Source organism: Salvelinus sp. IW2-2015, unplaced genomic scaffold (assembly GCF_002910315.2).
Source record: "Salvelinus sp. IW2-2015 unplaced genomic scaffold, ASM291031v2 Un_scaffold1020, whole genome shotgun sequence".
Lineage (NCBI taxonomy): Eukaryota > Metazoa > Chordata > Actinopteri > Salmoniformes > Salmonidae > Salvelinus > Salvelinus sp. IW2-2015.
In genome coordinates this window covers 159,213-225,610 of record NW_019942690.1, presented here as the reverse complement: position 1 = coordinate 225,610, position 66,398 = coordinate 159,213, and the positions used below count along the sequence as shown (strand labels likewise).

Sequence of the window (66,398 nt, the reverse complement as noted above, 5' to 3'; positions counted from 1 at the left end):
CTTTATGTTTGTCTCCTGTTGGTTTCTCTGCCTGACTGACTTTATGTTTGTCTCCTGTTGGTTTCTCTGCCTGACTGACTGACTGACTTTATGTTTGTCTCCTGTTGGTTTCTCTGACTGTTGAAGGCTTATTATGGTTAATCATTGTTTTTCCATTTAATTTATTATCTTAATTCATCTCAGTGCACTGCAGGGAATCCGGATTCCGCATGGCAGAAAAATCACATTGCTCACACCATAAAGAAGCAGATTAAAGGGGCTGTTGGATGTTTATTGAGAGAACCACAGCAGCAATTCTATTTGATGATGCTATTGAAAGGGTGCATTTTCACAGTGCAAGAGCAATGTGATTCCTTTTTCCTACTGCGAGTTTGATTGAATATGGTCTTAGTTGTTAAGACAGACAGAAGGGTGTGACTGGGTTTGTTCACAACGTCTTCTTTACCTTCTGTTACATCAGAAGAGAGAGGGTCCACTTTATATCTTGGTCTAATATCTACTGCTGTGTAACATCGCCAATCCTAACTAGAACAGCCTACTTGTATCCAAACTACTTAGGCGTATTGCTATATACATATCATACGTGATCTCTCAATGCTGTTCATATTCAGTGTGGCTGTTACATCGGTTGAGATGAGTGTGACTACAATGTCTACAATAATCACTCACACACACTTATGCTTTGTTCTTTCTCCCTGCCTTGGTGCTATTCTATGATGAGTTATGTATTGCAAAAGCTAGATAGAATGTAGCCTAGGTAGCCATAATAACACTCCAAGGAATTCCAAGGAACAAATGCACCAAGGTCCTAGATGTAGCTCAAGCTTCTCATGCTAATGATGCAATGACATATCCGAAGAGTCAGAGTCAGAGTCCTCTGTCTGAAAACAGGTTATATGCATAATATTGGCTATGGCGGACTAGCAGTTGGTAGTGCAGACTGTTTATTCAATGGTATAGATGGACAAACCTCTTGTAAAGTAAATTAATCTGTTACAACCGTTCTATTCCCCAGAAAACAAAGAGGGTATTGAATTGTGGTGGTAGAGACAGATGGACATACAGACAGACAGAAACATCATTGATCATTTTGAGGAGTCTGTTGCTGGTCAAAGGAATGTTCACTTTTTTAAATGAGTTGTAAATAAATGACTGCATAATGTTTTTATTTAATAATTATTTATGTATTATATATAAATATGTTAATTTCTTTTTTATTGCGCAGTGTTAAGTAAAAACCTCTCGAAGTGTGTGTGTGTGTGTGTGCGTGCGTGCGTGCGTGTGTGTGTGCATGTGTGTTTCTGCCTATGTGTGTGTAACGTTAATGATCTTTGCTAAAGCGATACTGATGATTACCTTGTTAAAACAAAGTCGCAGGGCTCTGTCCTTTTCCTACAGGTTGTTTATATGTATCTGACCAGTTGCTGATAATAAATAAGAAAAACAAAATAATTGTGTCATTAGCCTCTATGACAAGGCTCTCATCATGCAGTATGCACCCGTATTAAAAAGCGAATATGTTGTTATATCAGTCTATACCACTAGATGGCGCTAGAACACTATTTAAGATGTCATGCTGACCATTCCCTCCAGCTAGGTTTTTGAAAATATATGTCTCCCCTCTTCCAGTACAGAAGAAAATATATGTCTCCCCTCTTCCAGTACAGAAGAAAATATATGTCTCCCCTCTTCCATACAGAAGAAATATATGTCCTCCCCTTTCAGTGCAGAAGAACATATATGTTCTCCCCTCTTCCAAGTACAGAAAGAAAATATATGTCTCCCCTCTTCCATTGTGCCGAAGAAAATAGTCCCTTTCAGTCAAGAATATATTCTCCCTCTTCCAGTAGCAAAGAAAATATGTCTCCCCTCTTCCAGTGTACGAAGAAAATGTAGATTATAGAACACTACGCTGAAGACGGCACGAATCTGTGAGCAACTCAGACCCAGGACACCACGTCGGTCAGAAAGAGCTATCCACACACACACACACACACACACACACACACACACACACACACACACACACACACACACACAACACAACAAGTCAGAGGACAGAAGGGGCTTTAGTGAAGTCTGAGGAACTGGAGCTATTCTACTGTACATTTAAATCACACTCTCTCTGGCCTGGTCGATAGTGTGAAGATGTTTCTTAATCTTTAAGATCTAAGCTGGGGGGATTGTTTGAAAATGATCATGCCAAGGATAATTTTGCTTTAGCTTTTGAATTTTAGTACGCCTTTAGGTAGATTATAAAAAATATATATAAAAAATATTACATAAAACATTGAATTTGGCCTTACTGCTATTAGCCCATAGAAACGCATTTCATAACAGATTCATACATGAAAAACAGATTTTTCCTGGTACCAAGGGTACTTCAGATTTAGTCTTGTGGAGCGTGTGGGCAACCTCCAGAGCAAAACAACAGACACGTATGTGTTCGTGACGAGTCTCACCTTTCCATATCGGTTGGTTAGACAAAACTGTTCAGACGCAACAGACGTTTTCGTGAGAATACCGATTTTCAGGATGTCTTGTGGTCTAACCAACACCGTTGTAGTTCAGTCACCTTCCAGGCCACCATTGGTGGATGAGGTGGATTGAGGCGCAGGCCATGCAACAAAACTAAACATATCTCTAGTTTAAACAGACAGATTTTGACAGGGATTACTTCATCATATTTGTTCCTAGGTGGAACATAAAGCTTCCATGAGAGAGCACCACTGCTACCGATGTTATGCCTTTTGGGGAATGGTTTTCAAGGCTAGTCATGACAGGATTGTGCTTTACATTTACAGGTCATTCCTAGGTAATGGTCTTGTAGATATTGTTACCATGTTGTTTCTATGTAAATTCCAGATCATTTAGTAAGTGTCCCAAATAGCAGCCTGTTTCTTGTTTAGTGGACTATATTTGACCAGGCCCTGGTTTACAGTCAATTACATTCCTCCACCTAATCAGTTGATTGTCCTCTCCTCTGCTTGTTAAAGTCATGTTTCGGTCTTAATCAAGCTTAATCAACCAGAGTCATCACACTGTCACAACTGTAATCATTGATCAGGGAGACTAACCACAGTTCGTCTGTGTGGCCTTGGTACTACCGGCCATTCAGCTCCTCTCATGATCATGTCTCCATCTCTCTGTGTGTGTGTGTGTGTGTGTGTCTGTGCATGCTCCTTAATCAACTTAATCAATTAACTTCTGTTGTGATACCACTTCTTGTTTCGACCTCTGAGTTATGAAGATCCAGGAAAATTTGATGAAGAGAGAGAGGAGATTTGAAGCACTTGATCATTTTGGCATATATCTCGCTCTGTCTGTCTGTCTGTCTGGTCTGTCTGTCTGTCTGTCTGTCTGTCTGTCTGTCTGTCTGTCTGTCTGTCTGTCTGTCTATCTATCTATCTCTCGCTCGCGCTCGCGCTCGCTCGCTCTGTCTCACTCTCTCTCTCTCTCTGCTTCATAGAAGACAAATCAAAATCTAATTTTATTTGTCACATGCTCCGAATACAACAGGTACCGTGAACCTTACCGTGAAATGCTTACTTACAAGTCCTTAACCAACAATGCAGTTGAAGAAATAGAGTTAAGACAATATTTACGAAATAAACGTAATGTACAAAATGTAATCAAAAGTAGCACTATAAAATAACAATAGTAGACACTATATACAGGCGGTATATAGTGTCTACTATTGTTATTTTATAGTGTTACTTTTGAATTAATATTTTTCATTAAGTTTATTGTCCATGTGCGGGGGTACAGGTTAGAGGTAATTTGTACATGTAGGTAGGGGTAGAGTGACTATGCATAGATAATAAACAGTGAGTAGCAGCAGTGTAAAAACAAACGGAGGGGTGTCAATGTAAACAGTCCGGGTGGCCATTTGATTGATTGTTCAGCAGTCTTATGGCTTGGGGGTAGAAGCTGTTAAGGAGCCTTTTGGACCTAGACTTGGCGCTGCAGTACCTCTTGGCGTGCGGTAGCAGAGAGAACAGTCTATGACTTGGTTGACTGGAGTCTTTGACAATTTTTTGGTCTTTCCTCTGACACCACCTAGCATATAGGTCCTGGATGGCAGGAAGCTTGGCCCCAGTGATGTACTGGGCAGTACGCACTATCCTCTGTAGCGCCTTACGGTCGGATGCCGAGCAGTTGCCATACCAGGTGGTGATGCAACCAGTCAGGATGCTCTCAATAGTGCAGCTGTAGAATTTTTTGAGAATCTGGGGACCCATGCCAAATCTTTTCAGTCTCCTGAGGGGGAATAGGTGTTGACGTGCCCTCTTCATGACTGTCTTGGTGTGTTTGGACCATGATAGTTTGAAATTCTCGACCCGCTCCACTACAGCCCCGTCGATGTTAATGGGGCCTGTTCGGCCCTCCTTTTCCTGTAGTCCACGATCAGCTCCTTTGTCTTGCTCACATTGAGGGAGAGGTTGCTGTCCTGGCCCCACACTGGCAGGTCTCTGACGTCCTCCCTATAGGCTGACTTATCGTTGTCAGTGTTCAGGCCCACCGCTGTTGTGTCATCAGAAAACTTAATGATGGTGTTGGAGCCGTGCTTGGCCACACAGTCGTGGGTGAACAGGGAGTACAGGAGGGGACTAAACATGCACCCCTGAGGGGCCCCCATGCTGAGGATCAGCGTGGTGGATGTGTTGTTGCCTACCCTTACCACCTGGAGGCGGCCCGTCAGGAAGTCCAGTATCCAGTTGCAGGGGGAGGTGTTTCGTTTCAGGGTCCTTAGCTTAGTGATGAGCTTTGTGGGCACTATGGTGTTGAACGCTGAGCTGTAGTCAATGAACAGCATTCTCACATAGGTGATCCTTTTGTCCAGGTGGGAAAGGGCAGTGTGGAGTGCGATTGAGATTGCGTCATCTGTGGATCTTTTGGGGCGGTATGCGAATTGGAGTGGATCTAAGGTTTTTGTGATGATGGTGTTGATGTGAGTCATGACCAGCCTTTCAAATCACTTCATGGCTACTGACATGAGTGCTATGGGGCGTTAGTCATTTAGGCAGATTACCTTCTCTTTCTTGGGCACAGGGACTATGGTGGTCTGCTTGAAACATGTAGGTATTACAGACTCGGTCAGTGAGAGGTTGAAAATGTCAGTGAAGACACTTGCCAGTTGATTCCAGGAAAGTTCTTTATGTCTGCCGAGGCCTGGAGATGAATGCCTGGCATCACTTTAAATATCCAACAGACAAAACCATGTACTAGATGAGTACTAGCTAAGTACTAGATAAGTACTAGCTGAATTGTCTGTGTCTGTTTTTCAAGACATCAGTGATGTAACCAGTAGAGGCCACTGCCAGATGCTCCTGCTGACGATGTCTGGAAGATAAATAGCCTGGACTGACAAACTTTGGGGAGCAGAATTTAGCTCCTCGTATGTTTTTTGTCAGCTGAGAACCTTTTATTTCCCATTTTTGTGAACGCTTAAACTAGAAACATTTCCCTAATTGTCCCACTTCTCCCTTCATTTAGAGAATTTGGAGTGTATCTGCAAGACTTCATCCACAGAATGACAAGCATTCAAACATAGTTCTTCCTCTCTTCCATTTCTCCTCCTGTCTTTCTCCTCTGGCTCCAAGAGCCTGCAGGCTGCAGTCATCACACACACACACACACACAACAACACACACCCACACCACACAACACAACACAACACACACACACACACACACACACACACACACACATACACATACACATACACATACACACACACAGTGGGTCTAATTGTGATGAGGAGGAAGTACTCGATGGTGATGGCTGCCAGCTGCATCCTGTGACCGTCATTCTGATCCCGCATTTGTCTCTGTCATCTCCAAGATCCCGCTGTCCGTCCGCCCGCCGCCTGCACGTTCCCGCCCGCCTGCCCGCCTGACCGCACATCCACATAAAAGACATTGGCAGCCTCCGCCACAAGCTCCAGGAAGTCCGCGCTTTGTACCCACACATGGTTGATCAATGTGCCCACCCTCCCACCATAACAACCCACCAGGCACCCTCCCACCATAACAACCTACCAGGCACCCTCCCACCATAACAACCCACCAGGCACCCTCCCACTACCCACCACCCATCCATTCTGGTCAGGGGTAAAACTCATGTTAGACTTGTCTGTCCCTCTCTGGGTGTCTAGTCATAGCGGAGTGGAGTGGGCACTTCAGATGCCAGCTGGCTGGCAGGATGGCATAGACATGGCAGCCACAGATCCCTGCCACCACCACATCATGGTTAGGCCTGAAGCTCAGGGGCCTGCTCCCCTCTCTTCTGCTCCCAACATCTGCCCTGACAATCGGGCAATGAGCCATGCCAGCTGGACATATTCATAATACCGGACGGATCAGGCTCGGTCTCCTATATGTACTGCCAACGTCACTCAGCTCATTCCACAGCCCCCTTTTTCTCTCTCTCCCCTTCATTAGTCCTCTTTCCATCCTCTTCCCCTTCCTTTCTCCCCGCCCCTGTCCCCGCCCTCCATCCTGGGTAGGACTATTAGGGAAGTGACTAGTTTGTAATTCGTTGCCCGTTGCTCTGCACTGCAGTGAATGGGCACCAAAGGTGTGCCAAGGAGAATTAGCACCACCTCCTGATTATCCCTTTAACATTTAGGGTGTCTCTTGGAGTGAGAGAGAGAAAGAGAAGTGGCGGGGGGCGTGATCAGGAGGAAGAGAAAGTTTCTGCTCAGTGTTTAGTTAACATTCTCTCTCTCTCTCATATCTCTGATGTTGCAAAATTGACTAGTTCAGTTGTAACTCCTCAATATGATACAAGCATTTCACTACACTCGCATTAACATCTGCTAACCATGTGTATGTGACAAATACAATTTGATTTGATGCTCTGTAATGCTGTTTTGCCCTTGAGAATCCTTGAGCCCCGACATTATTCACTTTCAAAAATGTTTTAGGCTCTGAAACATGGCAGAGCGACTATTGCCGAGGACCTGGCGAAGGTCCTATGCATTGTGTATTTGTGCGTGTCAATAAATCACATCGGGAGCATATGCTGCAAATTATCCTCCAAGAAAACATTGGCCAATTTCCCATTTTTTTTATTCCACTTCACTTCCTGATGAATCGCTAGTATCGAAACCTCAAACCTGGGTCTGCATATATTGAGCGTTTGAGTCCACATGAGTAGTCATAGTCATTGTGATCTAAAAGGTAAGAACTGATCCTAAACCAGCACTTTCGTCGCTTGATAGGGCCTCTGGTTCTTGGGCACCAGTCCTGTACTTCCAAAATGACGGGTATCAGGGTAGCAGCAGACCCCAGGCTGGGATTCAGCATCATGGCAGGCCTCTAAAGATGTATCCCCCTGGGTCTGGTGCTGCTGCAGCTGTTGTGAAGGCTAGTCTCTCACCCTCTCTTTCTCTCTCCTGTGAAGGCTACCTAAGCCATTCAGAACAAGAATCCATCAGGCCCAGGGGTGAGTTATAGTGACAGTAGCAGACCACCACAATGTTATAGCACTGAGAGGACCACAGATTTATTCAACCAGAACTACCCTCCCTGTCTTTTCCTCTCCTCTCTTCCCCACCTCTTTTTTTCTCCAGGATGGCATTTGAAAGGAAGAAGAGGTGGGGTTGGTTGATATACTGCCTGCAACAAACACACACTCAGCATGTGGTGCATGCTCCTTTAACCTTGTGCTCTGACAGTGCGTTTACGTATAGTTTGATACCGCACAATGATAGCAACACGCACATGCATGTGCACATGGACATGAATTGACTTTGCACTTGTGGTAGTCAAGATATGGACCATCCACATAATAAGACCCCATGTTCTAAGAGTCCCTCGAGTAGCCTACTTCTTTGGCCCTGTCTTCCCCTTGAGTGACTTCAAAGTGTTCTGCTTAACCCTTCCGAGGTCTTGAACATCCTCAATAAGGCTACATTTAGCACTTCTGTCAATGTAGGCTAATCTTTCACAGGCTAAATTGAATTTTATGTTTTAGACTGTTACTAAATATAGAGTAGGTCCATTTTTGTATGCATTAGCATTTGGTTAGTCAAAATTCTGCACATAACCTATAGCCTACGAGAAAACAATGTCATTGTCCAGCTGTGCTGGTTTATATGGCAGTGATCTGTCCATACATAGTGAGGGAGGGAGCTGGTGCTATAGCCTAGTGAGTTTGTTTGTCCTGGAGTCATACTGTATACGCACTGTGGCTCTCTGTGAATGTCGGCTCGTTTATCTCTATCAACCAACCCCACCACTCTACCGCCAGTCAGTAAATGAAAAGCTTTTCCGTCGAGCTATAGTGGCTGTTTAAAGACTACTCTGTGATCCTTGCGTCTCGGACCAATCTCGCCCCGTTTTTTAATATTTTCCTCGTTCCTCTCCTCCCCTCCCTCCTCTTCTCTCTCTCATATTATGTGTGGACAGAGCGACGGTGTTTCTCTCAGCCCGGATGTGTTGTAGGCACGCGTTTTCCAGAGGCGCGGTTATAAAGCGTCCGTTATTTATCCGACTCTACTTTGAACTGTTCTCCTTTTCAGTAAGGAACTGATAGGCGAGCCTCACGCGCACGGCAGGCAGCAAGACAATCAAATCAAGGACTGATCCCTTATGTTTACTCTGAATCGAATTTTCATCTTTCATTGAACTATGACATTGCTTCAGCCCTGCTCTCTGGATTAATTCCTTTGTAATCGTTATTTGTTCCCCCCCATCTCGTCCAATATCTGTCTCCAAGTGTAGGCTAAGCTTGTTCAGTGGTCATGGGGTGTATAATTTCATTTTTGCCTAGGCTGGTGAGGGTCTTGACGGTTGTGTAAAAGCGGATACCGCGTGGATTTATGGTCTTCACAGACAAAGAGCCAGCGAAGGGAAACTAGTGGAAGTTTGAGACCAGGAAGAATGCAGGCGACGTGTTGGTGTGTGCTGTTACTCCTGACGCCAGCGGTTTACCTGGTGAGTAGTGCTTTTGTTTGTGTTTATAAATACTTTGTCGTTTCACTGTTGTCTCGGTGTTTTGTGGTCTTTCAATTACACATTTTACTAAAATCTCATGTGTAAAAACGATTTCTTATGAAATGCATCTCACTGACAGAACTATTGAAGCCAACTCTTCACTTCAGGGGCATGTCCTGTTCATTGCATAAAAACATTCCGTCGTCCTGTATCAGGGTATTGGGAGGAAATAGAACTTTTTAAATTCCACATCATCATGACTGAGACATGGCGGAGCGTGGGTTTTAAGACAGACTATTTAACAATTACTGTATGCGTTTCTATTTGATCGCTGTGGTCTATGGTGTCCAATTAATAGGACTAATTAGTCCAATTAATTTTCAAAATTAATATATTTGGTTATAAGACTGAATAATTATTTAATATTTGACTGATCATTTTTTAAAACACGTGTCAAAGAAATAACACATTTAAAGTGTAAAATTAAATAAATCTTTCCCGCACACTAGCTGAAAACGGACAAGATTGTGCTGCAGTTCCAACAAACCGTCTCATGGGGGCGTCATAACAAACCAAAAACAACCGAAAGGTGCGTCTGAAGGCTACACGTCAACCTGAAGGAACCTTTCAAATTCTCCGTTTCTCCTTTTGATTTTGGCAGTAACGCTTTTTCCTTTCAGTCCACCACATTAAAAATGATCCCACTCATAGCAGTCATAATACACACAACATGGAGGAGAGTTGTTTGGCGCGTGGCCCGGACAACCCAGCTCCATCTTGCTGATCTCAAAGCAAGCATAATGTGATAACATTTAAGTTATGCTAGGACATTGAGTGGAAAGAAAACACAGGTTTCTCATGCACCAAAGTTTTGTTAAAAAGTAACAGGAAGACTCTCTGATATTAAAAAAAGAATGCCACTTAAATATTTCAAATAAAGTCACTTTCCAAGTAGGCTATATTATCATTTGCAAAAAATAAAATAAACACACACGCGTTCGGCTTTCGTGTGAATTCTGCAGACACCTCGAGGAGAGTAGCCTAATGCCTTCACACAAAAATGTGTTGCCTAAGCTTCTGTTCCCTATCCCTAACCCAGATAACTTGGCACTAAGACTAGCAGATGCCACATCATACACCTAAATGAATCCGCCTTTGATTCTTACTGGAATTGAGCGGGGATTCTCTCCCTTCACTCACTCAGTCTCTCTACGCAACTCAAAATAAATGTTTATTCCTTTAAGAGGTTATTGGTATCAGGTCTACGGCAGCACTGTGTCAAACTATACTGTCCGGTGTTAAAATGAATGTAAGTCAAATGTTTTGTAATATACAGTTCGCAACACCCACACGCACAAGCGCGCGCGCACACACACACACAATGGACAGGCTTCTGTCTATTTCCTGTGAACTTACCACAGGACATTTTTCGCCCAACACATTTTAGATTTCACGAAATACGCTTATTTCAACTGGCTTCTCTTACAACTGTCCTATTGACATTTCAATAAATAATTATTTCATCTGCATAATCCTCACGCAAAACGACATTTATTCAAACTAAAATGATTCTAATCAAGCTAATTAATTTACTGGTTGTTTTCTATCGGCTTGACGGAATAGTATTTAATTTAATTTAAATTCAGAAAAACAGGTCGTTATTGTTAGTTGTCCGTAGGGTATTATTTTACCACATTATCTAAAATGAGTCTGAAAACTTCCATGGCGCATTGGGCTATGCTTAAAATGTAAGCATATAGATAGGCCTACAAAGGGTTTTACAATTTGTGAAACATTTACAGGAAGATATCCTATGTAATTATTAAGAGTGAGGTTTTAATCAATTCCACAGAATTATAATAATTAGAGTGTTCCCAGGACCTATACAATTAAAAAATCTCGCAACATTTAGTAATCATAATAAAATTAATTTAAATGTAATCTATATTTTGCGTTACACATGGGCTTATTTGATATGGGCTTTGATAAGGATACAGCTAGACTATCTTGTAGGACGTGAACACCAACATCTCAGATGCAACATATAGACCAAAGCTTGACCTGTAATTTTCCGCTACGTAAATGTTTCTTCACTGTAAACGTAAAATCACAGATTGTATAGGCCAAATTACATTTCCCTGTATAAAGGAATATTATCGTATAATAGATTAGGCACCTTGGAATAATTTATTTTATTTTATTTGACCTCTTCTCGCATAGAATTCCACCTCTGAATTTCAATCAAACGAGTCAAGGAGCATTATCAAGTGGATTTTCTTATTCAGCACCGGGAGCTGTCCATGGTTCTGATATTCAAGACCGTTGTTTTACGCGCCTTAAAACAGCCGGGTAGAATGAGTCCCAATTGAACACATCATTGCAGTGGGACGCAATAATGTTTTAAAAGTCCGTTTTGTTCACTCAAACCAATGAAGATGTAGGCTTGATGATGAAACCTGAATTCACATAGGCCTAATAGTTCGAAATGACAAATTTGACAAGTGCCATTTGACACTTTTCAACTTTTTCCCCGCCCTGAAATGGTTTGTCAATTTAGGCATAGGCCTATGACTACTTCATTTTACATTTGTGGAAAATGTATTTTTGTAATCAATTCAATACAACGCGATATACATATTCCATGGTAGGATTTATTTTATATATATTTACAAATTGATTAGGATTTATTTTTACATAATGATATTGGCTGCAGATTTTGGGATGGAAATGTAGTCTTTGTAATGTATAGCCTTGGTTCAATTTGTATTTTGCTTCATAAAAAAGGTAGGCCTTTTTCAGCCGACTGTGAAGAGATGAACATATTTGATTATATTGTCTTATAGTTACGAATTGGTTCATATTAGTTTAATTCTACACCTGGATATCTGCTCTCTCCATGTCTGCGCTCCACTAAACCTAGATTATTATTTTCCAGACAGTTAAACTGTCGGTTTTATCCATACCTACGGGGATTACCGTTGAACTTTGACGGTTTTATTTCGTGTTAAAAGCTCTTGTCTCGTCTCTAAGCCTCTTGTCTGAGCGGGGCGCGCCTTGACCTGGATAACACTGTGCTCGCTCTGAAGAACAGTTGATGCAGGTGTTCAGTGGTATAATACAGCGCACGCCTCTCTGCGAGGGCGGCATTCACAAATGAATATGGTCACCTATGGCTAGAAAATGTAATTAAAATAGGATTGTATTCATTATTCGGCTTAGTTGGGAGTTATCGGTGCCCTCCTTAGTGCGTGTGCGTGCGTGTGTGTGTGCTTGTGTATTTTTCTGCATCTTACTTCTGATCAAGCCAGCTCCAATACAACCAGTCAGATAGCTGACATTCTTTTAGGGTGGTTTTGCTCCCAGCAGAGGGACTGCTGATGATACTCTGTTGACTGACAGCTAGTGTGAACAACAGCATGTTCTCTGGCCCTATGACTGGTAGCAGGGTGGCTCCTATTGCTGCAACACAGGGCTGTCAGTGACTGGCAGGTGTGTGTGTGTGTGTGTGGGGGGGGGGGGGTTCTCGGCCATGTCTCACTTCCTCTAAGGGGGCAATGAGGAGGCTCTGTTCCTGAGGGACAGACAGACAGACATAATGACTCCTAAATGGCACCTTGTTCCCTAAATAGTGCACTACTTTAGGCCAGGCATATTACAACTACACCATCATTGTTTAACAGGCTGGAGAGAGGGCCTGACATGCCAAGCAGTTGGCGCAGTGGGAGAGACACCGACAGTGCTGCATCCTAATGGAACTCTATTCCCTGTATAGTGCACTATGTTTGGCCAGCCTCTCACCATTGTTTGTTAGTGGAGCTGTGAAGATTCAAGTACCGCAATACTTTTTCCATGGCAAAAATGAAAACACGAAGAAGACCAAACTCTTTGGTTCTTTTAAAAACCTGTTGTATGTAAAATATTGTGTGCTATTGCTTGGAATATTCATAAATGTGACTCTGGATGACAACATAGCTAATGAAGTTTGTTTCCAACATTAGGGCTGTTAAATCCGTTTAGTGCTTTGTTTCCTTGCCACAATACTAACAAGTATTGCGACACTCGTATCGTCCCGGCCCTAATTGTTAGTAGTATTAAACCATCATAACATGCTGTAGATGTTGCGACCAGCCCTGCCATAGCAAGCAGTCATCACAGTGGGAGAGGGATTGCCACACACAGATCAGTGTATGGGGAAATATGGCTTGCATTTGAGTCTTGTCAGACAATATTACATTCAAATCAAATCAAGTTTATTTTATATAGCCCTTCGTACATCAGCTAATATCTCGAAGTGCTGTACAGAAACCCAGCCTAAAACCCCAAACAGCAAGCAATGTAGGTGTAGAAGCACGGTGGCTAGGAAAAACTCCCTAGAAAGGCCAAAACCTAGGAAGAAACCTAGAGAGGAACCAGGCTATGAGGGGTGGCCAGTCCTCTTCTGGCTGTGCCGGGTGGAGTATTATAACAGAACATGGCCAAGATGTTCAAATGTTCATAAATGACCAGCATGGTCAAATAATAATAATCACAGTAGTTATCGAGGGTGTAGCAAGTCAGCACCTCAGGAGTAAATGTCAGTTGGCTTTTCATAGCCGATCATTAAGAGTATCTCTACCGCTCCTGCGGTCTCTAGAGATTTGAAAACAGCAGGTCTGGGACAGGTAGCACGTCCGGTGGACAGGTCAGGGTCCATAGCCGCAGCAGAAACAGTTGAAACTGGAACAGCAACAAGGCCAGGGGGACTGGGGACAGCAAGGAGTCATCATGCCCGGTAGTCCTGACGCATGGTCCTAGGGCTCAGGACCTCAGAGAGAGAGAAAGAAAGAGCGAAGGAGAGAATTAGAGAGAGCATACTTAAATTCACACAGGACACCGGATAAGACATGAGAAGTACTCCAGATATAACCAACTGACCCTAGCCCCCGACACATAAACTACTGCACATAAATACTGGAGGCTGAGACAGGAGGGTCAGGAGACACTGTGGCCCCCTCCGATGATACCCCCGGACAGGGCCAAACAGGAAGGAATAACCCCACCCACTTTGCCAAAGCACAGCCCCCGCACCACTAGAAGGATATCTTCAACCACCAACTTACAATCCTGAGACAAGGCCGAGTATAGCCCACATAGATCTCCACCACAGCACAAACCAAGGGGGGGCGCCAACCCAGACAGGAAGATCACGTCAGTAACTCAACCCACTCAAGTTACGCACCCCTCCTAGGGACGGTATGAAAGAGCACCAGTAAGCCAGTGACTCAGCCCCTGTAATAGGGTTAGAGGCAGAGAATACCAGGGAGAGAGGGAAACCGGCCAGGCAGAGACAGCAAGGGTGGTTCGTTGCTCCAGAGCCTTTCCGTTCACCTTCACACTCCTGGGCCAGACTACACTCAATCATATGACCTACTGAAGAGATAAGTCTTCAGTAAAGACTTAAAGGTTGAGACCGAGTCTACGTGTAGGTATGTACGGCAGGACCAACTCGGAAAGATAGGTAGGAGCAAGCCCATGTAACGCTTTATAGGTTAACAGTAAAACCTTGAAATCAGCCCTTGCCTTAACAGGAAGCCAGTGTAGGGAAGCTAGCACTGGAGTAATATGATCAAATTTCTTGGTTCTAGTCAGGATTCTAGCAGCCATATTCAGCACTAACTGAAGTTTATTTAGTGCTTTATCCGGGTAGCCGGAAAGTAAAGCATTGCAGTAGTCTAACCTAGAAGTAACAAAAGCATGGATTAATTTTTCTGCATCATTTTTGGACAGAACATTTCTGATTTTTGCAATGTTACGTAGATGGAAAAAAGCTGTCCTTGAAACAGTCTTGATATGTTCGTCAAAAGAGAGATCAGGGTCCAGAGTAACGCCGAGGTCCTTCACAGTTTTATTTGAGACGACTTTACAACCATCAAGATTAAAAGTAGAAAGTTTTCAGCCATCCACTTCCTTATGTCTGAAACACAGGCTTCTAGCGAGGGCAATTTTGGGGCTTCACCATGTTTCATTGAAATGTACAGCTGTGTGTCATCTGCATAGCAGTGAAAGTTAACATTATGTTTTCGAATGACATCCCCAAGAGGTAAAATATATAGTGAAAACAATAGTGGTCCTAAAACGGAACCTTGAGGAACACCGAAWTGTACAGTTGATTTGTCAGAGGACAAACCATTCACAGAGACAAACTGATATCTTTCCGACAGATAAGATCTAAACCAGGCCAGAACTTGTCCGTGTAGACCAATTTGGGTTTCCAGTCTCTCCAACAGAATGTGGTGATCGATGGTATCAAAGGCAGCACTAAGGTCTAGTAGCGCGAGGACAGATGCATTACATTACATCAGCAAAGAACGGAAATCAGTCCAATTGTGATTCTGTCCTTTCATTGAACACAAATTACCTAATAATTTTTGTCAGGCATTTTCATTCCCATTTATTGGGAAATATACAGATGTAGGATCTTAATTTGATCACCCTGTTGCAAGGAAACTTCCCTGCAATGCAAGACATGTAAAACCTGAACTGTATTTGAGGATTAAAAAAGCATCTGAAGTTTGTAATTTCCACTTTTTTTCAGATTTGATTTTCCCTTTCGAAAAATATATCAACCCCTACAACAATTTACAGTAATTATAATCCACATAATAAATCACAATTCCTTTTACTGCAAGATTATTTTCCTACTGTTGAAAACTGGCTCAAATGAAGATCCTACAATAGTGGGAGAGGAGAGAGAGGATGCTACACTGAGATCCTACAATAGTGGGAGAGGAGAGAGAGGATGCTACACTGAGATCCTACAATAGTGGGAGAGGAGAGAGAGGATGCTACACTGAGATCCTACACAGAGCACATTGTGTGTGGAAGACTATGAGGTTGTCAATTATGTTGAATTGGTTGCATCCCAAATGGAACCCTGTTCCCTAAACTGTAGCACTACCTTTATCCAGAAGTCCACATACTGTAGGCCGAGAGCAGAGCCGTAAAGGGGCATGGCCGAGAGTTCAGTCTCTTAGCACACAGCACTATAATCCTCTATTAAACCCCCAGCCCCTTCACAGCACAGCCAAGTGGTCCGCTAGCAGCTATGTTACATGTGAATTAACAGTGAAGGATCTACTTTAACTGAGCTCTCGACCAGCATTACAATACAACGAATTGTCTCCATGCCCGTTGACCATCCACTGCAATCACATTATCTTTGATGAAAATCACACTTTAAGAGGAATCTGTTATTATTGTGAATATTTCCTAGAAATGACTCTTCATATTTCTATGTATGTTTCTGTTATTAATTAATATCAATACGTCAGCATTATGATGTATTGTCAGTTGCTTGGCTCCTTGATATAGCTGAGGTCTTATATAGTGTACTCATGTATTTACATAGTACACTTCACACCCAACATCCAATTTTGGTAGATGTTTGATTGAGTTTTCATGAAATGTGAATTCTACTAATTACTTTGTTTTCGGGTTTAAATCTAGGTTTAAATGTGGAGGGAAAAAATATGCTTTAAGTTTAATTAACTTGGTATCTATTTTATTTAGACTCTAAAAACATGCTTCAGTTCAGTACTGCTGACCTTTGACCCTTCGATCAGAGACTGGAAGTGTCTCTTCTGAGACACTTCCAGTGTGTGTGTGTGTGTGTGTGTGTGTGTGTGTGTGTGTGTGTGTGTGTGTGTGTGTGTGTGTGTGTGTGTGTGTGTGTGTGTGTGTCGGTGGTGTGTCTCAGAAGACCCATGGTGCACCTCTGTAATTCACACCTCAAGGTGACCTGACTCTGCTGTGCTCCTCTATGAACTGCTCTTGTGGTCCACTGATGATGACACACCTGGTGGTCCACTTATGATGACACGTGTGACCTGGGGGCAACACTCCTTTCTCCTTTATCAACCCTTACTCTGTCTCCCTGGACTAATAACACCTCTGCATAGGAGACAGTAAGCTCTGTGTGTACATGACCTTGGTTTGGGGACGAACGTCAATGATAATGGTCTAATGTTGTTGGAATCACCCCTTGACAGGCGTTGGTTAATTTTTGACTGCATGGGTCATTACAGTTTTGTTTATTCAAATCCTATTGGGGGAAGCTGGCAAATATTTACAGCACAGTTTGTCATCTTTTATGGTGTTTTAATTTGGAAGTCTTTCATTGATGACCGGACCCCTAACCTGCCCATACCATCTAACAACCAAAATAACCCTGACCCCTGACTGTGAAGGCACTTGGGATCTGAACACTATGTGTGTGTGTGTGTGTGTGGTGTGGTGTGTGTTGTGTGTGTGTTGTGTGTGTGTGTGTGTGTGGTGTGTGTGGTGTGTGTGTGTGTGGTGTGTGTGTGTGTGTGTGTGTGTGCGTGCATTTTTGCGTGCATCCATGTCATGCTCGTACGCATGCGTTCTATTGTGATTAATGACAACAGCCTCCATCTTTCCCCACCGTGCACTGCTCTAGTTTTTCAATCACATTCAGAGGTCAGGGGTCATATTTGGAGCTAACCCTGAAGGGCACTGACTGTTTCTGTGAAATATAATTGAGGCCTGACCTGAGGTTGATCCTCTGGGGGACTCTTCTCTGTCTGCTCCACTACTCTGCTATTCTCTGTCTGGGAACTGTGAAGTCTTTCTGCAGCCTCTTGATAGGAGGAGCTTTGTAGGCAGACCTACCTGGGTTCAAATACTATTTTTAATTATTTCAAAATTCCTTATTGTGCTTGATTGAGCTTGCCTGGCACATTGGAACCAATAGAATAGTTCCAACATTTTAAACACCCACCATTCTGGTACACCTGCAGGCTTGAGCAGAAACCCCCACCCTCCTGGTATACCTGGCAGGCTTGAGCAGCACCCCCACCCATCTGGTACACCTGGCAGGCTTGAGCAGCAACCCCACCCATCTGGTACCTGGCAGCCTTGAGCAGCAACCCACCCATCTGTGACACCTGGCAGGCTTGAGCAGCAACCTCCCAGCTCATCTGGTACACCTGGCAGGCTTGAGCAGAAACCCCCACCCATCTGCTACACCTGGCAGGCTTGAGCAGAAACAAATACAATCTTTCAAAATATAAAAAATATTTTGAATAGGGTTTGAACCCAGGGCTGCTTTGTAGAGTTGTAGTGTTGTAGAACTGTAGAGTAGAGCTGCTTGGTAAATTGTTTCTAAAGGCAGGAAATGAATGAGATGACCCACTGACAACCTGCTTTACATGGCCAGAGTTACTCTGAGGACGAGTCTGAAGTTTCTTTAGTGCTCTGAAAAGATCATTGTGTCATGAAAGCTGAAAGGGAAGTTTTTGTTGTTGGCAGAAGCATTCAACAATCTATATTAATTTTCAAGCTGGGTTTTCTGGAAATAGCCCTTGTCTTGCCTCTTGTCTCTGTCCTGTTTCCCAGTATCCTTCCTTAGGCATGGTTGGTTGTTGTAACATGCCAGCACCAGCCTATGCATGGAAGAAAACAAAGGCATTCAGTAGACTGGGAGTTGTTCCTGCCTTAGTGAATAGCTGTAGTGAATGTGTGTTGACTAGTGATGGCATTTGTACCTAACAGCAGTGGTGATGGATTGCATAACCCTGCTGATGGGCTTGATTGACCACTTTAACAGAGCAGAGATCAGACACTCTCGCTTGACTGGGTCTATGTGGCAGGGAGCGGATAGGGGAAGGAGTGGGGGAAAGAAGAGGTGGGGGGAAGGGGAGAGGAGGAAGAGGGGGGAAGCACTCCTGCTTGGCTGGGTCCAGGAAGAGGGGAAGGGACGGGAGAGAAGAGGAAGGGGAGGAGGGGTGTAAACCTCCGTCCCTGCAACACACCAGTGGTGATGGATCTATCCACAGGGCCGTGTCTGCCGCACCGTCCGAGATACACAGCTACAGGCCAGAAGCCCGTTGATGGGATTTATCTTCCTGATCTTTCCCCTTCAGTAACAGAGACTGGCCATGGGGAGCACTAGCTCCATTCTAGCTTCAGGGGTACGTTTCCATACCCTGGTTAGACCACACTGAACAATGTGTCCATGGGAAGAGCAGCGTTCATGCTGGTTTAATCAGGCTACGTTTGGAAGAGCTTTAAGAACAAATCCATGAGGGATGAACACACTTCCAAGTAACTGTAAATGCCCTGTCTGTCTGTCGGCAGAAAAGCACAGCACCTTGGGTTTAAAGTTTTGCGGTTGCACCCTCTCCTCCAGATTAGCCAATAGAAACGCATTTTATAACAGATTCATACATGGAAAACCAGATTTTTTTACTGGTACCAGGGTACCTTCAGATTACTCTTGTGGAGCGTGTGGGCATCCTAGAGCAAAACAACAGACACGTATGTGTTCGTGAGAGTCTCACCTTTACATAGCGGTGTGTAGACAAAACTGTTCAGACGCAACAGACGTTTTCGTGAGAATACCGATTTTCAGGATGTCTTGTGGTCTAACCAACACCGTTGTAGTTCAGTCACCTTCCAGGCCACCATTGGTGGATGAGGTGGATTGAGGCGCAGGCCATGCAACAAAACTAAACATATCTCTAGTTTAAACAGACAGATTTTGACAGGGATTACTTCATCATATTTGTTCCTAGGTGGAACATAAAGCTTCCATGAGAGAGCACCACTGCTACCGATGTTATGCCTTTTGGGGAATGGTTTTCAAGGCTAGTCATGACAGGATTGTGCTTTACATTTACAGGTCATTCCTAGGTAATGGTCTTGTAGATATTGTTACCATGTTGTTTCTATGTAAATTCCAGATCATTTAGTAAGTGTCCCAAATAGCAGCCTGTTTCTTGTTTAGTGGACTATATTTGACCAGGCCCTGGTTTACAGTCAATTACATTCCTCCACCTAATCAGTTGATTGTCCTCTCCTCTGCTTGTTAAAGTCATGTTTCGGTCTTAATCAAGCTTAATCAACCAGAGTCATCACACTGTCACAACTGTAATCATTGATCAGGGAGACTAACCACAGTTCGTCTGTGTGGCCTTGGTACTACCGGCCATTCAGCTCCTCTCATGATCATGTCTCCATCCGCTCATAGATAATAAGATAGAGAAGTGTGTGTTGTGTGTGTGTGTGTGTGTGTGTGTGTGTGTGTGTGTGTGTGTGTTGTGTGTGTGTGTGTGTGTGTGTGTGGTGTGTGTGTGAGAATGTGTGTGTGTGTGTGTGTGTGTGTGTGTGTGTGTGTGTGTGTGTGCATGCTCCTTAAAATCCACTTAATCAATTAACTTCCGTTGTGATACCACTTCTTGTTTCGACCAAGATCCAGGAAAATTTGATTAAGAAAGAGAGGAAGCACTTGAGCATCTCTCTCTCTCTCTCGCCCCCCTGATTTTTGTGAATATTTTATGAGGAACATTGAATGTACCATTAGATCTGTGTGGTATTTTTTGTGCTTGTCATGACTTCTGCCGAAGTCGGTCCCTCTCCTTGTTCGGGCGGCGTTCGGCGGTCGACATCACCGGCCTTCTAGCCATCGCCGATCCACTTTTCATTTTCCATATGTTTTGTCTTTGTCTTACACACCTGGTTTCAATTCCCCAATTACCTGTTCATTATTTAACCCTCTGTTCCCCCATGTTTGTTTGTGAGTGATTGTTTCTATGTAGGAAGGTCCGTTATTGTGGGCTCTGTTTTTGTATTGCATTTATATTATGTTGAGTAAAATACGTTTATTTACTCATATCTGCTGTCCTGCACCTGACTCCTCTACACCAGCTACACACAGCCTCCCGAACAGTGCTAGTATTTTTACATGGCACATTGAATAGAACTATTCATGTTGAAGATCATTTGACCCAATTTCTAAAAAAGAGGTGAAGAGGAAATTCATTGAGGATTAAATTGCAGGTTTAAGGGAGAGAAGGGAGAGGAAATGAAAATCGGAAGGAAAAGAGGGTGAGAATATTGGAAAGAGGAGGAGGAGAGGAGGAGGAGGACAGCGGCAGCGTGTCTTTTGATTGTCATGTTGCTTCAATTATTGCACTGTTTGTGAGCATCCAGTTTGTTGTCGTTGACACCCGTATGTGTGTGTCAGCTTGTGTTGGTTTCAACCGTCTGATTGTTTGTATTTTCGCTGTCACTCCAGGCAAACGAGCAACACATTAGTGCATCAGACTGGAAGCGGATCTGATTGGTGGAGTTGTACCTTCATGATTTAGAATAGAATAATGAACAATAAAGTTTATACATGTAACAGCAAACTGACATAATACTGCTGTTATTAAAGGGGTAGTTCACAAAAATTACAAGATTATGTACTTGTTTCCTTACCTTGTAAGTAGTCTATGACAATGACGGAATGCAATCCACAAATTGGATTTGTTTACCTAGCCACTATCACCAACCGCGGAAATAAATGAACTATCCCTTTAAGCTGAATTATTTCTTTAAGCTTAGGTTGAGTTATTATCTGCTAATAATACATCTACCCTCGTCAGAAAGTGTCTGCTGACCTCGTATAATAACTCAGTGATGTTATTGATTAGCTTATCACTTATAGGCTGTTCCCAGAATACTCTTGTGTCAAGAGGTGATGCAATGAGTTTGAGTTGGAACAAATTGATCAGAACGAGTCTGGGGAACATTTTGTTTTTATTAGCTTTTTATAATGAGAATTTAATTACATTTACTACACACACTTATGTACTGATTATCTTAAAATGACCTACCAATCGATATGTAACAGTGGCGTATATTCATTGATGCCAAGAGAAGCCAGGCTTCCCACAAAAACATGTGATCAATAAAATAAAAAAAGTACAAAACATTGACCTTTCGTCTCTCTGAGTTTTATAATTTTCCTTAAATTCAAAAGTGGCTGTACCTGTCACACTGGAGAAATAATTTGAGAGATGAGTAGCTCATGTACAGTTGAAGTCGGAAGTTTACATACACCTTAGCCAAATACATTTAAACTCAGATTTTCACAATTCCTGACATTTAATCCGGGTAAAAATTCCCTGTTTTAGGTCAGTTAGGATCACCACTTTATTTTAAGAATGTGAAATGTCAGAATAATAGTAGAGAGAATGATTTATTTCAGCTTTTATTTCTTTCATCACATTCCCAGTGGGTCAGAAGTTTAYATACACTCAATTAGTATTTGGTAGCATTGCCTTTAAATTCTTTAACTTGGGTCAAACGTTTCGGGTAGCCTTCCACAAGCTTCCTAGAATAATTTGGGTGAATTTTGGCCCATTCCTCCTGACAGAGCTGGTGTAACTGAGTCAGGTTTGTAGGCCTCCTTGCTCGCACACACTTTTTCAGTTCTGCCCACTTATTTTCTATGGGATTGAGGTCAGGGTTTTGTGATGGCCACTCGAATACCTTGACTTTGTTGTCCTTAAGCCATTTTGCGACAACTTTGGAAGTATGCTTGGGGTCATTGTCTATTTGGAAGACCCATTTGCGACCAAGGTTTAACTTCCTGACTCATGTCTTGAGATGTTTCTTGAATATATCCACATAATTTTCCTGCCTCATGATGCCATCTATTTTGTGAAGTGCACCAGACCCTCCTGCAGCAAAGCACCCCCACAACCGTGATGCTGCCAACCCCGTGCCTCACGGTTGGGATGGTGTTCTTCGGCTTGCAAGCGTCCCCCTTTTTTCATCCAAACATAACGATGGTCATTATGGCCAAACAGTTCTATTTTTGTGTCACCAGACCAGAAGACATTTCTCCAAAAAGTACGATCTTTGTCCCCATGTGCAGTTGCAAACCGTAGTCTGGCTTTTTTATGGCGGTTTTGGAGCAGTGGCTTCTTCCTAGCTGAGTGGCCTTTCAGGTTATGTCGATATAGGACTCGTTTTACTGTTGATATAGATACTTTTGTACCTATTTCCTCCAGCATCTTCACAAGGTCCTTTGCTGTTGATCTGGGATTGATTTGCACTTTTCGCACCAATGTACATTCATCTCTAAGAGACAGAACGTGTCTCCTTCCTGAGTGGTATGACGGCTGTGTGGTCCCATGGTGTTTATACTTGCGTACTATTGTTTGTACAAATGAACGTGGTACCTTCAGGCATTTGGAAATTGCTCCCAAGGATGAACCAGACTTGTGGAGGTCTACAATTTTTTTACTGAGGTCTTGGCTGATTTCTTTTGATTTTACATGATGTCAAGCAAAAAGGCACTGAGTTTGAAGGTAGGCCTTGAAATACATCCACAGGTACACCTCCAATTGACTCAAATGATGTCATGTAGCCTATCAGAAGCTTCTAAAGCCAAGACATAATTTTCTGGAATTTTCCAAGCTGTTTAAAGGCACAGTCAACTTAGTGTATGTAAACTTCTGACCCACCAACTGACTTGCCTTAACTATAGTTTGCTAACAAGGCATTTGTGGAGTGGTTGAAAAACGAGTTTTAATGACTCAAACCTAAGTGAATGTAAACTTCCAACTTCAACTGTATCTGATGCTGTCTGGACAATAAGAGTATGACATGTTGCCACTGTGGTATTTCATTGATTGATGCCAGCGAGCATTTGGCATCTAAAATAATTTGCTTGTGATGTGTTGTTGTCCTCCTGCAGTAGCTAGCTAGCTAAATCAGGCCTTTCCTAAGCCATGGATGGAGATGGGGATTTGGACATCAGCGATTCTGATCGAACCATAAATTCATACATTGTGCCACTGGCCTGAGACGATTGAAGTTCAATATGTAGGATAGCTGTAGATGTAGTAGGCTCACATTAACTAGCTTGCTAACTTACCTGGTTCATTGTTGCCCATGCAAGGAAGTTAGGCTAGCAAGCATTTAAGCCAGGTAGCCTAGTCTAGGACATCATAGACCATTTTGCCAAAAGGACAGCGAGGAGTATGGCATTGGTGTTCAGTCTACAAGTAGGGTCTCAACAACATGTTTTTCTACTTGCGTGCACATGCACACACACACAGACAATCTGGATCCATATTTACTCAAGTGTGCAGCACCTATTATTGCTGGTGTAGTGACGCATATCTTTAATCAAACATTTGTCGTAGGAAAAATTCCTAAATCTGGGAAAACAGCTTTTGTTTTACCACTCCTGAAGGGAGGTGATGGTAGTGAATTGGATAATTATCGGCCCATCTCTAAGCTCTCCTGTTTGGCTAAAATTCTAGAGTCATTGCTGAATAGGCAACTACAATCTTTTTGAACTGTTAACAATACTCTTTCTAGTAATCAATCTGGCTTCAGACCTAAACACAGTACCACTACGGCCACTGTACGTGTTGTAAATGATATTACTAATGCCCTAGATAATAAAAAGTACTGTGCCGCCTTGTTCATAGATTTGTCTAAAGCTTTTGACACTGTAGACCATGCGATACTTTTGGGTAAGCTGTCGTTAATAGGACTGGGATCGGAGGCCTGTCGTTGGTTTCATGACTATCTAAAGGATAGAAGTCAGGTTGTTAGAGTCGGAGCCATCCAGTCGGAGCCATTGGAGTTGGTTAAAGGGGTCCCACAAGGTTATATACTTGGTCCATTACTGTTCACTCTTTACATAAACAATATCGATGATGAGATAAGAAAGTGTCAAATTCATTTATATGCTGATGACACTGTCATGTAGTCTATCGCTTCAACGGCTGACCAGGCATTATCACTATTGGAGACAGATTTTAAGATATTACAAGAGTCTTTTATTCAGCTGAAACTTGTTTTAAATGCAAAGAAAACACATTTTATGATTTTTAATAGGTTCAAAAAGTTGGTTGAAAATACACTTGCACATACGAGCTTAGATGGTTCTCGAATTAATCAGGTCTCTGCATATAAATACTTAGGGATATGGTTGGATGATAAACTGTCTTTTAAAATGCATATTGATGAACTTTGTAAACGGCTAAAAATACAGCTAGGCTTCCTCTATAGAAACAGGACATGTTTGTCCTCTACAAATAGAAGGCAAATTGTGCAAGCTTCTTTTAGGTCTGTTATAGATTATGGGGATATTATTTACATGCATGCTACGGCATCAACACTTAAATCGCCGGATGCTACTTATCATTGCGCACTTAGTTTTATTACGGGTGCTAGCTACAGAACTCACCACTGTGTTTTATATCAAAATGTGGGTTGGACTTCGCTGTCCGTGAGACGAGAACAACATGCTCTCGTGTTTGTCTATAAAGCACTTCTGAATAAACTACCTTCTTATTTATCATCACTCATCAATATTAGAATTAGAATTCCTAAAACCAGGTCTCAACATGGATTACACTTGAGGCCCATGCGATTTCCACAGAGTTGGGTATGGCTGCCTTTTCCTGTTACGCTCCTTGCCTATGGAATAGCATGCAGACTAAACTTAAACTTGAGACTCTTGTCCCCCTGTTGCCCATTTTAAATATTTATTGGAGGATCTTTATTTTTGTATTGCTTGTAACTGTTTTGGGTAAATCAAGTTCTTGTGCTGTATAACCTGTGTGTAAATGGAATCTGCTGCCGTATTTTTTTGTGTTATCTGTGATCATTTTTTTTGTCTTGTGTAGTTTCTTAATCATTGTTCCTAAACGGCATGTGTAAACATGTATATGCAGGGCCCAGCTGTAAAAGAGACCTTGGTCTCAGTCTGTGTTTCTGGTTGAAATAAAGGTCTATTAATAAAATCAGTACCATGGACAGCCACATTGATAGGAACATTGATTGGATTGTTTTTGGTTTGTTTTCACTGTAATAAACTAAGCATATATAACCTTGTTGATTTGATGATGTCTAAATGTTTACGTGTAACTGGTGCTGGAATGGCGGAGGCAGTGCTCCTGTTGTCTTTGTGTTGACTTGCTTTAACTCTCCGTGGTTCTAAATCACTAGTTTAGTAAACTGTCAGAACCATTACCTTGCTTGACCATGCTGTAGGTTTGTTTGTTACATGCAATATTTGCTTTGTGGACTCCACCGGACAGATGCTTGCTTTCTGGTTTTGTGATGAAACCAACGTGTGTGTAGTTGAATTTATTCCGCCACTGTGTGACTGTTGTCTTTTTGTTGTCATGGCCTTATTGTATATCACGGTGGCGAATGAATGAATGGGTAATAGAGCAAACAACGCAATTATCACAACGTAGGTTGTAATATGTCTGTTTTACTGTCTTGGCGTCCTCAGTGATTATACCCGTGCACCGCTACTGATAAGTAAAACCAGCTACATACTTTTTTATTTCATGATTGTCTTCTTCAGTTGGAGAATTGAAGACTCAAGCTGCAGGACCATGAAATAGAAAACGATCTGCATGCACACACACACACTGTGGAATTGACCATATCACTCCAGCATACAGCGAACGACAACACTACATTACTTCACTGAGCCTTGGAGATTCCAGGACTATTGATTTTCAGAATTACAATTATATCTTCGTCTCTTATCGGCATCCAACCATCGAGGAGAGGAGGGGAAAAAAGAGAATAGCTGTGAGGTGTTCTGGGGTGGAGGGTTTGAGCTGACACCTGTCACTCATCTGTCTCTGAGATAAAACTGATCCTTTAGTTTGTCATCAGACCACCTCTCTGTTTTGGGAAATAAGATGGAGGAGATTATCTCTCTTTCTCATTTTCTCTCTCTCTCTCATTTTCTCTCATTTTCTCTCTCTCTCTCTCTCTCTCTCTCTCTCTCTCTCTGTCTCTCTGTCTCTGTGTCTCTGTGTCTCTGTGTCTCTGTGTCTGTGTCTGTCTGTCTGCTTCTCTTTCTGTCTGTCTCTCTGTGTCTCTCTGTGTCTGTCTGTCTCTCTCTCTGTGCCTGTCTCTCTCTCTCTCTGTGCCTGTCTCTGTGTCTGTCTCTCTCTCTCCTGTCTTGCTGTATCTTCTCTCTTCGTGCTCTGCCTTTGTCTGTCTCTGTCCTTGTCTCTCGTCTGTCTCTCTGTGTCTGTCTCTCGTGTCTCTCTGGTGGTCTGTCTACTGGTGTCTGTCTCTCTCTCTCTTGTCTCTCTCTGGCTGTGTCTGTCTTCTCTCTCTCTGTGTCTGTCTGTGTCATGTCCTGTCTTCTCTCTCTCTCTGCTCTCGGTCTCTCTCTCTCTCTCGGCGTCCTCTCTGCTCTCTCTCTCTCCTTCTCGTCGTTCTCTCCTGCTCTCTCTTCTATAGTAAGTGTCTCTCTCTCTCTCTTCTATAGTATGGAAGAAGTCCTCTTTTCTCAGAGTTAGATGCAGTGTCTAGGTTATTGTTTGCTGCTGGTCTTTGTGTGTGTAGCGTTTCACGTTGACCACAAATGTTTTCTTTATGAGAATTGGAAAATAATTCCACTCATATTGTATTGTCCAACCATGCAGAGAAAACATGCAAAATGATTGAATACTCTGTCTGGAGAGAGAAACTCAATACCACTATCAGCTCTATATTCACGATGACATCACCATATGATGTCACATCCTCTGACATCATCTGACAACCTGCCAAGCAAACCTGCAAGATATAAAAAATTAAACATACAATATATTTGTTTCCGTACATGCTTCTGAAATGAAACCATCTGACATTTTTTACTTTAAGAGAGTTTGGTTATTCTCCTCGTAAGTCGTTCTGAATAAATATTCTCATAACCTCTCTCTCTCGCTCTCTCTCTGCCATCTCTGTATATGCTGGAGCATTTATCAAATCAATGTTCCCTGATGGGAGTCCCTCTAACAGGCAGTGAGGTGTTGGTGTGTTCTTCTCAGCAGCCGGCCCTCAGCTCTGCCGGAGCACAGATGATCTGCCAGACCTCACATGCCATTACTTAAAACATTAGCGTCCCTAATAGACAATGCTTCACAGGGCCACTGACAGGTGCTCATAATCTCCCTCTCAGATCAGTGTGTGTGTGGGTGTGGGAGGATATGGTATTGTGCCGTTTTGAGTATTCTGTGGAGTGATGGACAGCCATACACACTCATGCCTGTCAAGCAGAAATTATTTACCTATGTGGCATGCTGAGCATATTGGAAAAGAGATTCCCAGAAATTGTGCCACTTTTTGCCTCTAAAACTACTCTCAAAATATACAGAATGGTGAGGTCCTGCCGAAGGAAAATGCATACTTTCCCCACATTCCCCGTACTTTTTATCTCACCATTTCTTAGACTCAGATACAAACTCTTAAGAAGTATTTGTCTGAAAGTGTCAAGTTAATGGCCCAGACAATAAAGCTGTTCCCAATCATTATGATATTTTTCTGGTGTCTTCTGGTCCTGTTCTTATGGCTTACAATAATGTTCTCTAATGTTTCTATTCTAATGTTTTAATGAATGCTGTGACATATTCATTGTGTTACACATGAAGTAGGCTAAGACAGGCTCCTGATCTTTCGCTTCAGGGCACCACATTTGATAGTCATTCATCAAATCATACCCGAAGTCTGCTGATGTCCTAGACTGTCTCCAAGTCTGCAAGACTGCTCACCACAACTCAATCTTCTTTATATATGTTTGTAGTCTGTTTAGAGAAGCGCTAGACCAATAATAGAAGACGTGAGTAGCAGGTGTACTTGGGGAGGGGGAGTGCTGAAATTGGTTCCATAATCTTCAGTTTAAATAGCTTCTTCTCAATGGGTGGACTAAAACAAGCAGCTTTCAGTCAGGGGAAGAAACAGAGTTAATACAATCAAGTTGTAGTAGAGAATGTGACACAAGCAGAACTACGATTTTAAGAATCCGATGAGGGTGCAATTTCTCCATTGGCTGGGTAGAGTTAAGTAGAATTCCAAATGCATGGATGGAGGATGGACAGCACGCTGCTGCCACAATAGAAGGATAAGCAGAGGAGGGCGGAAAAAGAGAGAGAAGGGAAAGAGAGGGGGAAGGGAGAGAGAAACAAATCTAAAATAGAGGGAAAATATGGAAAAGAGCGAGAGGGAGGTCTAATTTTACTCCAAGCAAGCTTCATCTGCTGCCAAATTAAACTTGAGGCCAAAGGGCCTATTTCATATGCTGTAAGTTTTCAAGGGCATTTCAAACATTTAGATTCCAAGCCACACATCACATCTGTTGTTATTGTCCATGAAGGGCTCTTTCTATTGGCGCATCACAGGTACTGCGCCTAATAAGTCAATGGTAGATTGGGAGCAACTCCACTACTCTAAATCTGTGTGCGAGTTATCAAGAGGGAGGTGTAATTTCCTGTTTTGCAGTGTGAGCTGAAGAATAAATACTGTTCAGCAGGTGTTCATCCATTCAGGTGGGATTCTGCCCAGAAAATGGTATTTCCTGGGCTGGATAAAGGCGCAGTGAGCTGACCCTCCCGTACCATTGTAAAGACTTGATAAGAACCACATAGCAAAACCATTTAAGGTTAAATCTAGCATTTAAAATCCACTTTAATTTGTAATGCTGCTGCTGCTTTCTCTGCACAGCCTGTAAATGTAAGTCGTTCTGAATAATCTTTTCCCCCTCCCTTTCTCTCTCTCGCTCTCTCTGGCTATGCATCACACCCACAGCGCTGTAAGCTGCTCTACTCAGCTTTTCCTAGTCAGCAGACTAGGAATATCTGAGGCCATCCAATGTTGTGCTGCTGTTGTCCTACTATTCACGACTAAAGCGTGGGGAGGGACTGGAATAATGTTGCTCACTGTTGAATCGCTCATGTGATTCCACTAAGACTGCTTCACAGTGTTGGGCAAGGGTTTGTATTCAGAACCATACAGTATATAGAGGTATGTATAGTGTATATGCCACTGGGTATTGTAGTCTGTAGCTTGTGTACTTCTTGGTGAACTTTTATCTGAGAACAAAAAGAGAAAATAAGAACAGGTAAGCGCACATCTAATTCTGTGACTGTTAGACAGTAAGTTCTGTAAATTACAAGATCAGCATTAAAGGTGGACTGTACACAAAATGTAGATCTGCCGTAGGCCCATCACCTCCTAGAAAGTCAGATTAGCCTCGTTCCCCATCAGTGTGTGCTTGCGTGTCCATTTGACTGTGCGTGTGTGTGTTGTGTGTGTGTGTAAGGATGTCTGCAGCATTGCTCAGTCTGTCTTGTGTGATTAATGGAGCATGGCGCCAGGCTGAAAGGCAGACTGGGAGGACAAAGACGATTTTAAATGGACGTCACTTCTACAAAAAGACGTGTGCGTGCATGCGTGTGTGTGCATGTATGTGTGTGTGTGCTTGCGCGTGCGTGCCTGTGTGTGATTTTAAATGGACGTGATCGTCTACAGAAGCTCTGTCGTGGAACTGGACAATAGGCTAGCTCTCCACAGAGACAAAGACAGCCTGAACACTCTTTTGTTCAAATTTCACTGGCTGTTCTAGAAGCAAGCACTGTATCAATTGCTAAATCAGGACCGTGTACTGTCTGACAGATTGGTTTTATTTTGTCAACTTGGCCATCTATTAAAGATGCACTACGCAGAAATTGCAAAAAAGTCTTATAGTTTGCCTAATTACAGTGTATGTGACAAAACAAGCAGTCATTGTGTAGAGAATCATTGTATCATCTAAACCGCTGTGAAATATATTTTCCATAACCCAAAATATTGTATTTTCAGCTGTTTGAAACTGGTGTACAAAACAAAAAGTAAAAGATGCAAAAACTAATCTTCAGAACGGGAAGCATAGAAATAGCGCTCAAAACAGTAGAACAGATCACCCTCTTCTTAGACTTGCTTTCAACGGGAACGAAAGATCTGTAACTCACATTTCTATGTGAATTTGGTTGGGTCATAGCAATACATTACATTCCACAACATCACATTGTGTGTAAATGATGAAGACCTCAGTGTGCTGGCTGTCTACTTGGCATTCATGCCTGCACCATGATTCTGTTCAAAGCCATCTAATCATAATGATATAATCCTTAGTCTCTAGTGATGCTTGTCTGCTATACTGCCATTTCTACAGAGGAGAGAGCCTATGCCCAGGCTAGCGTCTTGATTCACTCTGGGGTGTTAGAGATGTGTGTGTGTGGTGTGTGTGTGGTTGTGTGGTGTGTGTGTGTGTGTGTTGTGTGGGTGTGTGTGTGGGTGTGTGTGTGTGTGTGTGTGTGTGTGTGTGTGTGTGGTGTGTGTGTGTGTGTGTGTGTGGTGTGTGTGTGTGTTGTGTTGTGTGTGTGTGTGTGTGTGTGTGTGTGTGTGTGTGGTGGGTGTGTGTTGAAGGGGAATTGTCTGTCCTCCAGTGTCTGAGGGGTACATGTTGGCATGGTGACAGCATACCTGAGGGACAGTGGACTCTTCCTGCTTGGATGCACTGCAGTATAGTCCTAAATGGGATGGCTCTGTGTGGATGTACTGTATGTACCATATGGAAGGATAATTGATTCAAGTTTACAACTGCCATTTCATTAAGTAGTGGCGTGTTTGCAGGTTTAGCCTTCACAGGTCACATAATGTCACGCCCTGACCTTAGAGATCCTTTTTATTCTCTATTTTGGTTAGGTCAGGGTGTGACTAGGGTGGGTACTCTAGTTTTTGCATTTATGTTGGCCTGGTATGGTTCCCAATCAGAGGCAGCTGTCTATCGTTGTCTCTGATTGGGGATCATATTTAGGCAGCTTTTTCCTACCTGTTGTTTGTGGGATCTTGTTTTTGTGTAGTGCCTGTGAACACTGCATTTACTTCACGTTTCGTTTGTTCTGTATTGTTTTTGTTAAGTTTAATTTATTAAAACATGTGGAACTCGATCGTGACAGAAGATCCCACCACCCACGGACCAAGCAGCGTGCCCAGGAGGAGCAGGGATCCTGGGCCTGGGAGGAAAGCCAGGAGTGGAGGACATCCTGGACGTGGGACAAAATCATGGCAGGAGACAGAAGCCTGCCTTGGAAGCAGGCGGAGGCAGCGAGGGAGCAACAACGACGACACCGGGGTTCGCGGCAGCAACGGAAGCCTGAGAGGCAGCCTCAAAAATGTTTTGGGAGGGGGCACACGGGGTGGTCGGCAGAGCCGAGGTGTGAACCTGAGTCAGGACACACGGAGTGGTCGGCGGAGCCGAGGAATGAACCAGAGCCAGTCTGGGAGAGGAAGGTGAACTTGGAGGGGAGTGAAGGGAGTGAATCAGAGACAGTTAAGGAGTTAATGGGGAAATTGGAGGAGAGAGTTATGAGAAGGCTGTTGTGTTGGTGCATGAGGCATGACATTCGCCCCAAGGGGCGTGTCCTCAGTTTAATTCCACCTGAGTCAGCTCTCCGTACTCGTCCTGAGGAGCGTGCTAGCCGTCTGGTGAAGACTGTGCCGGCCCCACGCACCAGGTCTCCAGTACGCCTCCACAGCCCTGTACGTCCTGTGCCAGCTTTCCGCACTCGCTTTGAGGAGCGTGTTATCGTTCCGGTACAATGTGTGCCGGTTCTACGCACCGTGTCTCCAGTGCGCCTCCACAGCCCGGTACGTCCTGTGCCAGCTCCCCGCACTTGCCGTGCGAAGGTTGTCATCTGTCCAGGACGCGTTGTGCCAGCTCTACGCTCCAGACCACCTGTGCGCCTCCCCAACCCGGCACGTCCTGTGCCAGCTCCACGCACCAGGCCTCCTGCTACGGTCTGCAGTCCAGACCCTCCAGCGACGGTTCCCAGTCCGGAGCCTCCAGCGACGGTTCCCAGTCCGGAGCCTCCAGCGATGATCCATGGCCCGGAGCCTCCAGCGATGATCCATGGCCCGGAGCCTCCAGCGATGATCCATGGCCCGGAGCCTCCAGTGAGGATCCATGGCCCGGAGCCTCCTGCGAGGGTTCCCAGGCCGGAGCCTCCTGCGAGGGTTCCCAGGCCGGAGCCTCCAGTGATGATCCATGGCCCGGAGCCTCCAGTGAGGTTCCATGGCCCGGAGCCTCCTGCGAGGGTTCCCAGTCCGGCGCCTCCTGCGAGGGTCCCCAGTCTGGGGGCCTCCGGCGACGATCCACGGTCCGGAGCCTCCGGCGACAATCCACGGTCCGGTTCCTCCGGCGACGATCCACGGTCCGGAGTCTCCGGCGACGATTCACGGTCCGGAGTCGCCACCGAGGCTAGATGCCCACCCGGACCCTCGCCCATAGAGTCAGGTTTTGCGGCTGGAGTCCGCACCTTTGGGGGGAGGGTACTGTCACGCCCTGACCTTAGAGATCCTTTTAATTCTCTATTTTGGTTAGGTCAAGGTGTGACTAGGGTGGGTACTCTAGTTTTTGCATTTCTATGTTGGCCTGGTATGGTTCCCAATCAGAGGCAGCTGTCTATCGTTGTCTCTGATTGGGGATCTTATTTAGGCAGCCTTTTCCCACCTGTGGTTTGTGGGATCTTGTTTTTGTGTAGTGCCTGTGAACACTGCATTTACTCCACGTTTCGTTTGTTCTCTATTGTTTTTGGTGAGTTTCATTTATTAAAACATGTGGAACTCTACGCACGCTGCGCCTTGGTCCAATCCTTCCAACAACGATCGTGACACATAACCACTGCAGCTTTGATGTAATGACGTTAGTCAGCCCCTCAACCAGTTCAAACTCATTATATTAGGTAGAACATGTAAGAGGGGAATTATACGGTGCAGATGAGGGACCACAGTCACATGTTGCTCTTTTTAACATGAGAGAGGACATGAAATGGCATGAAATGAAATACAGAACATGATGTTCACTCTGATTCTCCCCTCTAGAGGAGACTCTCTGTGTTCAGACATGACACAGGCCTTTGATTTTTACATTAGTACTCTGAGCTGTAAAGAAGAGGAGAGGAGGCTTACCTGTCCACTGTACTGTCTGATGTTCATATGAAAAACAGATAAAAATACACCTTATGGAACAGCGGGGACTGTGAAGCAACACAAACATAGACACATGCATACAAACGCACGATAACATACACACTATACACATATGTACACATGGATTTGTGTTATAGATATGTGGTAGCAGAATAGAGGCCTGAGGGCACACACTTAACAGGTTGTGAAATCTGTTGTGAATGTATTGTAATGTTTTTAAAATGTATAACTGCCTTAATTTTGCTGGATCCCAGGAATAGTAGCTGCTGCCTTAGGGAGAGAGCTTCACACTAGGCATGCAGGTAGACACCCGCACACACTCACAACCGCGTACACATACACTCAGGCAGATAAGGGCTAATCTTGGACTAGCCACTGTTCATTTAAGATTGAGTCTTTCTAGATCCCATGCATTAGCGTGTGCGCGCGTGTGTGTGTGTGTACGTGTGTGTAACCATGGCCCTCCTCTCTGCCTCTAAACTAAATCCCTTGAAGCCAGTTCCAGTGGGAGCACTAAGATGCTAGGCTAGGCTAGCGCTTGGCAGACCTGTCTACTTCATTGAAATGAAAATGAACTTCAATCACTTAGCTAGTACTATCTGTCTGTAGTTTGTTAAATCAGCGTAGCCTGGGCAGCATGCCTTGAACAGAAAGTAATTTGGCTGGATTTAAATGGAATTAAGTTGGCTGTTTCATTAGGAAGACTCTCTTTTTGGGACTTCTGAGAAATAGTGAAAGTGTTTCTGGTGATTATAAAAGCATTTTCTGTGATTCTTTTCTTATGAATTTATCTAAATGTTTTTTTAATATTTTTGAGATGTTCTTTATAGATCACAATAATATTGGTCAACTTTATAGTGTGTGATAGATATAGCCACACACAGTTGAAAGTATATCTATCAACCATACATGAACAATAGGCTTTCAAGCATTGGCATGTTTCATGTTGATATTTTATTGCACTGTCAATAATTCAATCAGATTTGGACGTTAATGGAATGTATTAGCCCGTGGGATATGCCTCAAGGGGCTGCTATTGACACCTCTCCTTTCTCTCCCTCTCCTCCTCCTTTTCACACTGTACTGTGTCACCTCCTGACCAAAAATCAATGGAGGAAAGTTCGAAACTAAAACTCATTTATAAAATGCAATTACAGACGCCCAATACAGGAAAGGAGTGAAGGGATCCTGTGTGTGTGTGTGTGTGTGTGTGTGTGTGTGTGTGTGTGTGTGGTGTGTGTGTGTGTGGGTGTGTGTTGTGTGTGTGTGTGTGTGTGTGTGTGTGTGTTGTGTGTGTGTGGGTGTGTGTGGTGTGTGTTTCGTTACGTAGATCCTGCAAATCCATCTTGTTTTGTCTCTTCCACCTGAGTTATATGTCCTCAACCACTGAATCATATTGATTGAAACTTGTCATGGGTTTAAAATGAGGTCTGCTGGGGTCATTGGAAACAGAAATGGCAGTTTATTGGATTATGGGTTTACTTTGATTTCCAACAATGACCGGAACATGCATGAGAATGTAGGAGGACTCCCCAAAGAGCAAAGTCGATATATTCCCATCTCTCTCTCTACACCCAATATAAAACATACTATTATAGAGTCTAAATACTGTAGCATTAATATATTTATATCGTATAGTATTCACTGCAGGGTTTTTGCGGACTTCACTGTAGTATTCACTGTAGTGTTTTCTGCGGACTGAAGTATTTACTGTAGTATACTGTAGTATTTACAGTTAACTATAGTATAAATACTGTAGTGAAAGAACTGTCGTATATACTATAGTAATTAATGTAGTGTTTTTGCGGATTGTAGTATACTGTATTATTTACTGCAGTGTTTTTGTTTTATTATCTTTGATGTAGAAGGTAGATAAGACTGGGGTTAAAATGGTTAGTTCAGAGCTTCTGCTCTGTATGTACCCTGTATAGAACACAATATATAGTCTACTGTACACTCGGAATAAGTTTCTCACTTATGGGTGGCACAAATTGGGATATGGGGGAGGGGAATGGTACATGGTATATTCAAATTAAGTACTGTTTTATATACTATTATTTTTGCGGACTGTAGTGTTTTTGTGGACATTATTGTAAAATGTAATACAATGTTTTTGTGGATAATACTGCAATATTTACTATAGTATTTTACAGTATACTACAAAATGACCTAGAACTACACATGACCGAGGGATACTACAGTGTGTAGTATAGTATTCTACAGCATACTACAGTTTACTACAGAATTCTAGTAGTATTCTACTGTAGTATTCTACAGTAAACTGTAGTATTTTTTTAATGTGGGTCTCGCTCTCTCTTTACCCTTTCTCTCTCTCTCTCTTTCTCTCTGACTGTTTCTCCCTCTCTCTCTTTACCCCTCTCTCTCTCTTTCCCTGATTACCTGACTCTCTTTTTTACTACAGAATTCTATAGTATGTACTGTAGTATTCTACAGTAAACTGTAGTATTTTTTTTATGTGGGTCTCTCTCTCTACCCTCTCTCTCTCTCTCTCTACCCTCTCTCTCTCTCTCTCTCTCTCTGACTGTTTCTCCCTCTCTCTCTTTACCCCTCTCTCTCTTTCCCTGATTACTTGACTCTTTCTCTCTCTCTCCCTGATTACCTGACTGTCTTTCTCTCTCTCTTCTTTCTTTACCTGACTCCTGGAACCTTCTCTTTACCTCACAGGATGAGATCTTCATTCTTCCTGCTCATAAGCAGGGTTCTCCTGTGTTTCTTATTACAGACTATTGACAAGTCAGCTCCCTCTCTGCCTGCAAGAAAGGTTATAGGAATAAATGTCATTTTAGTCTACTAACTAATCACTTTTCTCTCTTTACCCTTTCTCTCTCTCTCTTGCTATTGAATAGGCTGTTATTTCATTGGAAGACATTTTTTTTTGAATGGGGGACCTCATTACTTTTTGGTGCTCTTGCTTGTCAGTTTAGGAATCATATCCAAATGCGAGACATTCACTTTGAATTGTGGGTTAATCTGCCATCAATCACTCTCAAGGGCTTAATCTGGGTCCAGGAAACGATCCCTAAGGTCCAATTTAACCCATTTTAACCCAAAATCAAAATGTAAAATTGTATGACACGCTACTCTCCATGTCCTATAAGAGGAGATCATTAGCCGTCATTTAGTGTTATACTAATCAGCAAATTGTTAATTTACATTTACTTAGCTAAGGAAATTAATTTTGTATGTTTGCATAATTCTGTCGAAACACGATTAAATGACTCCTTCCTTGTTTTGTCGCTGCGTTGAGACTTCTCTCAAACAGATCATTATAAATGATGGAACTAATATTCTAATACCATAACATTTTGTATTATACACCAGATACTCATATTTGTACAGTGAATAATTGAATGTGCTTTTAAAAGCCTTAAAAATGCATAAGACTAAGACGACTTACAGAGGAGAAGTGGACACTTTAGACACATTAGGGGAGATGGTGGTGGCAGCGACAGAGGGGGAGGGCATTGCTGCTCTACCTACTTTACAAACTAAAAATCTCATTAAGTGTGTCACTGAAGATTTGTTGAGAGGGACCAAATTGGAGAGAGAATGAGCACACAAAGGGCTGCCTGCTCTGTGCTGCCAGTGATGGGAGGAAGAGGAGGAGACTTTAGCTTTGTTTGCCTTCATTAATTCTGCATTGGAACGAGCTGCTCTGAGGAGGGGAAAACGCTCAGTCACTGATCAGAAGAGGCTATGAGGATATGACAGGCGAACAGGTGCCCTCTCTTCCCTTTGAGGGAACACTCTCCCCCCTTTAACTCTCCTCCTCAGGTCTTTAATTGGGGTGAATTTGGCGTCGCGCCGTCTGCGTGATGACAACATAAAGCCAGCTTTGATTTATGGAGTCTCAAGATGTATTATAATCAGGATTCTAGAACACAAACAAACATCATTGTGTGTCTGGGTATTAGAATCAATATTTAAACACAAACTAATCACACATTTCTGTCTGGTTATAGAAGTTCAGAAAAATAATCTATAGGATACCACTGTACTTTTCCTACCTGATCATCTGCTGTGGTACACAAGCTGTCTGTAAATGTATTTTCCTTTACTCAATCGCCATGTCATTATCTACAAGAAAAGTCTAGATGGAGACTCTGAAAATGGAAGATTAGACTTCCATCATGCCTGAACCAAACAGCAGAAGATGAGAAAGTTGACAGAGGGTCTATTGTATGAGGAAGTCAGGTTACAACACTGTACATGTGTTCTCACAGTGTGTTGTTATGGTTATGGTTAGAGTTCTTATCTGATAGTGACTGGCTTTTATATAGAAATGGAAATACAGGAAAATCTCACATAGTGTTCTTTGATAGATAGTAGGCATGACCCCATTTAGTCGACTGGTCGATTGTTTGGTCAATAGGATGTTGGTCAACCGAGATTTCTTTATTCGAGCAGTCGCAGTGTATTTTCATGGTGCACAAGACACCAGTCTGATTTGCGTATGTCTCAGTGGACTGATCCATTGCGGAGGCCACGGGGACGGCACAGTCCATCACTCTAAGACATGTGATACTGAAATTGGATATGATTATATTATGTAAAAATAATGGTGCAACACAAATAAATCAAATATTATTTGATCTAACAGCAGCTGTTTGTCACACATAATATGCACCCAGCTCTCGGTCCTATAGCCTCCTTTTTCTTGATCTCCCTATTGTTATTATAATTATCATGATCGTCATTATAATAATTAGTCATTTTGTTATCATTAGTACGCTTTGTATATTAGCTTTGTATAACCACCATCAAGCTGTAGGCCTAAGAACGCGTCCTGTTAAGTCTTAATAACGTAACTTTTTCAGCCTATATTTAAGCAATAAGGCATGAGGGGGTGTGGTATATGGCCAATATACCATGGCTAAGGGCTGTTCATTTTTTTCTGGATACAGCCCTTAGCCGTGGTATATTGGCAACATACCACAAACCCCTGAGGTGGCTTATTGCTATGACAAACTGGTTATCAACGTAATTAGAGCAGTAAAAATAAATGTTTTGTCATACCCGTGGTATATGGTGTGATATATCACGGCTGTCAGCCAATCAGCATTCAGGACTCGAACCACCCAGTTTATAATTCAATATATAGGCTGCTGTATCAGTCAATCACTCTTTCGTTCATGCCATCAGACAGAATAGGAGACATTCATGCTTTGAAATGCAATCAAGCAATTTAGTTTTTAAATTAAATAGCAAAGGGAGCCTTGAATAATAATTAGCACAAACAATACATAAACCGCAATTCATAAATGCATGCAACTGTTTTTAGTCTGCTGTAATAAAGGCTTTATATACACTATATATATATATTTTTTTTCTTGTTAGAACTCTCTGGTGCAGGGTCGTCACTAGACATTCAGAACATCCCGGGCTTAGCCCTGAAGACCTGGGGCTGACTCGGGGTTGGGGGGATTTGATCCCTGCGCGACCGATATGAAGCGCCCCGCACTCTTGGCCTCGCACGCTAGCAGAGAACATTTTGCAGAAACATAACGCTATGTTGCATAGCTCACTGCTTTCTTCCATGTGCTGTGCTCTCCTGACGCCAAATAATCAACACTTCTTAATATTAATTCAATGGATTGTGGTCAGTAAACCATAGAATATGGTGTTAATATTTTTTTTTAAATCTATAAGCAAGTACACATTACAAGTGCATAACTATATTGTAATTTTCCATGAAGAAAAACTGTTGTAAAAAGTATTTATGTCATTCTTTTGTTGCAATTGTTTTTTATAAACAATGTCCAATATTTGATTTAGCAATAAAGAAAAGGCCTCATGTTGATGTTGGTCCCATTACTGCTAACTAATGTGAGCTAGTCATCCTGCGCGCACTGTGCAGTTCCAAAACAATCCAAAGGGTGCCAGCCTAGACCACAAATGAATGTTTTGCATGAAATAATGTTTTAGTTAGGTGTAATTTATCAGGATTGGGATTTTAAACGGCCATTTTTGGGATTTAATTGGGGTGTCTGTAAGCTTGTATTATAACTGTAGAGTGTGGGGAGGATAACTTTTGCCGATATGTACAAACGTAGGCACCAAACGCACTTGAAAATTGGATTTCATAATATTTGTGGCAATAAATCACCGATTCCACGGTCAATTAGCTACAGGATAATATTTCTACTCATTTAATTACACAAAAACAAATACACCCCCTCCAATAACACTTCACAATTTTACACACATGTACATACCAGCATACAATCCTTTCTCCAACTAAATATTAACGATGTTTGCGAGTTATATTACATAGTACTAGGATGGTAATCCATCTATAAAGATTAGAAATGAAAGGAAACAAAATGAAACTGTAGGTGAAAACCTGTCTGACTTCACTCTTTCCCAAGCGTGTTAGTACAGTTGAAGTCGGAAGTTTCCATACACCTTAGCCAAATACATTTAAACTCAGATTTTCACAATTCATGACATTTAATCCTAGTAAAAATTCCCTGTTTTACGTCAGTTAGGATCAACACCTTATTTTAAGAATGTGAAATGTCAGAATAATAGTTGAGAGAATGATTTATTTCAGCTTTTATTTCTTTCATCACATTCTCAAAGGGTCAGAAGTTTACATACACTCAATTAGTATTTGGTAGCATTGCCTTTAAATTGTTTAACTTTGGTCAAACGTTTCGGGTAGCCTTCCAAAAGCTTCCCACAATAAGTTGGGTGAATTTTGGCCCATTCCTCCTGACAGAGCTGGTGTAACTGAGTCAGGTTTGTAGGCCTCCTTGCTCGCACACACTTTTTCAGTTCTGCCCACATATTTTCTGTAGGAATTTGATTTTCCCATGATGTCAAGCAAAAAGGCACTGAGTTTGAAGGTAGGCCTTGAAAATACATCCACAGGTACACCTCCAATTGACTCAAATTATGTAAATTATGTAAATTAGCCTATCAGAAGCTTCTAATGTCATGACATAATTTTCTGGAATTTTCCAAGCTGTTTAAAGTCACAGTCAACTTAGTGTATGTAAACTTCTGACCCACTGGAATTGTGATACAGTGAAATAATCTGTCATTAAACAATTGTTGGAAAAATTACTTGTGTCATGCACAAAGTAGATGTCCTAACCGACTTGCCAAAACTATAGTTTGTTAACAAGAAATTTGTGGAGTGGTTGAAAAACATGTTTTAATGACTCCAACCTAAGTGTATGTAAACTTCCAACTTCAACTGTATATCTTTGTCAGTTGTCGTGATGCATTCTATCTTGGGTCATTGGGCTCCTAAGCCAGGTATGTAGACGTCTTAATGCACTGACAGATCTCTCATAGCTGCTAACTGGGATAGTCAGCGCGCCCTGTATGATTTCCTTCAGTGATGGGAACATATCAGGGTCTAACAGTTTATACACACAGGACATGTCAGAAGTGGCATCTTTCTTTTTTGAGAGGTCATGTTTAGCAAGAACTACTTCTTCTGGCTTGAAAGGAATATGACGTTTGTCTCTCTCTGTGTCCTCCTGTGTTCTGTCTCTGTCCTGTCTGCTCCTCTCTCTCGCTCCCCTCTCTTCCTTGCTTTCGGAATTTTTTCTCCTAGATCTCCTATATTATTACAGAGACGGCATAGTATCAGTGCCGTAGCAATATGGACTATTCTGAACAGACAAACATACAGAAGCAATATGGACTATCCTGAACAGACAAACATACAGAACCAATATGGACTATTCTGAACATACAAACCATACAGACACCAATATGGACTATTCTGAACAGACAACATACAGAAGCAATATGGACTATTTCTGAACGACAAAACATACAGAAGCAATATGGACTATCTGAACGAGACAACATACAGAACCAATATGGACTATTCTGAACAGACAAACATACAGACCAATATGGACTATCCTGAACAGACAAACATACAGAACAATTGGACTATTGAAACAACAAACATACAGAACCAATATGGACTATTTCTGAACAGACAAACATACAGAAAGCAATATGGACTATTCTGAACCGACAAACATACAGAACCAATATGGACTATTCGAACAGACAAACATACAGAACCAATATGGACTATTCTGAACAGAACAACATACAGAACCAATATGGACTATCGCAGGAACAAAATACAGAACCAATATGGACTATCCTGAACAGACAAACAAACAGAACCAATATGGACTATTCTGAACAGACAGAACATACAGAACCAATATGGACTATCATGAACAGACAAACAATACAGAACCAATAGGACTATTCTGAACAGACGAAACATACAGAACCAATATGGATCTATCTGAACAGACAAACTACAGAACAATATGGCTATTGCTGAACCGACAATAACATACGAAGCATAATGACTATTCTGACAGACAAACATACAGAACCAATATGGACTATTCTGAACAGACAAACATACAGAACCAATATGGACTATTCTGAACAGACAAACATACAGAAGCAATATGCACACACACATAATATGAACAACAGGCAAATAATGCATTGAGCTAAAGGTCAAATCTGGGATAATTTCTGTTTCTTAATGTTATTAGCAGTTCACTCAATCTTAAGCCCAATTAACATTCAACTGTCTTACCCTTCACTAACCACAGTACCTGTGTTCTGTCTATCACTCTGTCACTTTAGCAAAATAATGGACATGCATGCAACCATGGGGGAAAACAGAGGAGGTTGATTTAGATTGTTGACAACATGTAAGCTATATTTCTTCTCCAATGTTTATTGCAAACAAATACATTTGCACAATAATCACTTGTTGTCTCAAATACCTCATTAGAGTTGTTGGTTAGCTGCTAGCGAATTTCTGCCATATTAGCATTGACATGAAATCAGTCAAAACACCTCAAAACAAGACATGGTATCAATGAGGAACCTGGGACTAAACACCTTACTACAAGCATTTCACTACACCCGCAATAACATCTGCTAAATATGTGTATGTGACAAATAAAATGTGATTTTAACATTTTATTTGATAACATGATGAAACATGCTGAAATGAGCCACTTACAATTCCCCACATGTCAGTTTGTCATTCTTGTTATCAATCTGGCCATCCAGAATCACAACAGGCTGAATTCTGCCCCATGGAAGCTCACAAATTGTTTGTGACATTGTCAGCCAACCCATCTATGTAGCTACTTGCTACATAATTGTATTGTAAACACACACAAAATCGATTCACTTACTCCTGCAAATACAATAACCGTCTGTGTTTGCTGAGCTGCATCTCTCGCCCTCTTCCTCAATAATAAATTCTCTATGTCCATCTCATACAATGGCTTGCGAAAGTATTCACCCCCTTGGCATTTTTCCTATTTTGTTGCCTTACAACCTGGAATTATAATGTTTTTTGGGGGGGATTGTATCATTTGATTTACACAACATGCCTACCACTTTGAAGATGCAAAATATGTTTTATTGTGAAACAAACTAGAATTAAGACCAAAAAAAAGAACTTGAGTGTGCTTAACTATTCAACCCCCTGAAGTCAATACTTTATAGAGCCACCTTTTGCAGCAGTTACAGCTGCAAGTCTCTTGGGGTGTCGAGCCACTGGGATTTTTGCCCATTCTTCAAGGCAAAACATCTCCATCTCCTTCAAGTTGGATGGGTTCCGCTGGTGGACAGCTATCGTTAAGTCATACCACATATTCTCAATTGGATTGAGGTCTGGGCTTTGACTAGGCCATTCCAAGACATTTAAATGTTTCACTTTAAACCACTCGAGTGTTGCTTTAGCAGTATGCTTAGGGTCATTGTCCTGCTGGAAGGTGAACTTCCGTCCCAGTCTCAAATCTCTGGTAGACTGAAACAGGTTTCCCTCAGAATATCCCTGTATTTAGCGCCATCCATCATTCCTTCAATTCTGACCAGTTTCCCAGTCCCTGCAGATGACAAACATCCCCACAGCATGATGCTGCCACCAGCATGCTTTACTGTGTGGATGGTGTTCTCGGGGTGATGAGAGGTGTTGGGTTTGCGCCAGACATAATGTTTTCCTTGATGGCCAAAAAGCTAAATTCTAGTCTCATCTGACCAGAGTACCTTCTTCCATATGTTTGGGGAGTCTCCCACATGCCTTTTGGCGAACACCAAATGTGTTTGCTTATTTTTTTCTCTTCCGTAAAGCCCAGCTCTGTGGAGTGTACGGCTTAAAGTGGTCCTATGGACAGATACTCCAATCCCATCTGTGGAGCTTTGCAGCTCCTTCAGGGTTACCTTTGGTCTCTTTGTTGCCTCTGATTAATGCCCTCGTTGCCTGGTCCGTGAATTTTGGTGGGCGGCCCTCTTGGCAGGTTTGTTGTGGTCCCATTTTCTTTCCATTTTTTTTATAATGGATTTAATGGTGCACCGTGGGATGTTCAAAGATTCTGATATTTTTTTATAACCCGACCCTGATCTGTACTTCTCCACAACTTTGTCCCTGACCTGTTTGGAGAATTCCTTGGTGTTCATGGTGCCTCTTGCTTGGTGGTGCCCCTTGCTTAATGGTGTTGCAGACTCTGGGGCTTTTCAGAACAGGTGTATATATACTGAGATCATGTGAGACTTAGATTGCACACAGGTGGACTTTATTTAACTAATTATGTGACTTATGAAGGTAATTGGTTGCACCAGATCTTATTTAAGGGCTTCATAGCAAAGGGGGTGAATACATATGCACGCACCAGTTTTCTGTTTTAAATTTTTTTGAAACAAATATTTTTTTTCATTTCACTTCACCAATTTGGACTATTTTGTGTATGTCCATTACATGAAATCCAAATAAAAATCTATTTAAATTACAGGTTGTAATGCAACAAAATAAGAAAAATGACAAGGGGGATGAATACTTTTGCAAGGCACTGTATATATTGGAAAAATGTTAACTCAGCTATCAAGCGTTGTTTTTTCTACAGATACAGTAGCTAGCCACTGTAATTGAGCTGATGTTAACTTAAGTAGCTAATGTCATGTTAGCCTTAAGTTAGGTAGCTAGCTTTATTAACAATTTTTTGCATATTTGGACAGTACTTGATTAGACAGTAATTGGTTAGTTAGTGATACTTGTCGGGCGGTGAACTGAGTTCCAACAGTTGGATTCAGTGTCTAGATAGCTAATCAATTACTGTCAAAATCCTGCTCATAAAATGTACTGGATAGCTAATGTTAGCAGCACTGCTAGCTAGACTGGGTAGTTCCTAACGTTAGTTAGTATTTTATCTTATCTGTCAGTGCAGCTTTTGACAGATAAGATAAAATACTAACTAACGTTAGGAACTACCCAGTCTAGCTTCTCATCTTTGCACTCTCTCCCTCAGAGAATTACAATTTCTTTGGATGAATCAAAAAAGACTTTGGAAAACCACTTTGACTCCACCTCCTAAAGTGCCACCGTACACAGAAATGCTGGTTTTAAGCAGCACTAAAAAGGCAGGGCAGGCCAGGGCTCATGATTGGAGTATTCATTGCAGTGTGTAATGCAGTGTAGACTAGTTTGTTTTACATCATCCCAGCAGGGATTCAGTGCCCCGAAAGCCCGGGTCTGGTGATGTCAATGCTCTGGTAAACTTATTTATTTAGTGTTATATGAACGGGTGGGTCTAATCCTGGATTTTATTTTATTTTATTTTTTACTTCACCTTTATTTAACCAGGTAGGCTAGTTGAGAACAAGTTCTCATTTGCAACTGCGACCTGGCCAAGATAAAGCATATGCTGATTGGTGCTGATTGGTTAAACCCACATTCCAGCAAACCCACATCCCACATTCCAGCTGGTGTCTATTCCACAACTTACCAGCATCTAGACATTATCTCCCATTTCTTTTAGACTAGCTTTTGGTTTTTAACAGCGGAGATTTGTATAAATCTTGCTGTCTGTTTCTCTGACATTTGCAACATTGTTTCAATATTGAAATTCGATCTCCAGCTGTCCTGTAGTAATGAATGTGTCAGGAGTCGGGATGAGACAGACAGGCAGGCAGTGTTTCTCAGCCAGTCGAAATCATGAATCAGCTGGCATCATTTTTATGGATATATACAAAGAAATGTCAACAGAAAACAGGTAAAACTAAACGAAATGCTGCTAGTTTGCAGTCTTTCCAGCTTCTGTTTTAAGTGATTGTGTTAGCTGTGTTGTTGGCTAGCTACTCTGAACAACAGTGTCCTGACGAGAGAGCGCATTTCTATACCAGGCGAAGTCGTACATCATTAGTTCATTGTTACGGATGTATCCAAATAAATGTCACTCGAAAACAGCTTAAACAAATGTAGCTACTTTGCTGTTATTCTGGCTGCACTGTTTGATGTGATAGTAAGTTATCCGTATTTGGCTAGCTAGCAAGCAAGGGATAAGAACGTTGCCAGCCAGTATGGTAATGGCACATTTAGAATGAATAACTGGGTGGTGTCCATTAGATGCAGAACAAAAATAGTTAACGAATGGGTCGCGTCTCTGGCAACCGAACTGATAGAACGAACGACCAGCTGGCTTGGGTAGCAACCTTAGATTTGTGTGGTGACTATATCTTGTGGAAGGATGAAATAGTATGAATAAATTCATCAAAATAATGTTTTTTGAATATGTTGGTGACCCGTTGTATAAAAGTGATAATGCCCTTGAAGCTGGTTTTCGGACCTAACAACACCCGTGCCAATATATCCTCCAAACACCAGCTTCTCGGGCAATATCACTTAATTGTTTACACTGTTCCAAATGTTCAGACAAAATTATAATATTGTAATCTAAGAGCAACTATTTGCACACATAATACGCACCTAACGCTTGCTATTATACCTGCCTTTTTTGTGATCTCCAGTAGTTTCCACAACTAAGTCAAATGTGTTCCACAGATCTGACTTCCCCTTTACCTCCTGAGCATCCAGTAAACATTCGCCCATTTCGAGTTTCTTTTTTGCCTCCTCCGCATCCATTTTGGTGTCGACATTAATGTGTAATGTTTGTTATAACCATTTTATTGACGTCATTATGATAGGCTATAGGTCAGGCCTTATTGGTCATATGCATGTGATGCTTACGTGTTTCACGTAAAGAGAGCAAGGGTTGAGGAAATAGGGAATGTTTTTCCTCAACAAATTAGGGATATCGGTAACAGAGATGTTCAGTAAGAAACAAAATGGCTGAAATGATATTGTAGCTTCAGCACGGACACTTGCACTAGCTGTGCTGTGGTGCCTTTTTGCTGCAGTAGGGAGGAGAGCAAGACAACGTGCGCCAGTCAAACAAGCACTCGCTGATTACATTTAAAAGCTCACAGCAAATGCCACTTTTGTGTTCATATATTTGTTATAGATACCAACATAAAGCACAACAATGGTGGAAGGGAACAGGTTGATGTCCTTTTAGAGTGTGGTTGCTTGGTTGGTTGGAGCTCCAGGCCCCTGATCACCTTAAAACACTGGTCTCTGCTCCACTTCCTTTACTGTGTGTCTGGGACTGTGCTTTTCTGTCACATTACCTACTTACCGATGCCACAGGGAGCCTATGGTCATTTTACAAATACACACACACACACACATACACATTCTCTCATCCACACACACATTCTCTCATCCACACACAAACATGCACGCACACACACAGTAAAAAGAGTCTGCTTTAATTGTGCATCTAACAGCCTTCTTACAAGACCATTAGGCAGTTCTAGTGCATGGTCACAATGTGATATTACAGCACTGCTTAACAGCTGTCTTACTCTCTGCAGGGCCGGCTCTGCTCTCCAGCACCAATGGTTTCAGCCCAAGGCAAGCATACTGAGTAGTCATGTTAGTGATGACTCACTTTTACGGCCCTGTACTTATAGTAGGGGAATAGAGGACAGGATCCCAACTGTATGAGCCAACATACGGTCAGATGTATAGTGTTTGATAAAATCAATAAAAACGTAAATAAAACGGTTAAAAAAAAAGAAGTTTAGTGCCTGAAATCGGGGTCTGTCAGCTAATGATGCCCTTGTTGAATGGGTTCTGACTGAGAAAAAAATATATATATATATACACTGCTCAAAAAAATAAAGGGAACACTTAAACAACACAATGTAACTCCAAGTCAATCACACTTCTGTGAAATCAAACTGTCCACTTAGGAAGCAACACTGATTGACAATAAATTTCACATGCTGTTGTGCAAATGGAATAGACAACAGGTGGAAATTATAGGCAATTAGCAAGACACCCCCAATAAAGGAGTGGTTCTGCAGGTGGTGACCACTTCTCAGTTCCTATGCCTTTCTGGCTAATGTTTTGGTCACTTTTGAATGCTGGCGGTGCTTTCACTCTAGTGGTAGCATGAGACGGATCTACAACCCACACAAGTGGCTCAGGTAGTGCAGCTCATCCAGGATGGCACATCAATGCGAGCTGTGGCAAGAAGGTTGCTGTGTCTGTCAGGTAGTGTCCAGAGCATGGGAGGCGCTACCAGGAAGACAGGCCAGTACATCAGGAGACGTGGAGGAGGCCGTAGGAGGGCAACAACCCAGCAGCAGGACCGCTACCTCCGCCGTTTGTGCAAGGAGGAGCACTGCCAGAGCCCGCAAAATGACCTCCAGCAGGCCACAAATGTTGCACGTGTCTGCTCAAAACGGTCCAGAAACAGACTCCATGATGGGCCCGATCGTCCACAGGTGTGGGTTGTGCTTACAGCCCAACACCGTGCAGGACGTTTGGCATTTGCAAGAGAACACCAAGATTCAAATTCGCCACTGGCGCCCTGTTCTCTTCACAGATGAAACAGGTTCACACTGACCACACGTGACAGACGTGACAGAGTCTGGAGACGCCGTGGAGAACGTTCTGCTGCTGCAACATCCTCCAGCATGACCGTTTGGTGGTGGGTCAGTCATGGTGTGGTGGCATTTCTTTGGGGGCCGCACAGCCCTCCATGTGCTCGCCAGAGGTAGCCTGACTGCCATTAGGTACCGAGATGAGATCCTCAGACCCCTTTTGAGACCAATGCTGGTGCGGTTGCCCTTGGGTTCCTCCTAATGCAAGACAATGCTAGACCTCATGTGGCTGGAGTGTGTCAGCAGTTCCTGCAAGAGGAAGGCATTGATGCTATGGACTGGCCCGCCCGTTCCCCAGTAGCTGAATCCAATTGACGCAACAGGACTGTCCAGGAGTTGGCGGATGCTTTAGTCCAGGTCTGGGAGGTGATCCCTCAGGAGACCATCCGCCACCTCATCAGGAGCATGCCCAGGCDTTGTAGGGAGGTCATACAGGCACGTGGAGGCCACACACACTACTGAGCCTCATTTTGACTTGTTTTAAGGACATTACATCAAAGTTGGATATGCCTGTAGTGTGGTTTTCCACTTTAATTTTGAGTGCGACTCCAAATCCAGACCTCCATGGGTTGATAAATTTGATTTCCATTGATCATTTTTGTGTGATTTTGTTGTCAGCACATTCAACTATGTAAAGAAAAAAGTATTTAATAAGAATAGTTCATTCATTCAGATCTAGGATGTGTTATTTTAGTGTTCCCTTTATTTTTTTTGAGCAGTGTATGTACTGTGTATATATATATATATATATATACATATACTGTATATAGCAAATAAATGTATTTGAAGAGATTGGCAGTAGTGATATTGATTCAAAAGAAAACGGAGTGTTGTTGTTGTTCTGTAAGAAAGAGCAATAACTTCAACACATTCTCCATTGCATTCAAGTATGACAAAAAAATTATCAATGACAGAAAAAGAAAATGTTCAGAGGAAATATTTAAATGCATACAAGGTTACAGTGGCTGCAAGGGATGTGGCTAGCTATGACTATTGTCTTGTGAAGGACCCGTTTCTTATTAGTTACAGCTGGCCAATCAATACTGAAGGAAGATTCTATACTCTCGCTGATAATACTTTACTCAATTGGAGGTTAACTGTATGTATGCCCAGGGTCACTCCTCCGTTGTCCTTCCTCCTCTCTCCTTCTTATAGAACTCTCCCTCTCTTTCTGTTCCCTTTCTCCATCGTCTTTCATGAGGGCTATTTTCATTCAACCCATTATAGTCTGCCGGCCTTCATTCTTCCCCTAGAATTACATCTCAGGAAAAGCTTTGCAGTTTCTTTACCATGGATATGATTGGAGGTTTTCAATAAGAGCTAAGTAGAACGTAGGAAGCTCATCTCTTCTCCAATCTTTGTCGACTCTCTTTTGCAAAAGAAGACTAAATTGGATTTTCTCATTTTAACATCAACTCAGTCGTCCAATAGGTAGAAGGTTGTTTATTAACAGTATGAAATGTGTGTTGTGTGAAAAATATCAACCATATCATTTCATTGTGAAGTTTCATTGTGGTATATGTTAAGTATGAGCAATATCTTCCCTTTTTTGGCAGACCTTAAGTAGGACAACTTTATATGTGTGATATCATGTCATGTTATTCAAGTATGTGTCACGCCCTGAACTTAGAGATCCTTTTTATGTCTCTATTTTGGTTGGGCGTGAGTTGGAGTGGGCATTCTATGTTTTGTTCTGTGTGTTGTATTTCTATGTGTTTGGCCTGGTATGGTTCCCAATCACAGGCAGCTGTCAATCGTTGTCTCTGATTGAGAACCATACTTAGGTAGCCTGTTCCCACCTGTGTTTGTGGATAGTTGTTTTCTGTTTTGTGTATTGCACCTTGCAGAACTGTTCATTTGTCGTTTTGTTGTTTTTGTTCAAGTGTTCGTATTTATTAAAAGGATTATGAATACTTACCACGCCGCACCTTGGTCCTCTTCTCCTTCTCCCGACGACATTCGTTACAGTATGTAACTCTTTAATGTTCTGTAAATGAACTTACGCCTAGTGAAACCTTGATTTCTACTGATCAGTACTCAGATGTGGCAATAATAATTATAATCATGTTAATTATTACATTTTGATAGTTTAATTTGATCATATAGTCTTCTCTCATGCTCATCATTAACATGCACATCCTAAACTGAGGTCACGAGGCGCAGTATTTCCACTGGCATTATGTACTGTAGGTTGAACCAACCTCTGTTGCCCCCCGTATAAAATAATTTTGTTTCATTTGTAGATATTGGTAATAGGCTCTGGATATTGATTTCAGGGGGTGTTAATAAGGGGGGTGTTTATCTGTAAGACTAAAGACTGACATGTTGTCACCCCTATCTGTGGTGTTTACATTAAGTCTTAGACAATGTCTCCATTTGTTTAAACAGAACGATACGGTACTTAAACTATAGCCACACAATCAATGTTCTCTTTATTAGAATATATACTGTAGCATCACAGCACTGTAAAGACTTTTAATATTCCATAGATGAAAACAGTATGCCATCGCTAAAGGACAGTAAATATTGGTTTACCAGCCTAAGGAGCTATAGATTCCTGTTGTAGTTAAAGGTGCAATATGCAGAAATCACTCCACCGTTTCCTGGTTGTTAAAATTATAATTTTTATGTGACAAAACAAACAAGTATAGTGTAGAGAATCATTGTATAAAGCAAATAGAACAGCTTCTTAGACTTGCTTTCAATGAGAATGACAGATCTAGAACTCACATTCTATGTGACTTTGGACAGGTCGCCAAAAAGTTACATATTGCAGCTTTGTATATCTTTAGACTGCATCAGTTGTAACCATTTATAAAGCATCCATTTTGTTCTCAAACTCTTAATGAATGGATGAGTTTGGACTATGCTGCTTTCTATTGGTGTTCTCTGTCTGCTATTAGTTGAAGAAAAACTTCAGCTCCATCATATCTTCTGGACCCTATTACCTTTATAGTGCAATACTTTTGACCAGACCTCTATGTAGTGGGCGTGGCTGGGTAAAACAAGTGCCCAACTGCATATAGGAAATAGGGTGCTATTTCAGAATCACCACTAAATTATGTATGATGGGATTTTGGCATGTCATTGGTGACAGCAGTCCATTCAGAGCTGAGTTGTGATGGTTATCAGGTAGCTGAGATGTGATGGTTATTAGGTAGCTGAGTTGTGATGGTTATCAGGTAGCTGAGATGTGATGGTTATTAGGTAGCTGAGATGTGATGGTTATTAGGTAGCTGAGATGTGATGGGTATTAGGTAGCTGAGATGTGCTATGGTATTAGGCTAGCTTGAGATGTGATGGGTATCAGGTAGCTGAGATGTGATAGTTATTAGTAGATGAGTTGGTGATAGTTATTAGGTAGCTGAGATTGTGATGGTTATCAGGTAGCTGAGATGTGATGGTTACAGCTATTGGTATAGCTAGCAGAGATGTGATGGTTATTAGCGTAGTGAATGTGATGGGTATCAGGTTTAGACTGTGTTGTGTTGATAGTTATCAGCTAGCTGAGTTGTGATAGTTATCAGCTAGCTGAGATGTGATGGTTATTAGGTAGCTGAGATGTGATGGGTATCAGGTAGCTGAGATGTGATGGGTATCAGCTAGCTTGCAGTAGAGACAGACTAAGAGTTTTGTGACCTGAGTGGAGGTCAACCAGCCACTATAGGTGCACATTAGTCCTCTTGCTGCTTGGGTCAACTGGTATCCTGCTATAGTGCGTGTGTGTGTGTTTGTGCGTTTATGGGTTCATGTGTGCGTACATGTATGTATGTGTGTGTCTTTCCATAGCATCTGCTGTTGATGATTGATGAACCACAGTGCCGACTGCTGTTGCGTTGTGTAATGACTTACATCCTGAACACACAGAGCTCGTACAGCTCTCTCTGACCCAGCCATCTCCCTATACCTATAGCCTAGGCCCAGGGGAAGCCATCTGTCTGAGCCTGGCCTATAGTCAGCTGTGAGGCTCAGGCCTCTGCTGGCCAGAGTGCTGTCCATGTTTACCAGATGCACCGTCCGTCCCCCAAGGTAAACTACCCATCTGGCAGCACTGAGCCTCAGCAGACACACTGGCCCATGGCCCAAAGCATGCTGGAAAATGGAGTCAAACACATTGGCCCAAGGCCCAAAGCATGCTGGATGATGAAGTCAAATAAACTGGCCGTGGGCCCAAAGCTTCGTAGATCGACGTGCGTGTGTATATTGTTCTGTGGCTGTCTGTAGAGGACAATGGACAAACAGTAAGTATGGATAAATATCCACATTATAGAGTGCCATCACATCATGCAAATGAATGAGCTCAACAACAAAAAATACACATTATTGCATATGCTATTAAAGGGAAAGGAAAGGGAAAGGGGATACCTAGTCAGTTGTACAACTGAATGCATTCAACTGAAATGTGTCTTCCGCATTTAACCCAACCCCTCTGAATCAGAGAAGTGCGGAGGGCTGTATGTATTCGGCCCTGTTGAGTAAGCTAATCTTCCTTCATATTTTATCTCAATTCATCTGTGAACATTTCCATTGACTTAAACCAGATGCAGAGAAGATTTCTGATCAATACATTTGTATTGTAATCTCCTTATGTAATCAATGAAATTGTGTATGTTTAGTAGCAATATGTAGTTTAATGGGAACTAATGAATTTGGTATTTCAAGGTATTTCAAGCAGTCAGGGCTTAAGGCTATTCTTCATACGCAGGTTCAGAGTGGACATACTGTACACATAACCTTGTGGTCAATAGAAACGAGGCTAAAATAGAGGTTGTAAAATGTCACCTGTAACTACTATAATTATTAATTATAATCCACATAATTATTCACATTTCCTGTTGCTGTTGTAGCAAACTGGCTCAAATTAAGATCCTACTTCTGGCCAGTGCGCAAAGATTGCTTTCTACAGAAATTATATCATAATGTTCTACTCTACTCCAAGCTAGGTTCAAATGGCTTTTAATGTGCAATTCAAAACACACCCCAGGTCATTCAACGTTTTGATTTTGTTTCTTTTTTTTTCTCTACACCAAGCGCCTTATGGGAACCATATAGGCATATGTTCCCCCTACACAACGAAATGTTTAAACCTGTCTGTAGGGAGGAAGTAAATTCATGTCCAAAGAGCAAAGATATTGGTAGCGAAACCTTATTTTCTACATATCGACCCCGGAGGGCCTCGGCCCACAAAATGCAAAAACCCTGGGCAAGACGGATCTGCTGTCATGTCTTACAGTAGAAATCAGCCAATCAATGTCACTTCCCTCCGCCGGGGCCTGTATGAACCTAATTCCAGTCATCGTGGCTAAATGGTGAAGACCTGGGGGTTCATCAATCATCAATCCAAGCAGCGCTTTGTGCTTAATAGTCTAGTCTTTACTGAATAGCCACTGCATTTATCTATCTGGGGGAGCCAAGTGGAAATCCCTTCTACTATCTGACTGACAAAGAGAGAGAGAGAGAGAGAGAGAGGATCGCTGTGTTCTGTCTCTCACATTCTAATTCCCAAATGGGGGCTGTCTGCTACTTTTTTAAATTGAAGATCGTTGGAAGATGGATTACCAGTATCTCCTCTCCCCACTTTACAATCCATTTTGATCGGTCAGTTTTGTAGAAAGCTGTGTGCTGTGCCTGAATGTGAAGTCAATATTTCCCGAATCTGATATTAATATCTGCTGATGTGTCTCTTTGCCTGTTTAGAGAAATGTTTAATTGTCTCAAGTACTACCGTGTCTCCTGTAACAGCCTCTAAATGTATGACAAACCAGTTAGTGAAACGTATCTCCTCTTCTCTCTTTGTTTCAGGTGACAAGTGTACATGCTTCCAAGGGAGACCTCCTCAAGTCGGGCAGCCCCAAGTCGACGTTAAAACATATATGGACAGAAAGCGGCAAGGACCTGTCAATCAGCAGGTTGCTGTCACAGACTCTCCATGGCAAAGAGAACACCACGGCTCTGGACCTGCGCTACGACACCCCGGAGCCCTACTCCGAGCAGGACCTCTGGGACTGGCTGAGGAACTCTACCGACCTCCAGGATTCTAGACCTAGAGCCAAACGGCGGCCTATGGTCAAGACGGGCAAGTTCAAGAAGATGTTTGGCTGGGGAGACTTCCACTCCAACATCAAGACAGTCAAGCTCAACCTCCTCATCACCGGGAAGATCGTGGACCACGGCAACGGAACCTTCAGCGTCTACTTCAGACACAACTCCACAGGCCAGGGCAACGTGTCTGTGAGTCTCGTCCCGCCAACCAAGGTCGTGGAGTTCGACGTGGCAGCCCAGCAGTCCGTGATCGATGCCAAGGACTCCAAGTCCTTCAACTGCCGCATCGAGTACGAGAAGGTGGAGAAGGGCGCCAGGAACACGCTGTGTAACTTCGACCCGTCCAAGACGTGTTACCAGGAGCAGACTCAGAGCCACGTCTCCTGGCTCTGTTCCAAGCCCTTTAAAGTCATCTGCATCTACATCTCCTTCTACAGCACTGACTACAAGCTGGTGCAGAAAGTCTGTCCGGACTACAACTACCACAGTGAAACTCCCTACTTCCCCTCTGGCTGACCACTCCCACAACAACAACCCCAATGTGGAGCAGAAAGTTACTTAGTGGGGCTTCTTATTTTTCCCCACCCAGAGAAATATATGTTAGCTGTAATGTTCTGAACATAAAAGAATGTGTAAAATGAATTAATTACCTATTTATGAAATGAAGACTTTTGATGACAATACAGAAAGTAAAGATTTATGGGAGCAGTCATTTCTTTCTTTCAAATTTTGTTCAAAACCATTATTTGTATAATTATTATGTTATTAGTATACCAATACTATGACTTAACAAATAATATTGATTATAATCCATTTGTTTTATTGTTTTCATACCTTTTTTCCATCAATGATTTCATAGATGCATAATGTGTACATATTTGAGATTGATAGTTCCATTTGTAAGGAGGTAAAATCATCTTTTCATGTACGTCTTATTAGTTTGTAACAACTTTTTTTATGTTATATGTTAGGTTAATTTGCTTGGTCCAGTTTGTTTCTAAATGCCTAGATTTTCTCCTTTTTAGTATTTCTTACTTTGCTCCTTAGGGCCACCATACTTTCTGTATGAAAGTTCAGTTCTGTGAGCTACCAATTGGACTGCAACATACAGGATCCTGTGTTTTGTTTGCACCTGCAATACTCTTCATTCAAAGCAGTTCAATTCCGCTCTCTCAGAAATAACAGTCCAGACTCTTATCCTTGAAGGCCTTCAAGATCCCCACACATTTCCAAACCCTTCGACCCCAAAGGCGAGAGAGCTGAAGAAGAGGAGTGTGTCGGTGTGCAATCGAAGCATCAGGTGGAGATGGTCTCATCAGCCTGACGGACTTAGCATTGAGCTAGCATTGAGCAGGCTTCTCCCGCAGGCATGTTTTATAAAAAATAAATAAAAATAAAGCATTTTACATGTTCAGAAATGATGCTGTTCATTCTTCAGCTTATTTGGAGTGTCCCTGTATAAATCTTGGCTCAGATTATTATTAGAAAATCACAGGTTTATTGTTAATATTCAGTTATGATTGACTTGGGGCTTTGCTCATTGTCATTGACTTAATAAAAATTGTAATGTAATGAATTCTATATCTTAGAGAGCCTAATTTGTATGAATGGTTTGTATTATACATAGTTTATCCCGAATTGACCTGCGTCTGTATATGCCCCCATAAAGCTGTCTCCCTCTTCCCATAAACCTCTCTTTCTCGTTCTCTCGCGCTCTCTCGCTCTCACTCAATCACTCACACACACTCTCTCTCTCTCTCTCTCTCTCTCTCTCTCCCTCTCGCTTTCTCTCTAATTCCATTAATACTCATTATTGGTTCCTCAAACAAAGACACTGATGTTGCTGATGATGTAGACGTGAATCCTTGAAAACAGCTACCCTGTACATACGCTGTAGAACTGTCTAAATATATTATACGTACTCATCAACTGTATGACTAAAACATTTATTTATGGGGGACGGATGGGATGGAGGTGTACATATGAATAAAAATACTGTAAGTTTTATCAGTTTAATGTTCTTGAGTGTGATTTCTTTATATGCATGTCTCAATGATTATAATGATGGTAGGATTTCAAGGTCAATAGATATTAAGGATATCTCAATTGCCAGACATTTAAGCATGTACAGTAATTATTGTCAACATAATTGAGTCTTCCAACATGCTGTACCTAATAGTGCATAGTATACATTTAATCGATTTCCTCAGTATTCACAAATCTTGCTCCAAAGATACAGATCAAACTGAGCTCCATGCTTTTCTTAGCGCATCATAATGTCACATAATCTGTAACATTTTAATAAGATATATAAAAATAAATGTTATCCTGATCTACCATTCCTTATAGAGCCTATAAATTCCGGAACTTCTTAGAATTGGGCCTTGATCTTCCTGATCAAGACAAGAACCAAACTTTTTCCAACTTCATCAAAGCAAAACTGATCACACCATTCATCCAAATTCACTCCAAGACCAATCAGAAGACCAAACAATACATATATAGTAAGCTCTATACTTCCTGAGTTTAAGCTTAAATTCTTCCCAGAGTCCCTCTGATCTCTGATACCATGTTTTCCTTATAGTCTACAGAGAGAAGTTGTGCATGGAAGCCAAGTTGTGTTCCAGTCCCTGTGAGAGAGATTGAGGAGATTGTGAGTGAGTGCCGTTTGGAGTCAATAGCAGATAGCAGCGTCTGTTGTGGGACTCCTCAGTGCAGTGGCACCTGCCATGGAAGCCTCGTAGTCGGCAGTTAGGATCAGCACTCGGCTTTACAGCGATTAGAATTCTCTGGGGGAGAAATCCGCTCCTCGCTGCGTTTATCTGGCTCACAATTTATCAGTAATTAAAGTGTGTGCCAGGTTTGTGTGTTCATCGGCTGTCTGCAGGGTGCTTTTACAGCCGGCCTCATTAAGGAGTAGGCCTCCTAAAGTTTAGCCCTCAATTATTCACTTTTAACAAGTCTACAGGGATGTACTCTAATGTGTGATATTTGGCATATGTTTTGAACGTATACACTCAAACATACTGTATTACAGACAAATTGCTCCACAAGGAATAGTATGTCTACATATGTATGTATACAGCCAATATCTTTATCGGCAAGATAAGATTCAGATAATTTTTTGTATGACATATATGAGCGTTTCTGCATCTCACTGGTAGAAACAGGGATTCTACATCGCCTGATTGTAAGCAAACCACAATATCCAGAATTCATAGCGATTTCAGGACGTGGAGGACCGTCCCATGGAGGTGTGAGAAATCAAAATGTCTGTAGCCAGAGGATTTCGAAACAGAACCGAATTCTCAACTGCAAACGTTGAAAAGTGATGCTATTCTATCAATTTTCTCTTTCACTTCAAAGAGGATGCTATCCGATCAGCCAACATCAGCGCAGCAGAAAAGAGGTCTGAGGAAACATAGCTAACATTACCAGGGCAGCAGGTAGCCTGGCGAATAGGAGCATTGGGCCTGTAACCGAAAGTGTGCTGGGTCAAATCCCCGAGCTCACAAGGTAAAAATCTGTCTTCCTGGGCAAGGCAGTTAACCCACTGTTCCCGACATGGATGTCGATTATGGCAGCCCTCCGCACCTCTCTGATTCAGAGGGGTTGGGTAAAATACGGCAGGCACATTTCAGTTGAATGCATTCAGTTGTACAGCTGACTAGGTATCCCCCTTTCCCTAGCTAGCTTTTATAATACGCTGGCTAGACATTCCGAAGCACATCAATGTAATTAGACAACTGCTATCTGGCGATGTCATTGGTAACTTTGCAAGCTGATGTTAGCCTAGTTAGGTTACATTAGCTAACCGTTAGCTAGCTAGCTAACTAACTACCGCAGAGACTAACGTGACTGTTCTATTTAGAGTCCAATCCCATCAACATCTGCAGAGGCATCAATATCAAGCTCAGCATGAGGAACTCGTGTAAGTCACCTTCTAAAATCTAATAAATATTTCCATGACTCCAAGATGAGCAAATAATCAGTGGAGCTTAACATGGTCCGTGTCTTGTGTGTTTACAAGTAGGCTACAACCTCTACTGTAGTTCTCTCTGTATTATGGAGTCTTAGTTGATTGGTCCTGCAAGGCTTGAAGTCTAAATTTGAGAAAATATAGGTATTAGTAAGGAGGGGATGGTGTGGGTAACTGACTGGTGTCTGTTGGGGGTCGGTATTGTGTGTGAAGGTTAGTATGCATGATCTATTGACATGAGGGGGGTGGGTGGATATAGTATGTTGTTTGAGTGTGCATTGATGGGGGCTAAGTAGTAAAATGTTGGCTAATCAATGACTACTGTGTCCTACAGACTGATCCTGCTACTGATGAAGATGACCTTGACACCAGCTTTAGTGGTACAGAGCCTGTAGACCCCTCTTGAGAAAACAAAATAACCAATGCACTGTCAACAAGGCAACTGCTCCTCAAACTTTCCACACCCTTGCAGTCAGTTCCTTGGCATGGGGGGAAAGGGACTGTTAGTATACTCTTCTAGCCTATTCACTCCATTGGTGGCAGTGCTTGTCCACTCAACAGCACAACTGTAGGTGCTCATACACAAAAATACACAACTCTACTGTCTGCAAGTCCAGCCCCCCTCAAACTTTTCCCATCTTTGCTAACAGCCTGAGGCAGAATTATTGACTCTGAGTGTAACAAAACATATACCAGTATCCTTTTTAGTTTACAGATGAACATGGTTTATTGTATGGTTACACATCCTCATGATCAGTCTTCATGTTTTACACATCCTCATGGTCAGTCTTCATGTTTTACACATCTTATGATCAGTCTCATGTTTTACACATGCCTCATGGGTCAGTCTTCATGTTTACACATCTTCAATGATCAGTCTTCATGTTTTACACAATTCTTCATGATCAGGTCTTCATGTTTACACATCCTCATGGTCAGTCTTCATGTTTTACACATCCTATGATCAGTCTTCGATGTTTTACACAAATCCTCATGATCAGTCTTTCATGGTTTACACATCCTCATGGTACAGTCTTTCAGTTTTACACATATCCTCATGATCAGCTTCATGTTTTACACTCTGTCATGATTCAGTCTTCATGTTTTACACATCCTCATGATCAGTCTTCATGTTTTACACATCCTCATGATCAGTCTTCATGTTTTACACATCTTCATGATCAGTCTTCGTGTTTTTCCAGGACGCTTGCAGTGCAAACATATCTTCTGCAAGAAGTCAAAGCAGTGGGTGAAGAAAGTGTAGGAGAAGTTTGTCCACCTGGCTGTGGAGTGCAGAATGGACCAGACAGTTGTCTACGAGGAGACAAAATCTCAGCCCCCCAAATCCAACATCCCTGTCAACATCGCCACAGCGCCAAAGCTTACTAAACCAGCTGCCATTACCCAACACAAGAAGAGGTTCACCAGCTGAAGAACATTCTGGAACTTGCCTGGAACATTCAGCCAACACAACATCCATATTCAGCTAGACTGATGTTGTAGTATAATATAGAATGCCTACTATGCTTACATCTGCATTGTGATATACGGTGCATTCGGAAAGTATTCAGACCCCTTGACCTTTTCCACATTTTGTTACGTTACAGCCTCATTCTAAAATTAATTTGAAAAAAAAATGTTTTGCAAATGTGTTGAACATTTAAAAAACTGAAATATCAGATTTACATAAGTATTCAGACCCTTTACTCAGTACTTTGTTGAAGCACCTTTGGCAGCGATTACAGCCTCAAGTCTTCTTGGGTATGACGCTACAAGCTTGGTACACCTGTATTCGGGGAGTTCCTCCCATTCTTCTCTACAGATCAATCAATTAAATGTATTCATGAAGCCCTTTTTACATCAGCAGATGTAACAAAGTGCTATCCAGAAACCCAGCCTAAAACCCCAAACAGCAAGCAATGCAGATGTAGAAGCACGGTGGCTAGGAAAAACTCTAGAAAGGCAGAAACCTAGGAAGAAACCTAGAGAGGAACTGGGCTCTAAGGGGTGCCCAGTCCTCTTCTGGCTGTGCCGGGTGGAGATCCTCTAAAGCTCTGCCATGTTGGATGGGGAGCATCGCTGCACAGCTATAATCAGACCTCTCCAGAGATGTTAGATTGTGTTCAAGTCTGGGCTCTTGCTGGGCCACTCAAGGACATTCAGAGACTTGTCCCGAAGCCAATCCTGCGTTGTCTTAGCTATGTGCTTAGGGTCGTTGTCCTGTTGGAAGGTCAACCTTCGCCCCAGTCTGAGGTCCTGAGCGCTCTGGAGCAGGTTTTCATCAAGGATCTCTCTGTACTTTGCTCTGTTCATCTTTCCCTCGATCCTGACTAGTCTCCCAGTCCATGCCACTGAAAAACATCCCCACAGCATGATGCTGCCACCATGCTTCACCATAGGGATGGTGCCAGGTTTCCTCCAGATGTGACGTTTGGCATTCAGGCCAAAGAGTTATCAGACCAGAGAATCATGTTTCTCATGGTCTGGGAGTCCTTTAGGTGCCTTTTGGCAAACTCCAAGCGGGCTGTCATGGGCCTTTTACTGAGGATTGGCTTGCGTCTGGCCACTACCATAAAGGCCTGATTGGTGGAGTGCTGCAGAGATGATCGTCCTTTTGGAAGGTTCTCCCATCTCCACAGAGAAACTCTGGAGCTCTGTCAGAGCAACCATCAGGTTCTTGGACACCTCCCTGACCAAGGCCCTTCTCCCCTCAATTTGGCCAGATGGCCAGCTCTAGGAAGAGTCTTGGTGTAGTCTTTACAAATATAGGGATAATGAGTGAACCTAGATATCCTACAATGTCCTGGCAGATAGGAACACCATTGAGACATGTTCAATAGCTCTAATGAACAAGGACCGTCATATCTACTCACTTGATCACCTGATCGTGCAATCTGCAAAACATAAATACCATAATAATTGCTTCAATACATGAATCCATTCATTTTTAGATTAGACAGCAGACTCAATCAACCAATGATGCCATTGGTTGAACTCTCCCAATGCTAAAATGACAAAATACAGCTATAATGCATAGTTATGTCTGAAACATCCTCTCATAATTATGTAGGGAGACTGGAAAAACACCCCAAATAGTGTCTAACGGTGAAGGTTCCCTTCAACGTGGCCATTATATCTATTCAGTGACAGACACATATCAAGACACAATTTGATGATCAGGGATGGGCGATTGGTCATAAACAAACATAAATGTTAGTAGTTCTTGCAAAATGAGTTACCAGTAAGTCATACTATTCACTGACCAACACCGGGGGCTTTTACTTAGTCTCTGTGTTACCTGAGGTTTCATAACGAATCATAATGTCCTTAATAAATTTGCTTCAATGTGCAACAACAACATGTCTCCCCATGGCCCATGCTGTCTAGTTGGGAGTGAAAACTGCAGTTTTCCCTCTGGTGAGAGAGAACACTCTCATCTCTCTATAACCCCCAGCACAATCATAATGAAGAGACAGAATAACCAAGTAGACTATTCATTCAATGATGTCTTTCTGTGTGACACTCCTTCAGCCACAGCTGCTCCCTAACCTCCCTCTTCATTCACAGGCAGGCAGATGTATCATAAGCATTTCATTTAAGCGTTACTCAATACAGGTTAAGTGCTGAACACAACGGGGTGATGAATGTCTTTAATACATGCACGTCAGATTTAGAGCTTTAGAGATGGGATGGTCTTCCCCCTTGTCGGCAACACAGACAGGCTATTCCCATGAGAAGGCATATCTCTGGAATCAGGAAGTCTGAACAATGAGTTTGGGATCCTGCCCACATTAAGCCACACTCTGCCAATCCGATCCCCATCCAGTCCCAGGATGCATCCCAAATGGCACCCTATTCCTTAAATAGTGCACCACTTTTGACAATATCCCTATCGGCCGTGATCAAAAGTAATGCACTACATAGGGAAGAAGGTGCTATTTGGGACAGAGACCCAGTCCCATCCAGCCCTGAACAGTTTTCCCTGAGCAGAATTTCTTCCTTTAATCGAAGTCAGAATGGAAAAAGGATCTTGCGTGTCTCTGGGATATTTTTCCATGAACCATTTTGACACATGACTGACTGTGGGGGATTATTGTCTTTTGAAGAACTATTAACAGCTGTACATTTGCATTTTAATACAGTTCTCCTCAACTACTAATGCAATTTTGGTTCTTCAGCTTTGTGGCACCGCCTTGTTCCTGGAGCAATTCGGAGTTACTGCAGAAAGGCCCTCCGGCTTTAATCATTTTAATTGCCATGAAAAATTAGTTTCCATTAATCACTCCTGAATCTTCGCAACTGTGTTCCTCACCTGCCACCATTACTGCTCACCTCCAAATTGTTGCTCATCATTTCCTGGAAAGTTTGGGATTGGACGATGGTGGTGGCTAAATTACCACTGAATTTGAAATGGCAAATAAAGGTGCACTTCAGGACACTTCCTCCCTCATAGACCTTTGTTCTTCAGGACTTTGTTTTTGTTCTAGGACTGAAACATCCTCAGGACATTTCCACTCAGAACAGATAAGACAATAAAGTTCACACTTGACTATATAGTGTTTGTTCATTAGTTGAGCTCATTTATCGGTTCAGGTAAAATTGCCCCAGAGCTAATTTGACAATTACTGAGAAGAGACATAAATATGCTCATGTTATGTTAAACCTAAATGTGTATTACTCTGTTTCCATCTCACTTCCTATTGGTTGCCAATGAGTCATCATCCATTGTCTGTGCCCTGAATGTCTGTGCGCTGAAGTCTCTGCCCTGAATGTCTGTGCGCTGATTGTCTGTGCGCTGAAGTCTCTGCCCTGAATATCTGTGCGCTGAAGTCTCTGCCCTGAATGTCTGTGCGCTGATTGTCTGTGCGCTGAAGTCTCTGCCCTGATGTGTCTGTGCGCTGAGTCTACTGGCCTGATTTTTCGCTTACATGGTGCGCTGAAGTCTCTGCCCTGATTGTCTTGTGTGCTGAAGTCTCTAGCCCTGATTGTCTGTGCGCTGAAGTCTCTGCCCTGATTGTCTGTGCGCTGAAGTCTCTGCCCTGAATGTCTGTGTGCTGAAGTCTCTGCCCTGAATGTCTGTGTGCTGAAGTCTCTGCACTGAATGTCTGTGTGCTGAAGTCTCTGCCCTGATTGTCTGTGTGCTGAAGTCTCTGCACTGAATGTCTGTGTGCTGAAGTCTCTCTGTGTTCTCTTATACTTGGTATTCAAGCCTCTTATTTTTGATATTCAGATGTAACATGTCCTTTGGTTTGAGTGAAGAACAGGATGAGAAATCATTGACCCCCGTCAGGAGAGAGAGAAAATAACCTCTTATTTGAAAGCATCATCAGGAGCAACTGCCATTTCCACTCCTGTTATTTCCCCGTACTACCGGGAAGGCAGCAGAAGGCCATAATGCATTTCTCATAGGAGCAGAAATTTCATATCAATTTTCCATGACATTTTCATGTGTAGATTAAAACGGGAATCAAAGTTCTGTTTCGTAGGTGTAATTTTGAGCACAGAACGTACATGCCAGACAGGGGATGGTTTGTAACGCTATGTCAGTTCTTCAAAGTTGTCTGAATTTATTTCCGACATCTGTTTTGTTTTTTATCGGAATAAAATTCATACTAAGTAGTAGTTTAAATATAATCAAAGCAGTAGTTTTATAACATTTCTTTTAAAAAGTCAAACTTAAATTACTATATTTAAATTTTGTGAGAAATAATATAGTCAATTTGTTCTGTCTTGAGGCAATCGTTGTAGCTTGTCTAACTTTCTCTAACTCCTCCCTCCACTACCTCACCTCCCTACCTCCCTTCCTTCCTTCCTCCCTCCAAAATCCATTAAAACTAAATGAATAACTGTAAGTGACAGAGAGATAAAAGGTTCACCTCGCACTTAATAATAATAACCGTTTCCCAGAGGGAGCCAGAGTGCCTGACTTCCAGAGTGTTAGTCTTTCCTACCCGTTGTATGTTATTCTTATTAAAACTTCAATAACACCATCAAAAATATATTAATGAATACTGATTGTGTCTGAAAGAGAGAGCACAGCCTCAGGGCTTTGGAAGGAAGGTTGTCTGATTAAACCTTATAGTATTTTAATCTTGTTTAGATAAATTAATTACTTGGATAAGTACACACCCTTTATTCACCTCATCCAGCTCAGCCTCATATAGACTTCCTCATCTTTCAACCTTTTTATCAGAATTTTATCAGAATCTTGCCTTTATGATCAAATCCCGACCTCTCGAGTCTCGTCTAGCCTACAAACACAGATCCAACTGTGGCCTCTGAGAACCGAAAATCTAACAAAAAACAAACATTCTTAGAGACATTTTAAATTGTATTTTTGGATTTAAATGGGGATATCTGAGTTAAGCCTTGAGGTCATTATTCCTGGTCATTGGATCCGGTATAGGCAGATTGAAATGTGTTTGCTTGTTTGTCTCTCCATCTCCCTCTTTCTCTCCATCTCTCTCTCCCTCTATCTCTCTCTCTCTCTCTCTCTCCCCCCATCTCTATATCTCTCTCTCCATCTATTTCTCTCCCATCTTCGTCTCTCTCTACTCTCTATTTGTCTCGCTCCTCCCATCTCTATCTCTCTCCAATCTATTCTCCTCCATTCTATCTCTCCTCTCCCTCTCTCTTCTCTCTATTGTCTCTCTCTCTCCCCCCATCTCTATCTCTCTCTCTCCATATATTTCTCTCCATCTATCTCGCCCTCTCCCTCTCTCTCTCTATTTGTCTCTCTCTCTCCCCATCTCTATCTCTCTCCATCTATTTCTCTCCATCTATCTCTCCCTCTCTCTCTCTTTCTCTGGGTTCTATTGACCAGGGTTAATGAAGTGTACTCCAGAGGAGGGCCACTTTGTGTGGGACGTCAATATAACCTGAGGGTTATGCTTCTATGTTTCATTATATTGTGAATGATATTTATATATATTAGAAGGATATGTATTATTTATGAATGCAGACAGATGCCCCTGTGGACGTGTTTATGTGGGTACAATTTAAACTGTACAGTTAATATTATATAAAGATGTATGATGTATATTACCTTGATATATACTGACATTTCAATGTATTAATTTATGCGCCTGGGGCTATAACATCAGTAAAACTAAAACAATATTACATTTACATTTATTGATGCATGATAATCACGACAGTGGTGTAACTGAACCAAGGGCCAAATACAATCTGATCATGTTTTGTCCTCTATGCACGTTTTACAGGCAATTTACCTGTATTCGCGGAGACCACATTCATGGTAAAAGCTGCATATGTTGGCTCAATCGGAAATTGCCTTTAAACGTCCATCGCGCTATAACGTGGATCTGCCGCCGCCCGGATTGAATCTAGGCCCAATGACAAGACACAGAGCAATATTCTTGTTCATAAATATATATTTTCATTAATCTCTTCAATCTTAAAATCTGGTTGTCATTCGTTAAAAGCCAATTTGTGGTTATATTCAGGTATTGTAAATGTAATTGAACGGAGTTCACCATCTGGGCCAACAACAACCTTGAGAGTGACCTGACCGCTGCTTTAGATTGGCTAATTTCAAAGGGTCAGAGGTCCCTTCACAGTTGAGAGAGTGATCTATACACATTCTTATGCACGTTGGCATGAAGTGAATAACCTATTATGGCATCCACGAAAAGAGAATGATATACATACTAAGTGTTATCTGATGTTTTGGAGTGGACACTGAAGGCCATATTCTCTATATTTGAATCAATAAAATAAGCTATACCTTGTTTATTTTTTAATTTACAAATGGATCGAATTGAGAAGGCACCTGCTTTACCAGTTTCAATAGGCATAACACCACTAATATTAGGCCTACACACAGTGAATGTTACGGCAGATTTCCTCCTCTTCGTCAGAAGAGGAGGTGTAGGGATCGGACCAAAACGCAGAGTGGAAAGTGTCCATGTTTTATTAACAATTAAACTGAACACTAAACGAAACAAAATAGCAAAAGAGAATCTAACCGACAAACA

At 42.2% G+C, this 66,398-nt stretch overlaps 1 protein-coding gene across 1 annotated transcript; it reads left to right on the top strand.

Moving 5' to 3' along the window:
• The first annotated feature begins 8,241 nt into the window (after positions 1-8,241).
• Positions 8,242-56,438, top strand: LOC112069470 (neurexophilin-1). Its single transcript, XM_024136812.2, has 2 exons — positions 8,242-8,942; positions 54,183-56,438. The coding sequence occupies exons 1-2, from the start codon at positions 8,889-8,891 to the stop codon at positions 54,936-54,938; spliced, it is 810 nt and encodes a 269-aa protein (XP_023992580.1). The 5' UTR covers positions 8,242-8,888; the 3' UTR covers positions 54,939-56,438.
• The last annotated feature ends 9,960 nt before the right edge of the window (positions 56,439-66,398 follow it).

Coding starts and splice junctions, on each gene's coding strand:
- LOC112069470 (XM_024136812.2), top strand. CDS start 8,889: ATGCAGGCGACGTGTTGGTGTGTGCTGTTACTCCTGACGCCAGCGGTT. Junction 8,943..54,182: donor TGACGCCAGCGGTTTACCTG/GTGAGTAGTGCT, acceptor TCTTTGTTTCAG/GTGACAAGTGTACATGCTTC.